Source organism: Clupea harengus, chromosome 4 (genome assembly GCF_900700415.2).
Source record: "Clupea harengus chromosome 4, Ch_v2.0.2, whole genome shotgun sequence".
Lineage (NCBI taxonomy): Eukaryota > Metazoa > Chordata > Actinopteri > Clupeiformes > Clupeidae > Clupea > Clupea harengus.
In genome coordinates, this window is record NC_045155.1 from 29,613,346 (window position 1) to 29,685,107 (window position 71,762).

The following is a 71,762-nucleotide window of genomic DNA, read 5'->3' on the forward strand; positions in this document are numbered from 1 at the left end:
GAAGATCAGCTGGATAGTATTGTGGTCTATTAAGGCCAACCGCATTAAATTAATTGTTGGAGCCACTTATGATGTCCTCTCAACTCCACAGAATCTCAGTCTCAGTTGATGAAGACGGAAGCTGCAAGTTGTGTATTGGTGTTGGCTCATTCAAACATATTCTGTCAGGTTGTAAAACTAGATTGACCCAGGGTCGCCACACGGAGACTCTGTTATGGTAATAAATCATTGGCATGTTTGTTTGAGAATAAATTAGTTGAGGTTAACTCTTTGATGACAGGGCCAGTAGAATTTCTGGGGCAGAAAAGTTGACACCAGGCACGTCCAAACAGTAGGGGAGAGCGGGGTAATGTGAGACATTTTTTACATTTGCTCTCCTCTAGGCGAGCTTAATTGATACATCAGTAAAATGTACACATTTCCCATTAATTCAGGATGTCTCCTAGCAATTTAAATTATCAGAATGTCTTCAGGACAAAGGGCAGTGAAAATATGATTGTTTTAAAAAAAAAGTGGTCTTGTGTCTCACTTTACCCCAGCTTAGGGGTAAAGTGAGACAGACCAGAGAAATCAAGGGGGTAAAGTGAACCACTTACTTTTTCCACTTTAAAACTACCATAACAACAGATGTTGTAACAGTCAGAATCCTGACAGCTAGATTGACAACCACACATTCCAAAACTAATATCGGACTAGTAACAGAATCAAGGGGATTGGTCAATTAAGCAAATTTTTTTAAACACTTGAAAGTAACTCCGAACAAAATCATATACAACATAATATAATTCCAAATGTTTTTGTTAACATTCAAATGACAGATAGAACCAGTTAGATTAGAACACAGTCATGGGACCATAATCAGAACCAGCTAGAACAGCCTGGGACTCAGAAAACAGGACTAGACCCACCTGGATTAGAACATCAGCCTCATACTCATTTTGTATTTGGTTGCAAAGTTAACTAGGACAAAGTCACCCACGGACAGATCTGTGTTTCCAGGATCCTTTCTCTCATCCTCAGAGCTCTCTTTGTCAAACTCATCATCAAGTGGGAAGGGACAACACTCTCCTCAGAGCCGCTATCTAAGATTTTCTTTTTCGGTTTTCCCTTTTCTTTGTTATTTTGCTTTTTCCCTGCCAGTTTCTTTTGTCTCTCTTCATAAGCCTTTTCTATTGTCTGCTTCTCAGGAGTATCAGTTAGGATGGCTGTCTTCACACGCTTTCTTTTGGTTTGTGCTCTGGGGGGACATTTGGGAAGTGGTAGGATTTCACGAGGAGACACATATCCAGGTCGGCTGGGAACACATGGTACATCTGAGTCAGCTGGCAAGCACATCCATGTGGACCACGCGCAGTGGATGGACCTGCATCAGCGAGTGGATCATCTGCAGGTGGTTCATTTGCAGGTATTGGACCTTCTGGATCATCTGCAGGGGGTAGATCATCTGCAGGGCGTGGACCATCCGGATCATCTGAAGTGGATGGACCAGTGGATGCAGGCTGCAGCTCAGGATTTGGCCGGTCTGACACCATGAATTCCTCAGGGAAAATATCTCGGTTATATGGGAAAATCCCAGTGGACCTGAATCCAGAAGTGATATTCCGTGGTGTCACTGCTGACAAGAAGGTCTCATTCACAAGTCCTGTAATCTGGTAGATGGGGACTGTTTTGCCAGGGTTAGATCTCTCTCCACAGTGTCTCACTTTACCCCACAGCATTTGTCTCACTTTACCCCACAGCCACTTTTTTTTAGAAAAAACAACATCTCTTAGCAATTCAGGCTAATCTTCACTAGCATCAATCACATGGTTTTATATGTTGGAAGTTCATCAACATGTATGATATAAGTTTTTCTACCTGAATCAATTTGCTTTGACACAACAGTTGATTAAGTTCACATCAAGAAAATTTACTTTTACATGCAAAAAACACATTTTTGTGAAAAAACATACTTTCCACAGCACCAGCACCAACCTCTCCTTCATGGCAAGTGGGGGTGGGAGGGGCTTGAAAACATAATGGTCACATGACCACAAATGTGTTCCGTTGCCTAGATACAGGGGGTGTCTCACATTACCCGGTGTCCCACATTACCCCGCTCTCCCCTACTGGCAAATGGGGAAAAGTGACATTGGAGATTGCTGGCCGAAGGCAACTTGAAGTTCCACAGTGAATAGTTGAGCCTGCTATTAGACCATATGTCTTTTTACAGGAGAAAAAACTAACATCGCAGATTTAGCCTGCAGAGACCGATGTTTCTTCCCACAGAGACAGATGTTTAGCCCGCAGAGACAGGTGTTTAGCCCGCAGAGACCGATGTTTTCAGCAGGAGAAAACACCCTGAGTCTGATGGCATGTTAACATTTCAGCTCCCAAATCGTCATCGGCTTGCGTCTGAGGAAGGCTTAACTGCTGAAATATTAATGAGCATCATAATAACAGCGAGAGACAGCCTCTCATTTACTGCCTTTTCACCCCCTCAGTGTATAGGCCCAACGAACCAGTGTGTAGACCCAACTAACCAGTGTATAGACCCAACTAACTAGTGTATAGACCCAACTAACTAGTATATAGGCATAACTAACTAGTATATAGGCATAACTAACTAGTGTATAGGCCCAACTAACTAGTGTATAGGCCCAACTAACTAGTGTATAGACCCAACTAACTAGTGTATAGGCCCAACTAACTAGTATAGACCAAACTAACTAGTATATAGGCATAACTAACTAGTATATAGGCCAGACATGCAATGGTTTCAAGTACACATTATGTACAGTATACTTATGTATAAGTGCCAGCAATTTCAAGAGGACATAAAAAGATAAGTTCCACACAAGGAACTGCATAGTTCTACAGTTCTTTGAAACGTACTTATTGAAACCTCATTGAAACCATACAACACAGAGGAATGCCTTTATCTCTCATTCATTTGTTGGTAAACCCTCTAAATCAATGCACAGATCCACATAATAATTCCTCAAAATGGTGGTAAGAGGTTTTTGTCTGTAACTAAAGTGAGCTAACTAGTTAAAAGCCAACAAACATGAATTGTCATCACCATCAACAGCACAGCTGGCAGTGATAAAAGGCAGCTAGTTTGCCAACTGATGATTTTGGTGGTATATTTGGCCACATCTTGCGATAAAAGCGGAATATCCTGGGTTGCTAGTGGGAATAGCAGGTGTGTTTATCAGTCTGCCATGTCACCATGTGTCACCATATGCCATCAAATTTAATCTGATGTTTAATCTGATATTTAAAATAATAAACTAAAAAAAAGGCTCTACAAAAAAATACAGTAAAACCTGTGTTCAATTAAACAATTCTGTACTTTAGGTGGCCTCTTACAACAGTTCTATGCAGCTTGTCTGACAGTGGAGTGATTTTAATTTGTGCCTCTTAAGTGGCATTTAACAACAGAGCTCAAGTCCTACACAGAGAGAGAGAGAGAGAGAGAGAGAGAGAGAGACTTATGTAACTGTGTTTGAAGGAGGGGTAGTGAAACGTGCAAGGTACTTAACCTCAAATCTGTGACATTAAATGATCTGCCTAGTAACCTGATGATATTCTAATGGGCCCTGTGCAGGATGAAGCAGCAAACTTCAGTGTAAAAGCCGATTATAAAGTCAAGGAGACATTCGATGGCATTATGTAACAAGGCAGAGCTAATCGCTAAAGTTCTTGGCTACATGGGCCTTTCGCACAAATCAGAGTTTGGTTCAACGGAACGCAGCAAGCTTCTCTTGCCCTGAAGCCAAACCGTCACCGTTGAGTACCCCCCCCCCCCCCCCACCCCTCCCCCCCTTGACATGGCTCTCTCCCCCGTAAATGGCCTCATGCTGTGAAGCAATCTGCAGGCCAGGCGGGGGGGGCAGTAGGGTGGGTGGGCAGCTGGTTGATTCTCACCCCCTCGGCATCCCGTTTTTTTTATTCTCTTATTTTTACAGCAGCTCTCCTTACCACTGCTCTCCTCCCCTCCCCTCTGCGCTCCTCTCCTCCCCTCTCCTCTGCTCGTGCCAAAGCATGTTACAGCAGCTCAGCAGTAAACATTCCAAGGCTGGGCAATGGCAACACAGTGCAAATACAACCAGGCTGGACTACGTTTCCCTGAAGCATCATTGACTCTCAAAATAGTCTCTCCATCATTGACCTATGGTAGTTGTTCCACGACACTTTCAGAGAACGCACCCCTGGCCAAGCCAACGCCAAGCCCCCCCCACCCTCTTCTCTTATCTCCTCTTGCCTCCTCTCCTCCCCTCACCACTGCTCTCCTTTACTCTTGTCTGCTCTCCTCTCCTCCCCTCTGCTCTCCTCTCCTGCTCTCCTCTATTCTTGTCAGCTCTCCTCTCCTCCCCTCTGCTCTCCTCTCCTGCTCTCCTCTATTCTTGTCAGCTCTCCTCTCCTCCCCTCTGCTCTCCTCTCCTGCTCTCCTCTATTCTTGTCAGCTCTCCTCTCCTCCCCTCTGCTCTCCTCTCCTGCTCTCCTCTATTCTTGTCAGCTCTCCTCTCCTCCCCTCTGCTCTCCTCTCCTGCTCTCCTTTACTCTTGTCTCAGCTCTCCTCATCTCTTTTCCTCCCCTCTCTTCATTTCTCCTCTTGTCTTCTGCTCTCTCCTCTTCAGTCCACACACCTCTTCTGTCATTTACTTTCCTCTGCCCTGCCCTGCGCTCCTCTTCCCTGCTCTCTCTCTCCCCTCTCCGATCATCTTATCTTACTGCCTCTCTTCTTTCCCTCCTCTACCTTCCTCTCCTCCCCTCTTTGCTTTCCCTCCTCTCTCTTCCTCTCTCCTCATCTCCTCTCCTCCCCTCTCTTCTTTCCTTCCTCTCTCTTCCCCTCTTCCTTCCCAGCACCTGCCCACACTCCTCTCTGTACCTCCACATGCCAGAGGACCTCACCCAGAGGCGTGACGACAAGTGTTTGGGCCACGCCAGCTTCAATTCACTCGAGCAAAAGTGCAACCTCTCCTTGGGAGGTGTCGCCACGGAGACTAACGCTCGGTGGCAGTTGCGGGTGAGAAACGGTCGCTGAAGGCTCCTGGTGTGCTGACCGTGCGGAGGGAGCTGGGAACGGCAGGAAAGTGCAGGCTGGCCACGTTTCATTAGCTGCCTCTCATTCTCCGTCAACTCTGAACAACGCTTTCTGTCAACGCAAATCAAGTTTAGCAAGCTCAGGGTGCACCAGCAGTGGAGTCCAATGCTAAGACACAGGTAGAGTGGACAGCAGTGTATCCATGAGGGTACTCTTAAAAAACGGAGAGGTGTTACTCAGTGTACTGCTGCAGTGTAAAGAAAACCGGTGAAAAGAGATAGAAAGAAAGAAGTAAGTTGTAGAATTGAATGTCTTTGTGAATGTGTAGAAAATGAGATAGTCACTGAGGGCGAGAGGGAAAATCCCCACATGGCTTTACAGATTGGGCTCTGCGCCACAGATACTATCCACAAGCCAGCTATCCCCCCGAATGCAAGCGTTATAAAAAGTTGGACAGAACAACACTGATTAGATCTGCGCTGATCAGGCTATGAAAATGTGTGTTTGGCCATACGGTCAGGTCGGGATTTGCGCAGCTTAAGGTTATCATGATGCACTCGCTCAGTCCACACAGAGTAATCAAAACTCTGTGTGCTGCCACATCTGTTTTCCCACACCATACATGGTTGTGCCCACACCGTTATCTCGCACTTACTAATAATCTATTTAAAAAAAAACGGATCCTTCCTCTTCCAGCAGAAATTCTTTTGATGCTCAAAGTGGGTGACAGATCAAAAGAATGATGGTATTTGTAGATTCTCTTCACGAACAAGCCTAGTTTTACCCCCGGAGGGCTTCTTGAAAGAAGGGGCTCTTTCTCTTTCTCCAGGTTGCATCAAAACAGACAACTTCTCCTGCATCTGTGGGAATTACACAGCCTTGATGGGGGGTGGTGGTGGTGGTGGGGGTGGGGGGGTGGGTGAAACGATGTGCTACAAAATATTCATGATGAATAATAAATGGAATCTGTGGAGGATGAATTCCTACAAGGTTTCCTATCCAGCCTAGTTTGGTTTGAAGTACAAAATCCCAGAAATGCAAATCATATGCATAATACTGTGTATTGAGAGTAATCACGATGAGCAGTCCTCGTAGTAGACAGACTGGATGGAAACATACTGCACGTCGTTATAGCTGTCCTAAACCGGTTCACCTGCAGACTGCTATGCTAACGTAGATGAGTGCATGAAACAACAGAGACAGAGGACGTAAGAAAGTGAACAAACAGTCGATCGGTCATAGAAAACCCGTGAGATTTTACATATTCTATCAAGCACAGCAAGCAATCTTTAGTTCCTCTGGGCTGTAGGTGTTTGTGAATCCTTGGGTGCACACAGTTAATTGAATTAGGTAATTTGGTGTTGATGGTATAGTAGTTAGCGCCTTCGCCGCCTTCAAAGCGGTCAACCCTTGTTTGATTCCAGCCACTGCAGGATGATTATGTATGTAAGTCGCTTTGGATAAAAGCGTCTGCTAAATACTGGACCATTACCTTTAATGCAGAATGATGTGTTCAGGCTATTTGGAGGCCTGGGGGGTTCGAGGAACACCAGTGGCAAAGGAGGCAATGATGTGAGTTAATGTGGAATTGTCTAACAGTGACCAGCAAAAAAAAACAGGGAATCCACCGAGCATGTGCAGTAGAGTATGACATCAATTCTCCATACAAAAAGATGTAGAGATGTGGCGACAAAGCAGAAATAAGCCAAGGATTGTGGTTCAGTGATTTGCACAATCTATAAGGCATCTAATCACATCACATCAGAGAAAAAAAAAAACGTAGTTACACTATGTAAAACAAAATGGCGTCATAATCTATAATAAGATGCTTCTGCACAGCTTCTGGCTTCTGTTTGTTATGTAACAGCATGAGGGCTGCGTCGTGCCCGTGCCTCTGATTCTGCCTGGCCAGCAGGGGGCATCACCTCGTACGCTGTGTGCTTTGCCCTGAGAGCTGGCCGGTGCTCAGAGACACAATGCTGAGTGGCACGTGAGCCAGAGTCAGGTCATCGTAGAGGACAGCCGTGGTAGGGGAGCGACCCTATCTCATAATCACGCTTTAGGCTTCATCTCTCTCCCCCTCTTTATCTTTCTCTTGCTCTCTCTCTCACACACACACACACACTCACTACACACAGATAGCATCATGAACAGCAAGAGCAGAGAATAAGCCCAGTGATGATCAGAAACCATAGACTGACACAATTATAACCTTTATAAACTACGATGATGACAAGCCAAGTCAAGGTCAGAGGGTCAGATCTCCTGTAAGGATGCCTGCTGATATATTATGATCTTTCAGTAGATCATGTACAATGAGTTGGTTAAAAGCTTCCGCTCAGTCATTTAAAAGAACTGCTCAGCCAATTCAGGTGTGATTTAAGGCTTTTCGATCTCGGTATGTGCTCAGGCGCTTTAATGATGTATGCCTGTGTGCTGATGATGCTGACACAGTGCTGGCTCTTATCCGACCAGCATGCTGTAGACCCACACCAGAACAGGATCTACAGTCATCAGCTGTCTGAGGTGTGTGTGTGTGTGTGTGTGTGTGTGTGTGTGTGTGTGTGTCCATCCATCATGTAGTCTCCATCTATAATGCATTCTTCTCTTTCTCCATCTCTCTTTAATTCTCTTTCTCATACACACACTCATACACATGTATTTCTCTCTTCCGCTCTGTCTCTCCTTCTCGCTTTTCTGTTGATTTACTCTGCGATCTCTCTCACTGTAATGTACAGTTTTGTCTTGCCCCCATTCTCTCGCTCTCTCTCTCTCACTCTCTCTCTCTCTCTCGTCTCTATTTCTCTTTATCTCTCTATCTCTCATGTGTTCCTTTCTCTCTCTCTCTCTCTCTCTCTCTCTGTCTTTCTCATTATCTCTTGTGAGTTCCTTCTCTTCTCTCTTTCTCACTATCTGTCATGAGTTCCTCTCTCTTCTCCCTTTCCTCTGGGCATGTTGTGGATTAGTTGTAGGGTCTCTCTGCTGTGAGTGTTTGCAAAACCTCTGGCGTTGCGTTGCGTTGCGTTGCGTTGCGTTGCATTGTGTGTTCCTGAAGGATACCGGCCCTGGGCAGCTGACTGACCAGCTGAGCCGAGGCCCTCATGATCTCACACACTCGGGGGAGAGGTCAGACACTCCTCCCCGAAGGGACGTGGAGGTGGGTGGAGGAGGTGGAGGGGACTGGGTATTAGGTGGGGGGTGGGAGGGGATGGGGACGGGGACGGGGACGGGGACGGGGACGGGGACGGGGACGGGGAGTCCCATGCTGAAGACTTACTGGAGCACCACAACACTGCACAGCTGCACCAGGGATACATAAGGACACACACAGAGAGGAAGAGTGAGAGAGAGGAAGGGAGGGAGGGAGAGAGAGAGACACACAGAGAGGAATAGAGAGAGAAAGAGGGAGGGAGAGAGATACAGAGAGGGAGGAGAGAGAGGGAGAGAGAGAGGGAGAGAGAAACAGAGAGGGAGTGAGGGAGAGAGAGACAGAGAGAGAGGGAGAGAGAGACAGAGTGAGGGAGAGAGAGACAGAGAGGGAGGGAGAGAGATACAGAGAGGGAGGAGAGAGAGGGAGAGAGAAACAGAGAGGGAGGGAGGGAGAGAGAGACAGAGAGAGAGGGAGAGAGAGACAGAGAGGGAGGGAGAGAGAGACAGAGAGGGAGGGAGAGAGAAACAGAGAGGGAGGGAGAGAGAAAAGAGAGGGTGGGAGAGAGAGACAGAGAGAGAGGGAGAGAGAGACAGAGAATTATTATTTTTTATTTTTTTTATTTTAATAATCCTTTTTATTACAAAAATATCTGTTTTACATTATATCTTTAAAATCTCAACCACCAAAAAAGAAAGAAAAATGGAAAGGAAAAGAAAAACTGTACAGAACCTTTATCATAGCAAGGAACCCAGGATTAAACCCAAAAGCCTCCAGAACCTTCCATAGGTATATGTGTTCAACTCTATCAAATGCCTTCTCTTGATCCAAAAAGAGAAGACCTAATTTTTTCTCCAATGTAGTACAAACATCCAAGGTGTCACATATTAAAAAGATGTTATCAAAAATTGATCTTCCTGGCACACAGTACGTCTGGTCCACATGAGTAATTTCTGCCATAACTTTTCCCAGCCTTGTAGCTAGAGTTTTGGAGAAGATTCTACTGTCTATACATAGGAGGGACAGAGGGCGCCACTGTTTCAGGTCAGTCAGGTCTCCCTTCTTGGGCACCAGGGTCAGGACTGCTCTCCGGCAACTTAGGGGGAGTTTATCCCCTGCCACACTGGCATTCAGCATGTCCAATAAATCCTGCCCTATGACTGACCAGAAAGACTTATAGAACTCGGCTGGTAGGCCATCTATTCCAGCTGAACGGCCATTTTCTATTCCCATGACAGCAGCATGTAACTCCTCCAGTGTCAACGCTCTATCAAGCCTTTCAGCCGAATCTTCACTTAGCTTTGGCAAATCCTTTAAAAAGACATCACTCAATACTTGTTTTTCATGATATTCTTTTCTGAACAATTTTGAATAAAACTCTGTGGCCCGCTTCCTAATGTCAGAAGTCTTTGTTAATAAAAATCCTGATTCTGAGCGTAGGGCATGAATGAGCCGCCTTCGGCCATTCTTCTGCTCTAGACCAAAGAAAAACTTTGAGGGAGCATCCATCTCCGAGACATTGCGGAAACGTGAGCGGATCAGAGCGCCCTGTGCCTTTTTTTCCAGTAGATCATTCAATTTAATTTTACTTGATTTAATTTTTTCAATAGAATTAATTTTCTTAGTTTGATCAACTGTGGTATCCACCAGGTTCTGGAGATACATAATTTCTGTCTCCAAACATTCTTGCGATACGGTTAAGTTTCTCGTGACATTGAGTGTATACTGTTGACAAAGCTGCTTCGTTTTTACTTTTGCCATGTCCCACCACTGCTGCAATGTGGGAAAAGAATTTTTTTCTTTCTTAAAGGTTTTCCAGAAATAGGAAAAAACTTCTTTGAAATGCTTATCCTCCAGTAATGCTGTATTAAAATGCCAATAAGCACTCTTTGGCTTAACAGAATTTAAAGAAAAAGAACAAACAACTAAACTGTGATCTGAAAAACCAACTGGAGTGATAGAGCAGTTTCTAAAAAGACTAAACTGGTGTTTAAAACCATAAAACCTATCTAGTCGGGCCAAAGACAATAAATTATTGTATGCATGAACCCATGTATACTGCTTATCAATAGTGTGGAAATTCCTCCAAATGTCCACTAGGACATTTTAATTTTTTAACTCAATGAGCCGTCTACGTGAGGGCATGTGCGGCTCTACATGGTTCCTGTCCATGGCTTTTTCAGTACAGTTAAAATCTCCTCCCAGAAGTAAAAACTCCTGTGAATCAAGACCACGTAAGGTATTGTCTAGACTATTTAAAAAAAGCATTCTCTCAATTGCCATAGTAGGCGCATAGACACAAATAAAAACAAAAAAATGATTTTCAAATTGGGCTTTGACTTTTAAAAGTCTACCTTTGACAATTTCCTCAACCTGAAAGGATAAGGGGGTGAAAGTGCGGGAAAATAAAATAGCAACCCCACCACTATTTGAGGTGTTGTGGCTTAATAGAGTCAGTCCATCAAACTCTCTTACCCAGTCAACTTCATTCAAAGCATCAGAATGAGTTTCTTGAACAAAAATGATGTCAAACCTTTTTTGTTTTATTGTTTCAAACAAAACAGCTCTCTTACTCTGTTCTCTAGCCCCATTTATATTTAAAGAGGCAACACGAATTTCGCCCATAATGAAAAAAACAATAATTAAGCTTTATCATTATCACTGCTATTCAATACAACGTTTAGCTTAGTCAATATTTTTTTCAGACGGTAGACCTCCTGTTCAGTGAAGCAGCCATCACTGATAAATGTCCTCGTCTTTGACGTGAACTGTTCTACATCAGGGAAATAATCATCAATTCTGACATTTCTAACGTGCTTGGTTTCTTTCAGAAAAGTTTTAATATCATTAATGCTGTAGGTACGGTTAGCATATCCACTTAGACGTAGACTGCAAGTTACGCTGCAGTCTGAGAAATCACTCTCACTTTCAGCATCAGACACGTTCAGGTCAATTAGACTATCTTTCTTTTTAGCATTTCCTTTTAGACGAGAGCCTTTTCTCTTCTCTGGGGGAAGTTTAAAAATACCGTCACCCATTTGCATTAGATTTTCATCCATTGCGGCTGTGACCTGACTATTGTCAGTTAATGTTACATTGCATGTTTGTGATGCATCAGTGTTTTCAGGTTCGGCATTTCAGACTGCGCCTCCGCTGTATTACCACTGGGCCTACCAATGTTTTCACTCTGTCCAGAATCATCGGATTTCCCCTGTTTTTCGGGACAAGCGCGTATAAGGTGTCCATGTGAACCACAACCGAAGCATTTCATAGCGTTTGTACTGGCGTAAACAACATAGTTAAAGTTGTCAGCCTTAATATTCAGGGTCAGATCCAAATCATCCTTGTTGTCTTTTAAAACCATGTACACGAATCGCCTAAAATACATGACATGTTTTAAAAGCGGAGATTTACTTGCAATCGGTATCTTTTTAATCTGCGACACTAGTTTGCCATGATGTGATAACGTTTGTAACAACACCTCGTCTTTGATGAAAGGTGGCACATTTGACAAAGTAACCCTTTTCGACGGGGTAGAAAGAGGAAGGACAGATGTGAACTCTCCATTGATCACTACTCCACGTTCAACCACCTCATTGGCCATGGCAATGGTTCTCAAGAACAGAACAACAGCGTTGTTCATTCGGGCCGCTGATAAAACATTATCATGCCCTACAATTTCTCCAACAACCAAACCACAATCTTCCACGCTGGCAGTCGATGCAATCTTAATCGCATTACGCCGCGTTAGTTGTTCAAAACTCCCCATACCTGGGGCAGACATACTAACAGCACACCGCTGATAGCAGACGCCCAGGAATCACCACACCCAAAACAAACAAAAATACCCTACGTGCTATTTTCACTAACCTATACAAAATAAACCTTAATGTTCTAGAGAAACAAATACATTAAATATTAGGATAGAAAAAGATAGAAAAGTTAGAAAGAACAGTCGTTCCTGGCACAGCGGCCAGTGCTCCTCACTCACTCACATTTCCGTGTTTCCCACTCGCTCCCAGCATGCACTCAGAGAAAGCAAGAGAGAGAGAGAAAGAGAGGGAGGGAGAGAGATTGGGGAGCACGGGAGAGAATGAAGGAAATTAGAGATATTGTTTTGGATGGAGGGGGGGGGGGCAGAGAGTATGAGAAACATAGAGATAGAGTAAAACAGAGAGAGAACGAGAAAGAAACGGATGGATGATTGAATGAATGAAAAGAGGTAAATAACAAAAGAAAGAAAGAAAAAGAGAGAGAGAGAGAGAGAGAGAGAGAATGACTGACTTGACTTTCATGTTCCCTTTGATGGAGCGAGTGTCTTAGGACACACTCAGATCTTACTGTAAAGGCTCTCACAAACAAAACATTTCCAGTAATTGGGTTATAAACCCGCAGCATGAGTGTGGAGAGAGGGGGAGGAAGAGAGATTTTTGTGTTAGAGGGGAAGAAAGAAATACAGATAGAGAGAAATAGAGAGACTGAGAGAGAAAAGGATGGACAAGACAGGGAAAGAAATGAGAGAGGGTAAAGAAAGACAGAGCAGTAGAGAACAGAAGAGAACGAGTGAGCAAGGGAGAGGGGATGGAGTGAGAGAGACGAACAGGGAGAGATGGAGGGAAGCAGAGAGAAAGAGAGAGAGAAAGAGAGCACACGAGTGAATGGAGTTCATAGCCAGAGGATGTTTTGATTCAAAACCACCAGCCTGATGAAGCTCCTTTCAGCCCTACAGTCAGATCATTGTCAGCAGCAAACAGCAGGAACTGGACTGTGCCCTGATTGCATGAATAATGTTGCGTGCAGCCATACTCACTACGTCATAAACCTTGTATTAGGTTACATTATAGTCACACGTGTGTAAATTACATTAACAAATTAACAAATTAATTTCATGAGATTCACATCTGGATAAATGACCCTATTGTCAGAGTTCAGAGACCTCTTATGATTTAAAATATAGAATAGAAGTGAATATGACAATCGTATCCCTTTCGCTACACTACCTCATTACTACATTGCTACTTCGACTATACTTCATCATTCATATCACAAGTATCACTGTGAGTGCTCTTAATATTCATGGCATATCTTTAGCGGAAGCTCAGTGAAATTCCCCCGGACCATAGCTATGGATCTGCTGCATCACAGCGGAAATGCACACGTCTCTTAATGGTGAGTTCACGGCTGTCATGCATTTTAATGTCACAACTTGCATTAAAACAATCAAGCAAAGAGATCCCCTGGGTCAGGGCACTGAGTGGTGGTTTGGGCAGAGAAATAGCAAAGCAATGAAGTTAAACAGGTCTGAGGACAAGAGGAGGGGGAAGTAGCTTAACTGGAAGTGTGGGGAGAGGAGGGGAAGAGAGGGAAGAGAGGAGGGGAAGAGAGGGAATCAGAGACAGGGAGAGGGGGATAGAGAAAACAAATGTGAGAAAGGGAGAGAGGGGGAGAGACTTAAAAAGAGGTAACAAGAGAATGAGAGAGAGATAATGAGAGAAAGAGAGAGGGACAGATAATTAGTGAGAGATAATGAGAAAAAGAGAGAAGGACAGATAATTAGAGAGAGAGAGAGAGAAGGAGAGACGGAAAGGGAGAGAAGGAGGCATATGGCATGGGCTGTTTGTTGTGAACAGTAAAAATAGGTTTATGACATGGCTGGTGTACTGTGTTCTGTAACAATCCGTCTACGACCTGGGCAGGAGGGGTGTAAAACCGATGAAGGAGAGGAAGGAGAGGAAGGAGAGGCGGACAGAAAGCAGAGACACAGAAAGATACACAGGGTGAGGGTGAAAACAGGTAAGGGGAGGGAGAAGGAGACAGAGAGAGAGAGAGACAGAGAGAGAAGGAGACAGAGAGAGAGAGAGAGAAGGAGACAGAGGGGAAATCGAGAGAGGGAGAGAGAGAGAGAGAGATGTGGGAGCAACAAAGAGGGGGGGGGGGCAATAAAGAGAGAGAGAGACAGAGAAAGAGCGAGAGGGAAAGAGAGAGGGAGAAAGGGATAGAGAGAGAGAGAGAGAGAGAGAGGGAGAAAGAGCAAGAGCAAGGGATGAAGAGAGCAGGAGAGAGAGAAAGAGAGAAAGAGATAGGGAGGGTGAGGGAGAGGGGGAGAGAGAGAGAGAGAGAAAGAGATAGGGAGGGAGAGGGAGAGGGGGAGAGAGAGAGAGAGAGAAAGAGATAGGGAGGGTGAGGGAGAGGGGGAGAGAGAGAGAGAGAGAGGGACTCAGAGTCAGAGTGACAAACGGACTCAGTGCTGTGCTGTTCTCTCTGCTCACTGGCTGGACTGTCATTCCTGCACTCAGCTCCAGTCTTCCACGCTGCGCGGATTTACGCCGAAAACACGTCAGGCTGCGCGAGTGTGAGTGTGTGTGTGTGTGTGTGTGTGTGTGTGAGTGACTGCCGCTGAGTGAGGAAGCAGGAGAGAGGGGGAGAGAGACACACAGAGAGAGAGAGCGAGCATGTCCCTTGTGAATGGTGTGCCTTTCAACGTGTCTGTAGGTGTGTGTGTGTGAACACACACCACTGAGTGTGAGTCCTCTCTCTTATTGTGTCTGTCTGTCAGTGTGTGAGTAGGTGGGTGGGTGTTTGTGCATGTGTCTGCAAACGTAAGTGTGTGTGTGTGTGTGTGTGTGTGTGTGTATGCACACATGCATGCGTGTGGATGTGTAAGTGTGTGAAGGAGAGAGAAAGAGACAGTAACAGACAGAGCGAAAGACAGAGCAGCACCTCAGCATGCCGTCTGGATTGCCGCACACTTGACTCCCCCGGTCTCCATGCCCCAGTGGTGGTGGCTCCCCCCCCCCGCTCTGCCTGAAGACAACGCACCCCAGCTGGGGTGAGCCCACAGGGAGCCCCCCCTGGACCCCACCTGGCCTCCATGAGTTTATCTGAGGACACCCTGCCTCTCCCTGAAAGGTAGGTAAAGCTACGGGTGCATGACTGTGAACTAGTGAAGGTGCCGCCGTCGACCTGGGATGCGCGGCGCGGCGCAAACAAGCGTGGGGGAGGTTGTGTTGTTGGGGAGGTTGTGTTGTTGGGGAGGTTGTGTGGGTCAGTGCCTTTTAGGTTTGAGGGGATCAGGGGTCCATACATTAGGAGGCTGGATGCTGACGCGTAGGGGATGACCTTCCAAAAAGGCTTGTTTCTATTTTTTGCTGATGTTTTTTCTGGCTCACCTGGAGGTGTCAGCAACTAAGGAAGACATCCCTTCTGCTTTTAGTTACCCTGTCAGTGTGTGTGTGTGGGGGGGGGGGTGTGGGTGTGGGTGTGTGTGTGTGTGCGTAAACATTGTTTTTGGGAGTGTTCCCTTATCTCTCCTGTTTGTTTCATATATAGAAAGCATGTAGAATCAGAAGTGTGTGTGTGTGTGTGTGTGTGTGTGTGTGTGTGTGTGTGTGTGTGTGTGTGTGTGTGTGTGTGTGTGTGTGTGTGTGTGTGTGTACAACGGTTCTGGCGTTGAAAAGCAACACTTCCTCTACACACTTGTGTCTTGTGTCCCCAAAACACAAAGTCTCGCTTTTCGCGACATTTCTCAAGATGCTCTTTGTATCTTTTGACTTTTCACGGTGTGTTTGTTTCTGAAGCTTGGATGTTTTTTTTTTTTTTATCCTTTGAAGAGGGTCCCTAAAAGCACATTCTCATCAAGAAAATGGGCCATCTGGCTTGGGGCCTGGTTGTCAGAGCGTGGACCGAGTGACACAAAGGGGGCTTATTGGCTGCCTTCAGCTTCATTTAACTCAACTGTCTAATTGCTGTATGTGTAAATGTTGTTTTGAGGGTAATTACGCCAGCGACCACTCGATGGCTCATTATTCTGGCAGAGGATTTGAAGTCATTCAGATGAAACACAAACAGAGGATCACTTGAAATGCATTTCCTCAGTTTGAAAAAAGTAAATGTATCAGTTAAAAAAAAAACCTGTACTTTATTAATTAGGCAATACAAAATGTTCTATAGATCTTCTATAGCTATATGGATAATAATGTATGTATTGTATGTATTGTATTTATGTCTGTAAGGAAGAATCATGTGTAACTCTGGGAGTCTGCTGAGAGACAGAGATTATTTCATTCCCAAACAGTCAGATGATAGAGAACACGAGACAGAGGACAGAAGGACAGAGGCAGCATTCCGCATTCCGCATATCCCAAATCCTAAATCCCCAGCCATAGTTACGATGCTAAGCTAAATACAAATTTTCATTTAAAGCTTTACTTTCTTGCATTTGGTTATTTAACTTAGCGGGCAGGAGTCTTGCAGTGCGGTCAAAGTAAACATTTAATCCTTAAGAACTGAATCCTTGACCTTGGCTTGACTTTGAAGAAAATAGGAAATGTGTTGGAAATGGTATACAGAATTCTGGCCATGCAGTCAAGCTCATAAAGTAGGCACAGCATTCTTCACTAAATAGATGTATTTGGAATTGTGAAGTGGGCATTTGATGACAAAGCCCCTTTGCAGTTATTTCCTATGTTGAATTGTTGTATGTAAGCGATAAAGCACAGAAGGGGGCGTTATACCTCAATGTTACACCCCAAAGTGTATAATTTTCTGCTACCCAAAATGCTGTGAAGTCCATTATCCCGCTTAAACCACGATTGCCATACTTGCATTATGTTAATTTGCAGATATTATTTCCATGTTTTGGTCGAACTTCTTCTTTCCTCCACACACTGAGTCACAGGACAAACTGCCGTTACTAGTTCTAAATGGATGGTTGCTATGGCAAAGCCCAGTCATTAGTTCCATACCTCTCATTGCCAAGCTAGCACATCCCAGCATTCTGTTGAGCATTACCTTTGTAAAATCACTGTACAAAAGTGATTTTAGACATCTATAACTTGTTGCTACTCTCTGTACCTCCAATTTGTAACCGTCACAACCCGACAGTTCATTTAAACTTCATAACGAATCTGGCGAGTTGATATGCAAGTGTAATACAGTAAAAAAAAACAGGGACTGCTTCATAGGTGTTGAATACAAAATCGCATGAAGCCGTGGTTTGAAAAAGAAATATCACACTGAAGGTTGTGCTGTTATAATGCATATCTGCGTGGCTGTTGTTATCCTACTTTAAGCCTGAAGCCTTATTGTGACAAACATATCACATCTGCTCTAATAGACAGCGAAACAGGATTACCCACTTGTTTGATGTTGCGTAGTGAGACAGATGTCGATACTCCGTCTTTAAGCCTTTCTGTGGAGCTATCGCTCCTTATTCAGTATTTTGCTTGTACTGAGCAATGACCTTAACAGTCACTGCCAATTCTATGATAATTTCACTACCTGACTTTTCCCAGTGAACTTTGTAGAGTCATTCCTTGCAGTATATTTAATCAATAATCTAATCTAGTTGCAAATGAAACATCATACTGTATATGAGTGTGTGTGTGTGTGTGTGTGTGTGTGTGTGTGTGTGTGTGTGTGTGTGAGAGAGAGAGAGAAAGAGAGAATTTGAAAGAGACGGAGAGTGAGAGAGAAATGAAAAGGGCAAGGGCTTTTAGATGATTGTCTTGTGCTTGTTTTGCCCACTCTTATCTAAACGCCCATCATATACATTAGTGTGAGTCACCCAGGCTGGAAGCCCTTACAGATGAATGATTTCATAAGTGGGACCAGAAAAAAAAACACCCAGACACAAAAATAAACGTTAAAATGCCAATATGTGATGCATCGAGCCTACTGGCCTGTGTGTGCTTAACCATGGCGGTATCTGCACAATGTCAGTGGTCACCAGAGAGAGAGAGAGAGAGAGAGAGAGAGAGAGAGGTAAAGAGCAAGAGAGAGAGAGAGAAAAAGAGAGAGAGGGAGAGAGAAAGAGAGAGAGAGAGAGAGAAAGAGAGAGAGAACACGGAGGAATATGCCGCTTTGATTTACGGCGTCATACAGCTTAGTGGTGGTTATGTAAGCACTGAGCCCAGACCTCGTTTCCCGCCGCGCTGGGCGGTAATATCGGCAGTGCTGCTGGGCAACGACCCATGTGGCTCTCACCAGCCCAACTGCCTCTGGACCCCCGGCACAGGAAAAAACAGACGTGGACGAGAGAGTTTAATAAACAAAAGACTAACCGTAAAATAGATGTGAAATGACTATGAAAGCTGCTGAGTAGACTAAGATAGATTTCAAAGCCTCCATGTCCATCAGATGTAGATCTGTGTCTTTCAAAATGTCTTCGCTCATCGCTTCAAGGTGTCCTCCTTGCGATAACTTTGTGATGTTTCTTTCTCCAGTGTCTCTCCATCTCTCTTGTGGCTCTCTCCCAAGTGTCTGAGAAGCCCTCAATTATACCACTAAGGGGATGTAAATCACGTATCTAACAGTTGCACACAGCAGCTACAAATTCGGAAGCAAACCATATCGGGTAGCAGCAATCTGCTTGAGGCTGGCCGGATAGTGATAGAACAAGACTCATAAGCACCTAGTATGGCCCATTGACTCTTAGAACCATATATGTAGAGGTCACAACTGATGCAAACAGCATGTGCAAAACACAGATAACAGCATTCCTTAGACTGAGACATTCTCTTGCAAAGAGTGGCAGTCACATTATAGGAGGTAGCGATATTTTCACTGAAACCCTTCTCATTAAATATGGAGCTTGACCTGAAATTTCTCCAAAATGTCACAGGAGAGGAGAGGAGATGAGACATGAGAGATGTGAGGGGAGAACAGAGAGATGAGGAGAGGAGGGGAGGGGAGAGGAGAAAAGAGATGACAGCACAAGACATAAAAAAGAGAAAGCACAAGAGAACACAAGAGAGGAAAGGTCAGAACAGCAGTTCCCAAACTTTTCATGGCAGGCTCCCCCTTTGACAATGAGAGGGGAAAAAATCATGTTCCGGTTCTCTCAACCCCCTCAACACACACACACACACACACATCCCAACACCCCCCCCCCCCCCAAACACACACACACACACACACCCCACACACACACACACTTTGGGAAGCACTGGGTTTGAAGAGGACTGCTTTAAAAAAAGGGGAAGAGAGGGAAAAGTAAGAGGAGAGATGAGAGGTTGGAGGAGAGAAAAGAACAGGAGTATGTATAAGATAAGATGGCTGAGAGAGGAGAGGAGGGGATAGGAGAGAGAGGAGCAAAGTAGAGGACAGGAGGACCTTGGAGAGAAGAGGCTACAAGGAGGCTGGGGGAGGAGAAGAGAGGTGGGGCAGGAATAAGTTATATGGGGAGAACGAGATGAGAGTTTACTGTAGAGAAGAGGACAGGAGAGGGCAGGAAGAGGCTGAGAGAGGAGATGAGATGTGGGGAGAGGTCTCAGGTGAGAGGAGGTTGTGGGAAAGGTTTGAGTCAGGGATGCAGCGGTACAGTGGGCCCACGGTTCCCACGGCGGGCCCACGGTTCGGTATGTATCATGGTTTTTGGGCCATGATAATGGTTCACTTTCGGTATCTTTAGATTTTATTTACCTTTTCATGTAATTTAAATCACTCTTTTAAAACAATAAACAATGAATTTTCCCTCTAGACAAATAAAACTTTATGTTCAGAAAAATGGCAGCATGACTGACTAGGCCTGGTTTCTGTACAGTGAGGTATCTTTCACTTGCTCTGAGGTCCAGGTATCAGTGGAGAGAGCTACAGGGTGTCTGAGTCGATTCGTTTTCAATTTCTCTCCGTGATTTTTCATAGAGCTTTACAGCTGAAATGTGGCCAGGAGGGGACATTATAACACCTTTCATTTTTCCATCAGGAATCCTGCTTTAAAAAAACACGAAAAGGGCTGCAAATCTTTGGCCAGAAATACTCCCACTGCTTTCGATTTCAATGAAAGGTATAGCATGGGCCACAGAATAACCCATTCAATTTTGGGGCAGCTCTGACTCACGGGGCAGCTCTGCAAATTTCGTTTCACTTTTACTAACGATTGCCCCTCTAGTTTCTTTGTTCTGTTTTTGTGGTTTATGTGATTATCTGGTTCACATATACTATAAACTATTGCAATACCACCCCACTCCATCAGGAGGTACAGTTAACCCCTGAGGTCAAGAGACATTGACAGTAGTAGAGATAACCTGAGTGATGTTTGTTCTATCTGCAACCTCTGTGCATTCTTGCATTGAATACTAAACTAAACGAGTGAATCCTCTCTTACTGAGAACTAAGTTATCACAGTTTTTCTATCTAACACAAATTATTGCTGGAAGGCAACAGCGAGATATTGTTGTGTTTCCGCTAACGAGTGTACTCCCCTTGCTCCACCGGGGATAGTGCCGAGTGATGGCGACGTAATGGCGACTAAATCCCTTAGTTCACATGTGCGTATTGAACCACGGTGGGCGTACAGAACGGTTCAAATCTTTTCAAGTGCAGAGCACTGATGATTGCTGAATCCTATTTGACAGAGATCATTATTTACTTCATATTTATGCTTGAAATACATATTTGTTATTGAGGGACTCATGGACCTTAAAGCAGTGATGCAAACATAGAAAAGACTGTCATTGTTGTTTTTCACATGAATATATATATACGTAGCTATAACACTTCAGAAGAACTACTCATGTGGTGTACCGTTGCATCTCATCTCACAGAGACGTAAAAGCCGATGATATCTGGACAGGTCAGAGCATGGACGGATTATGAAACCATGGGCCCCTGGGCCTGGACATGTAAAAGGCCCCCTCCCCTTTGTGCGTACCCGCGGCTGCAAAAATGATGCGCTCGCAAGACATTACTTAAATGTAATGACATTTTTTTTCAACACCACATTAACTAAATTCACCTGTACCTCAACAGGATCTACAAGGCACATACACATTTTCTAACACAGCGCAGGTACACTCAACAGCAAAATAACAAAATACACCTTTTTCAACCACAAATAAGAGATATATAACAGCGACCTCACGCACGGGGTCTGGCTTAGGGGCCGTTCGGTAATCCATCCCTGGGTCAGAGGGAGGCTGGGAGAGGTGAGGTTTTAAGAGCGAGTGGTGATGGGAGAGGAGAAAAGGAGTTTGAGGAGAAGAGCAGTATGGAGAGGAGGCGTAAAAGGAGAGGTTAGGAGAGCAGAGAACAGAACTGTGAATACGAATGGAGAGAACGGGGAGGAGAACAGCAGAGCGAGGGGGGCATGGAGAGGAGAGGAAGATAGGAGAAGAAGAGAAGATGAAAGCAAAGTGAAAGAGTAGAAAAAATAGCAGCAGGAAAAGACACGAAGGGACCAGAGACATGTGAAGCACAGGAGGGGAGACATGAAAGTTGGAGAAGAAGGGGAGAGGATGAGGATGAGGAAGAGGATTTACTGCAGTCTGGTCTCTTTTCACTCCCCTTTGTCATCCTCTCCCTTCCTGTGACTGCTTGTGTCTCTGCCTCTTCATCTTCTTCAGCATCACTGTGGAATCAGGCAAGCTGAGCCGTAGGAGTCCGCTTGGCAAGGACAATTAAATGTAGGAGGGACAAAAAGAAAGTGCGAACAAAGTGGAGCGAAAAAAGTTGTGAAATAAAAGCAAGGGAGCACTGGGCACTCAGAAGGTGTTGTGCTTTCTCATTGCCATAGAAGCCCCCATTAACACATGTGCCTTCTTCTCTCCCTCCCCTCTCTTTCTTTCTCTCTCTCTCTCTCTCTCTCTCTCTCTCTCTCCCTCCCCTTTCTTTTTTTCTCTCTCTCTCCCTCTGTCTCTCTCCCTCCCCTTTCTCTCTCTCTCTCCTCCCCTCCCTGTCTCTCTCCCTCCCCTCTCTTTCTCTCTCTCTCCCCTCTCTTTCTCTCACTCTGCCTTTCCTCCTTCTCTCTCTATCTCTCTCCCTCCCTCTCTCTTACCACCCTGACCCTGTCTTCTCGTCTGAATTCCAGAGTGAGATGAAAGGTGTGAGAGTTCTTTGGGCACTCTTCTCCAGCAGATAGTACAGGTGGTCTTTTACCACACAGGCATTTTGTGCCAGCTCTACCTGGCTGACGGCCATCATCCGCATGTCGGCTCAACACGGTGCTAATCTGAAGGTTCTGTCAATGCTTCTTTCCTTCTGTTCCTTTTTTCCCTATTGGCCTAAACCTCTTAACTCAGTCTTTTTGGACCACGTTAAATTGCTTCTCACTTTGAAGTGTACAGGGATCTCTCAAAAAAAAAAGTCCCTCTGCTTGCCGATGCTGATATTTGTTGATTGGTGTGACTTAATACGGTTTGACAGCATGGTGGCAGATATCATGCGCTGGATGTTTGATGTGAGGGGGTTCTCCTTATGATGGAATAGTTACATAAGGCTGCGTGGAATGGGGACTTTGTGTAAATGTGTGTGTGTTTGTGTGTCTGCGTGTGAGTGAATTTCTTTGAGTCTGTGTGTGTGTGTGTGTGTTTTTCTTTGCTTTCCTCTGCGGGCAGTTGGAGTAAGTGTGGCAGGAGTGGGACTCACTGAGGCGGAGGGACAGACTGAGCTGAGCTGGACATGCTTGTGGTGGCATCCTCCTGGGCAAAGGGGTTGGGGGTGGGGGTGGGGGTGGGGTGGTTCGGGTTCGGGCTCATCTTACAGCTCAAAGCAAGGCTCCAGTGGTGTGTGTGTGTGTGTGTGTGTGTGTGTGTGTGTGTGTGTGTGTGTGTGTGTGTGTGTGTGTGTGTGTGTGTAGAGGGGGTGGTGATCAGGGGGTTACATTTTACAGGTCAAAGCATGGCTCAGTGGTGTTTATGTGTGTGTGTGTGTGTGTGTGTGTGTGTGTGTGTGTGTGTGTGTGTGTGTGTGTGTGTGTGTGTGTGTGGTGGTTAGGGGTTCCATCTTACAGTGCAAAACAAGGCTCCAATGGTAGGAGCTGGAGGTGTTAGGTCTCCAAGGAAGACTAACGGCACATTTCCGAGGACATCGGGGGTAGGGGCCAGGCTAGTCCGAGGTTTCTGGTGTGTGTTACAGTAAGTGTGTCATCCTCCTGAAGAGAGCGAGGAATTCGTGAGATTGGGACTAGTGTGAGCGGTTGAGGGTACACTGAAAAAACAATCGGTTTCAGGTAGCGTGAGGCTAGTGGTCAAAAGTTGGATCTACAAAAGTGAAGCAAGATTCCAGGTATGTGTGGTTTGAGGTGTGGCATCCTGCTTGGCATAGCTGGGGAACAGATTTTGTGTGTGTGTGTGTGTGGTGTGTGTGTGTGCTTGTGTGTGTGTATATGTGCGTGTGTGTGTGTCACAATTGGAAAGTCACGAACAGGCTTTCTCCCAGGAGCTTTCTCACAGCCTCCAGCAAAAACAGCATGGTCCTGCTTTTGAGTCTCCTCCTCTCGTTGTTAGAAGTGCCATCCAGTGCCCACCGTGTTGTCCATTCCTTCCAGCTCTGTCTCAGTGTCTTCAGTCGCATTCAATCAGTTTCAATTCAGTGAAAATTCAATCTACATTGTGTAATGGTAGATTGGAAATGTACCCACAACTGCGTTCCTGTACAGGGTTCTAATACCATAATCAAATTTGATGACGATACCACGGTGGTAGACGTGATCACAGGGGACGGCCTACATGGATGAGGGCCAGCACCTGGATGCGTGGTGTGCCGACAACCACCTGGACCTTAACACCCAGAAGACCCCTCAGGCGTGCTAGAAGCCAAACACATGCCCCCATCTACATCAGTGGAGCTGATCGTCCAAATCTCTCTCTGATCAGAAATGTGCGACAGCACCTTCACTTCCTGCGGCGTCTTAAGAAAGCTCACCTGATACTAGCAGACTTTTACCGCCATAAAATCATGAGCATACTCACCGACTGTGTCTCTAGTGTTATACGGCAATAGCTCCGCCTCAGACTGTAAAGCACTCCAGTGAGTGGTGAAAACTGCCGAATAGATAATAATAATAATTATTATTTTTATTTGTAACGCACTCTTCATTCAGAAGAATCTCAGAGTGCCAACATAGTAGAAACTAACTATAATAATAAAATAAAATAAGACTAGTTAACATAAGCATAATAGAAAACTTAGTGACACATCCCCGCCACCCAGCTGCCCACCGCTGAGAGCCTTTACTGCCTGGGCGAAGAGCACTGTGAAGGAAGCATCCCACCCTAACCATCCCACGGTGTTGTTTTACTCTCCTCTAATCCGGCAGGTGTTAAAGGAGCCTCTGCTCCAGCACCAGCAGGCTCAGGAAGAGCTTCTTCCCTAAGGCTGTGACTGCTGAACTCCACACCACCGTGCCAAGCCCTATTGCAGTCATTACTGCACTGTCTCAGCAGAGGTGTAAAAAGTACTGAAATGTTGTACTCAAGTAAAAGTACAATTACTTTGATGAAATTTTACTTAAGTACAAGTAAAATTACCCATCTAAAAATCTACTCAAGTAAAAGTAAAAAGTAGTTCATTTAAAATGTACTTTAAGTAAAAGTTACTTAGTTACTTTCAACAACTTGATGGGGGCCGCTCCTATATAGTGCAAAAAAGGACAAGGGGTCATAAATCCAATACAAAAACTAGTTATTTTTTATTAAAGGAGAATCTTTAGAAATATAAGTGCAATGACATTAAACATGTCAAACATTAAACATGTCAACACAACATTTAAGAACTTTTGGGAGGACATGTCAAGACATGACAGCTAAAATAAAAAGTTAAAATACCGCTGCCCCACTTAAACTTTGGTTACTTTACTTGTGTCCACCTTTAGAGCATTAGTCTACAAACTTCTTGTTGAGTTTGAGCAGCAGCTGATTTTCAAGATGAGTAGAGTTCATCCGGGCTAGCTTTGCATTGAACAGCAATCCAGCACAGCTGAAGAGTCGCTCGCAGGTGGCCGAGGCAGGTAGGCCAGTATTGAGTTTCAGGGACAGTTTTTTGATATTCTGAAAGGCGTTCAGCAGATCCATATTGACTGAGACACAGGCTAGGTACCCTTCTAACTCCCCTGTGCCTTCTGACCTTCTGGACTTCATTGAGGAAAATAAATCATCTTCATCTGATGAATGTTGTCCAACTTGCTCCAGCCTCCAACATCCGGTCAAGGTGTTGTCTGACATAGACTAGACCTGTAGAATGACAAACAACATTTCTGACAATTAAGTATTGAGCTGCCATCAAGATTCAAGACTGCATCATAACACAGAAATAGCTATAAATAGCTACTTGAGATGACAGACCTACAGTATACAGAATTATAGCATTATTTTCTATTTCTACATGCATCACAATTCATAATCCTCAATTCTTGCTAACCGGGACCCCTTAGCATGAACATGAAAGACGTGCACGTTGCAAAGCCACCACTTATCGTTATCAATATCTGACTAAACATCGTGATAAATTGCAGATAACGACATACACATTGACTTGTCCAACTGTCTGAAAACGATGGTGTGCGCATTCACATTGTTCTGTTTCAAGGCATGGGAGGCAGCCAAATGATTAGCCTAATATCAGTTTATGTGGTGTATTTCATTGCTGATGACTGATCTGCAGTTTTTAACACAATATGAGAGACTGAACATAATAATTCTATGACCTGAAACGAATGGAAGACAGGAATGGTATTATTAGTCTATTGGATGACCGCTGTCGACGTTAGCATACTCAGGTCAGTTGCAAGTGCTAGCCAAAATTAGGCTACTACCTACTAGTGCCATGAAACGCATATTTTGCTTAATGGAGCAAAGCTAACTAAATGACAAAAACGCTGTCTGAACTACTAATGGAAAGGGACAAATACTGTACTTACCAACACATGCTTGCGCAGATTTGAAGATGAATTTGTATAAGCAGAAAGTTCTGACTGACGGATTAGGCACAGTTTACACAGCATATAGCTGTTGCCTCTTTTACGTTGGAAGGCAAACTGCTTGCTGAGATGTAGCCACGGGTTTTCTTCATCTTCTTTAATTTCAACTGGCGGAAAGTTCGGTGCTTCAGCTTGTTGGTGGTCCGCAGCTTGTTGGTAGTCCGCACTATCATCTTCCTCCATATCTATCTCTCGTGACTCGGCACCTTACTGGCGCCTTGCATCGACTCCATCATCCACTCTATGCAGCATCCACCACTGCAGTGAGCATTGTGGTGCGCGATTCCTGCCTTGAACTATGTTTTTTTTTTACTCATTAACGGATGTAATTTCCAATGTAGCGAAGTACAATACTTCAGTCAAAATCTATTTAAGTAAAAGTAAAATTACCGATTTAAAAAACTACTTAAAAATTACAAAGTACACAAAAAAACTACTCAATTACAGTAACGTGAGTAAAAGCAATTTGTTACTTTACACCTCTGTGTCTCAGTACTGTTATATTTGCACTGTCTCAGTACTGTTATATTAGCCCTGTCTTAGTACTGTTATATTAGCCCTGTCTCAGTACTGTTATATTTGCCCTGTCTCAGTACTGTTATATTAGCCCTGTCTCAGTACTGTTATATTTGCCCTGTCTCAGTACTGTTATATTTGCCCTGTCTCAGTACTGTTATATTTGCCCTGTCTCAGTACTGTTATATTTGCCCTGCTCATTCTTGCACAGGCTGAACCTCTCACGGTGGTCTGATTACTATTATTTCTACTGCACATACAACCAACTGTGCATTTATTGTCTGTGCTGTACATACAACCCTTATATATGCACTCCCCCTTCCAACTCTGTCCACTTCACCTCTATATATAACATATTTAATATATTATACATATATAACAATCTCTCTTTGTATGGTGCCCAGCACTGTCAATAACACTGTTTATGCTGTACGTTATAGCATCACTTATGCTGTAGTATTTACTTATACCTGCTCATATCTGTCAATAATACTATTCTTTTGTACTTCTGGTTAGATGCTAGCTGCATTGTAACTGTACTGTGCACAGTGTGAATAAAAGGTGAATCTAATCTAATCCAATCTAAACATGGTAGATGATAGGAAAGTTACATCACACATGCTTTTTCCTACTTCTAGCTTGTGACGCTTGCATGTTTTGATATTAATCGTACTATTACCCCTTTGAGTCACGGCAGAGGGCTGCACTTTTGTAGGCTGGCGACTCAAAGTTGTGTTGTTGTTTTTTTCCCTGATTGTCAGCAGTTACTATAGTTACTTGTGTCACGGCATGTTTTGTTGATGTCAGGAGCTCAGGGTGACAGGGCTCAAGTACAGGCAGTGTGTCAAACAGAGACAGAGGCACTGTGACAGATAAAGAGTGAGTGTGTGTGTGTGCTGTGTGAAAGAAGGAGTGTGCATTACTCCAGTTTTAAAGCTTTTTGGTGAAGGTGTGTGTGTGTTTGTCTGTATGTTGTGTTTCTGTGCAAAAGTGTTTTTGTCTGTGTGTGTGCTCCTGTTTGTCTCCCTCTCTGTCGCTCTCTATATCTGAGCGTGTGTGTTTATCTGTGCGTGTGGGTATGTTTGTGTGTGGGAGTACACTGGTAGTGGCGGGCGGGGGGGGATTGGAGGGTTGCAGAATCTCATTTTTCAAATGAGTCCTCTGCTTGTGACTGAAATCTGATCTGATGTGTGATAATGAATCCCACCTCAGCATCTCCGCCTGTCCGCATGTGTGTGTGTGTGTTTGTGTGTGTGGGTGTGTGTGTGTGTGTGTGTGTGTGTGTGTGTGTGTGTGTGTGTGTGTGTGTGTGTGTGTGTGTGTGTGTGTGTGTGTGTGTGTGTGTGTGAGCACAGCATACCCAAACAGCACCGCAGCACACTCCATCACTGACCCGCTCCTTAGAGGATGGAGGAGCCCCTATATATATTTATTTATTTGTTTATTTGTTTATTTGTTTGTTTGTTTGCAAACATCTCCCAGGCATAGCCCATGCTTCATTGCTGGTATAGCCTTGCTTCCTACTTGGGCCAGTTGCACCTCAGACTTACTGTTTTATTTTTTTTAATGTTTGTAAGTCATCTTCAGAAAGCTGCTATGCGATTCAGCTCGCTTCATTCTCTATCTACAGGAGTCCATTCCGTTTGGTATTGAGAAGGTATTGAAGGGAAGCAGAGAAAGTATGAGAGAGAGCAAGAGATAGACACCGTGTCAGGGCTTGTTTATGTTTGTGTGTGTGTGTGTGTGTGTGTGTGTGTGTGTGTGTCTGTGTGTGTGTGTGTGAGTGTCTGTGTGTGTCTGTGTCTGTCTGTGTGTGTGTGTGTGTGTGTGTGTGTGTGTGTGTGTGTGTATGTGTGTGTGTGTGTGTGTGTGTGTGTGTGTGTGTATGAGAATGTGTGTTTGAGAAAACCATTCACCGAGAAAAATGTGCACTCGTTTTCCCCCAGTTGGCAGCGCTGATTCGCCCGCCGTGCCTCGGCACAGAGCGGCTCCGCTTGCTGAGAAATGAAATCATGTCTCCAGGTTACAGCTCTGAGCCCTGCGTGAAGGGATGAGAGGACTACGCAGCAGCAATTAGATATGTGCACCTCAGGGCTAGCCAAGGCGGCTGCAATCCTTTAGCCTAAACTTCATATTAAAGAGCGAGATACAGAGAGACACCAGCGGAGGACCAAAAAAAAATTATAATAAAATTAACATTTAAATGTTTTGGTAAACTCACCTGTGTGTAAGTGTATTCTATATATGTAGTTGATGTAGTTGAGGATACTGGCTTGAGAGGAGATACACACACATTTGCACACACATGCCCTTAAGTAAACACACTCACACATACTCGCAAACTCACACATTTACACACTCATGCCTATCTCTATGATGAAAGGCACACATTTCAGAATTGCTCTTAAGATGAGCACACACTCACACACACACACTCACACACACACACACACACACACATACACAGATAACCGCAAGACTACAAAGGGCCCCCGTGTGTAAAACTACCTTCAAGTTCCACCTGTCCGCATATGGATTTTTGACACGTTGTTCCTTTTAAAAGGCTTTCCGCAGCACTGCAGATGGACACGTTTCAAAGGGGCCCTACTTATTTGATGTGCCACTTCAGGCACCACAGCTATTGACCATGAAGTTCAAACAGCTAACGATGGGATTCGTTTTGGGTGTGTAGTTTCAATAAGGAGAAGAGGGAAGATGAAAGCAAACAGCGATGGTGAAGAAAAGAAGCGTTTGAAATAATCGACTTTCAAATAGTCGATTGTTGCTTTTACACAGAAGAGAGACTACAGTGTCATTACTTAAGGGCCCTCAGTGGGGACTAGTCTTCTTGTGTCAGAGGTCATTGGTTAGAGTAAAGATCTAAAGACAATTGAAGTTTGTCGTTGAAGTGTTTCCTCATAAAATCAACCCATAGGTTGACAAAAACACCACTCACTTTCATTGTTTAACTGACTGAGATAGCTTTGGTATTTTCAGCTTCTTGGTATGCTGGATTTGAATGTTCGAACACTGACTGACTCACACCCAGATGTACACTAAATTCACTCAGGCTTATAATGTATCTTAATATACTTCCACTGGGACCACTTTATAATCCACACACACACACACACACACACACACACACACACACACACACACACACACACACACACACACACTCACACACTCACACATACACAAACACACACACACACACACACATACCTTTACACTAATAATTGGAAATTGATGTTATAGAGAGCAGTGAGCAGAAGTAAATCTTTCAGCTCACAGGGAAAAAAACAATTACAGTCATGGAATATAAAAAATATCGCATCATTTCCACAAGCCAATCGGTCCACCAGGTTGATGTCAAAAGTTCACAAGGACAAATCAAAGGTGATATTTAATCTGCAATCACCAGACGTGACTCTGCATGATGTAGGGATTTAGCGTGACACGTCCGAAACGGAGGGGAAAATCTCCATCGGCATTAATCAATTAGGACAAAACCACCAAAACCGCCAAAAGGCAGAATCACTATCAGATTCGGCGGTGAAGAACAGGCTTGTCGGGCTCGCTTCGAGGGCGGTTTCTGGCTGCCCTGCGGTGATATTAAACCGATCTGACAAACTCTTGATCAAAGTCAAAATGTGTCATGTAAACACAATAATAAAAACAGCGAAAAAATAGATAAGCCTTTGACATAATTTTCCTCTTAGAGGGGACCCAACCCTTGTCAAAACTACCCTTTTGCTGTAAGACAGTAAATCTCAAGAGAAAACGACGATTTCCAAAACAGTAAATTATTTAACTCGAGAGTCTGACGCCAAGAAAATGCATGCATGCAGTCCAATTCATTTTTAATGGACGAATCGAAGATCTCAAATATCGCATGCAGTTATGCACATCATAATCCACTTACTCCCTGTGTAAATATTAATGTTGTGTGCGTTTGTGTGCATTTCAAATGAGCCAGATTGCCCCTGCAGGCCTTTTGTACAGACGCAGTATGAGAGCTAACAACGGGTTTGTGGTTGTGCAGTGGAGGTGTGGTGGAAGGGCCCCTGGGCCCTCTACGAGGTTGGGGCCGTGCAAAATGGAAAATGAATAACAAAAAATCCTTTTCATGTTTTTTTTTCTCTCTCCTCTAACAAAACTGAACTGTCAGGAAGCCTTGATTTGGACTGTGACTGTTCAAAGCCACAAAAAGCTCGGTCAGTGGTCGACGATCAAAATACAAGGTCAGCTGAAGGTTTGCGATGTGTGTGTGTCTGTGTACTGTATGTGTGTGTGAGTGAGAGAGAGACAGAGAGAAAGAGGTAGAGAGAAAGAAAGAGAGAGAGTGTGTCTGTGCCTGTGTGCCTGCCTGATTCCGTGAAATGAACAAGATGACAATCTAAGGAATACCCAAATGTGATTTGATTGTGCCTGACCCAATTCATACTGACTCCCGTTTTCCACCAGTTTGATCAGTTCCCTTTTTCATGTCTTTGTTCTTATTTAGACTAAATGATGAATATACTCTTCTTGACTCTTCTGAACAAATCTTGACTAATGTATAATTAGTATCAAAGTTGCTTTAGTAAACTATCATGCCAGAACTCCTTGATTGCATTAACAATTTAGACACTGGAGCCTCATCATCAAGTGACTGCAAGTGCTAAAGTAAATTCATCACAGTATGTGAGTCATCATTCAAGATGGCTGAAGATGCGGGTGTGGTATGCAGCAGATGTATTGTTGTATTGTTTACAATTGATTGTACAAGTGATTCCAAAATGGACCTCAAGTCAGAAAGGCTGCAGAGGAGACTTTAGCAAGTATGAGATAGATCCGAAGGCCACTCCTAAGAAGTTGTGCATAAAAGAATGAATCAAACCCACAAGGTAAACTTCAAGCTTAACCTCACAAGAAATCACGACCTCCAACAATGTAACAATGTAAGGTCAATGCATACACAGAAACCCTGGGCTACATATCATTTGCACTTTTTGAAGGTTTAACAAGTGGAGAATAACTTCTCTGAAAAGAAGAAAGAAATGTCTGCAGAATCGTATTGAGTCACTTATAAAGACTCTTTGTTTCTCAAAATCTTGACGTAAAAGAATCTGAGCGTGAAGGGCGAAACAGACTCATATTCTTACAGGCAAATGGATTAGTCATAACCTTAGTCTTAACATACAATAGACAAACACTGCTCTGGCTGGTAACCTTTTACAGTAATATACATATACGTACCTTTGACAAAACTACCCACACACAGTGTTTTAGTGCACTTTCATGCAATGACGGAGCTCAGGTGAAACCAAACATACACCTTCAAGTTGTAGGCAGTCACTTCAAACACTCCTGCTCACTTTGAGTGAACTTTGTGCGGCCTGTGCCAGATGAGTTTTGAGTGGGAAAAGATTAAAGTGACTTTCCAAGGGAGTGTATGTGTGGATATAAAAGTGTGTGTCTGTTTGGTAGGGTTCAGAGGAAGCCTCTTTGCTGTGTGTGTGTGTGTATGTGTGTGTGTGTGTGTGTCTGTGTGTCTGTGTCTGTGTGTGTGTGTGTGCTGACACAGAGAGGTCCAAGACAGATGCCAGTGTTATTACACATTTGCATATAAAAAGGCTTCCATGACAGAGCACAAGCCAATGTGAAAGGCTTTTCTCTGCAACAAATGATCCATAACTGATTATGTATTGGTAAGACACTGCACGCTGTTCAATAATCCACTGGGTCAGGAGAGTGACAGAGTGACTCACACATATTTAAAAAACATCGTCAAAAAAACTGTAATCATTGTGTTGTTGCAGTAGGGAGCTCACAGCCTCTTCTCTGTGATGTCTGCCGTTCGACTTTCAGACAGAAGGATTGAGTAATTGCCGTTGGTTGGCGGCCAACGTTTGGGTCTAAAAGCACCCCTTGAAAAGCAGCGTGCCCTCTGAGTGCCCCGCCCATCATCCGTCAGCCTCCTAATAATGTGCTCTTTCTCTGGAGACAGGGACAGTCGCGAGCGTGATGCTTACAAACACATCACCCTGGGCAAAAATACAGCAGGACTTCGGTTAAATAAAAGCTTGGATGCGTTTGACTGCATGAGTTTGTGGGTGTGTATATGTACAATATGCCTGCGTGTGTGAGTGAGTGTGTGTGCGTGCGTGCGTGCAAGCAGGGCTGTGTTTGTGTGTATGTTCGTGTGTGTTTTGGACAGAGAATAGAGGGAAGGACGTTGGATATCAGGGGACTGGTCTTTATAATATTCTACTGATAATTTATGCAGTGTGCGTCACCACAAGGTGAACATTTATTGAATTACTGGTTATGTGTAGAATCCTAAGCAGTTCTGACTCTGTGATCGTAGTCATTTTTCAAGGGAAAAAACCTCATAGCAATTACTACTGCCAACGTTACCGCCAGCTAAATGTCACAGAAATTTGCCGTACAGTATGCATGCTGTTATCATTTTAAATACCAAACTGTAGCGTGGAAAGAACTGGAATATATTTTCAACTTAAAAACACCTTCACTAAATATATGCAATGTAACTGTGACCGGTTTGCCTGTGGGAGAGTAGCTGGTTATGCATTCTTCCGAAAGCACTGCAATCATTTATTTCATATTAATGAAACTAATCTCAATTTAGCTCAAAAGCTGTCCCATGCTGTTGCAACAAGACATCTAAATGTATTTAAGGCAGTATTGATTTATCTTTTTCGGCTGCTGTTGGCTCTGGGGGTAGGTGGGCTATCTACCGGGCCTTTCTGTGTGGAGTTTACATGTTCTCCCTGTGTTCACAAGGACCCCAACAGAAAAACATGCAACAGAACACTCTCCTGTCAATCCCTGACCAAGATGGACGGTTCACTTCACTTGGTCCCCGGGCGCTTAAAAGCTCCTGGGGTCCTGGAGGAAGGACTGGGAAAATGCAAAAGTCAAATTCACGGCGACCTCCGCCTGCATGTGTGTCCAGTGTCGCCACCTAATATATGCACGTGTGCGTCATTGTACAAAAATAAACTGACTGAAGTCAGCCTTGTTTATTTGTATTGTGATTTGAATTTACTTTTTTTGTTGAAATTGTTGACATAACTAGGTTTAGTAAGTCCAACATAAATTCACCAGCTTTATAAAAATGAAAACCATTTAGGTACTGCGTATTCAAGTCAGTTAAGTTGGAACTACAAGGAGTTGTTCAGTTGGTGTTAGTTAATCCAGTTGAGTTAGAATTACATAAGTGAGTTAGGTCAGTGTAATGGTCTGTTTAGTTAGATGAACACTGCCTGATCAATAAAGGCTAACTTGACCAAATAATATTGAAATTACTTAATACAGTCTTATTGGTTTCACATAAGTTAGTTATTTCCCTCTGTAATAATAGTATTAAACTAGTTTGAACACAACTCAGTTATGTGGAAATCATTGACATAACAATATTAAGTACTTTGAACAACTTATTTTTTTGAGTGTACATGAGTCTCTTCTCTCGCTGGACGCACAGGTGAGAGTGGTGTGACAGCGGGCGAAAGGGCTGTCAGCACCTCCGGACTGCCAACACAGGCAGCACGCACATTCCACAAAGGTGTGAAAAAGAGAGAACATTCCCTTGTTTTTCATTTCGTTTTTTCTTTTCTTTTTCTTCTCAGAGTGCAAGACTTTTTCGAGTGAATCTTGAGTTCCGCTACCTTCAAGCAGTGTAACGATGAGACCTGATGCATAATGCTGCGGTACTATAAATTAATCTCGAAACTCAGCTCACCTTAGCACTGCTCCTTATGAGAGAACTTCTCCAGCAGCATCCGTTAATATCCGCATTATAGCCATTATTACTGATGATTTCAGCTCTGTTCGCACTGCCATTGTATAACCTCAATTATACACCATTTCATAAGTTACTTTGGATGAAAGTCTCTACTATGCATATGATCAAGCTTAAAGGACACGGCCAGCAGATGAATGCAGTGGTAGTTCGAGCCCTTGATGTCCAGAGCTAACACCTGTAGGCCACACCCAACGGTATTAGGGGACTTTGGTTACAAATGAGATCCCCTGTGATTAAACATTAAATTTAACCTGCCAGTGGATGGATATATGCACCTTGCGCAATCCTTGAGACACTCGGCACAAACAACACCACGTGTGACATGTGCTAAAGCAGTGCGTGGTCTGTCTGGGTTGCAGGAGAGGGCTTTTAACACATGAAGGCATGCATCGCACTGCATACTTTCAGCGCTAGGCACGTACGCAGGCAGGCAGGAAGGACGCAGCTTGGAGACCATCGTAAAGTTACACGGCTGGTTAAGCGCAGAAATAAAATAAATTGAATCAAAATGTTTTTTCTTTAAAGACCAATTTGAAGGATTTGAAGGTCAACCGTGATTAAGGCAAATGTATGCGTGCTAGGAAGGAGGCAAACAAATCGACACCAGAGGCGTTCAAGCGGGAGACGGGGAGGCAGAGAGGGAGGGGGACAGATACGAAGAAGAGAGAGGTATAGAAAGGGAGAGACAGCGTAAGAGGGAGACAGTTGATCGATAGACAGATGAGAGACAGAGAAAAAGAGAGAGAGATGGCAGTAATTAGTGATAGAGAGGGAGAGAGGCTGAAAGAGACCAGGAGAAACACAAACAAGGGGGAAGGTTGATTGATTGATTGATTGATAGATTGATTGAGAGATAGAGAGGCTGTAGAAAAGATCATGCAAAAGAGAGAGACAAGAAGAGAGAAAAGGAAAGTTGAATAATTTCAGCGAGTAGAGGGCTGACACAAACGCAGAGGGAGACAGAATGAGGGGCTGTAGAAATGAACAGGACATAAATAAATAAAGATAAATAGAGGACAAACAAGATGAGAGGTGGTTGAAATGAAAATAGAGAAAGGGAGTTTAAAAGAAACAGTCAAAAACTTGACAGATTAATCATTTTAATAATGATAAATAATTTTAATAATGATAAAATAATTTTTAACAGATATTGAGACCCAAGCTGACATTTACCCTCTGGAGCTAGCATCATTTCTCATTGATCTGCAAGCCACACCATCTCCGCTGTATCCCATTTGGGTATGTTAGGACCAAAAGTACAGTGAGGCCTTTGTTAAAATGTTCTAGACCCCCGTGGTGTTGAGCAAAGATGGTGAAATGGCTTGGTGTGATGCATACGAGTTGACCCCCTGTGGTGTTGAGCAAAGATGGTGAAATGACTTGGTGTGATGCATACGAGTTGACCCCTGACCCCTGGCCTAACCTTATGTGGCATAGTGACTCATATGACACACTAAAGCCATTTGTTTGTGTGTATAACTGGAGCGATTGGCGGCTTTTCAAGACTCTATTCAGCAAACACCAATCCCAAGCTCATCGCTGGTTATTTCATAGCAGAGGTTGAGAAGTGGATGGGGACAGCTGCCAGAGTTTGCCAGACGTTGGTGGATCGTTTTGTGAACCCATCATACTTTACCCGATACTGGATGCATTGATAAATGACCGTTTCTCTGGAGACTTCTTGGACAAGCAGCTTGTATTATTTAGTTGTCTAAACATTGAGGTATATTATCTGTCATTTTTCCTCAACAGGAAGAGCTGCGGCATGTTGCACAGACATGCAGGAGCACCAAGTGGATGTCCTCAAAGTTCTCATGTACACCGTCCCTCGTCTATTTGGAGGATAAGACCACCCGAAAGAGTCGAAGTCAAAAGTCTCAGGAAGCAGTGGAGGCTTGTAAACAAGAATGCCCAGTGAGAGGACCTTGTCCTTTAGCTAAATGGCAGGTCTGGTACCACTGATATGAGAGGCAGAGGGCCACTTAGCTGCCTCCTTCTTTCAAATGCATCTCCAATATTTACCCCCATTTTACTACGGCCCTGGTCATGCAGCTTTTTAAAAGGATGCAGAGGCTTTTTTGGTTGAGTAGAATCTAACATTATCTCTGTTAGTCCAGTTAATTTGCTGTCCTGTCCTGTCCTGTTGCGTTTAGTGTGTGCCATGTTCCCTGTTCTCCAGTCGGTGTTTTGTCAAGACCCTACACTTCCTGGTTCTCTGATGAGTGTCTGAGCCTCTCGCCAGTGCCGCTTGCACACCTGTTGCCACTCGCCTCGTCAGCCCCAGTATATACCTGTCAAGAGGTTCACTCGTCGCTGGATTATGGAACGCAATTAATGCATTAATCATCCAACTTCTACCCAAGTGGTCATGGCCCTTGCGTTCTCTCTAGTTGTGACTTCGCCTTATGTTTCGCTGGACACAACTCGGCCTGTTTCTCTGGATTTCTATATTTGGATTGTTTGGCCTTTTAGCCTCGGCCTGCCTGGTCTGTGAGGTTTTGCGTGGCCCTTTGTACTCTGTGTCCGTTGGAGGACCACTGACCCGTCTTGGTGCTCTGAACATTGCCTGCTCCTGGGTGCTGCCGCTTGGCCTGGGGCCTGTTTACCGCTGCTTATATTTGTGCAACGTACCGTGTTTGCAACAGCAATATTTTCATAACAAATACTAGTTGCTTTTTGTGGGAGATGTTTTAAGATGAATTGTCAGCATAATTTCTTCACATTCATACAATGGACCAAAGGAAATCAGGTTCATAATACTTGCTTTTAGGTCATTTTTGTAAAGTACAAATATTACTGTGTCAAACATGTGATTCAGTGAGTTCTGTATTTTCTACATCCCTGGGTACGTTTCTGACTACTTGGTTTTGCCTGGTGGCTTGTACTAAAACAGATTTATTGAATCTCAACCTTATTATCTACTCTCATTTATTGTGTCTGCTGTCTTTTTGGTCCAGTATTTACACTCGCTGGCCCCTCCAACCGTGACAAAGCCTTGGTTAGTTTTTAACATTAGTTTATTTATCAGTCACAGCCATAATTATTTTTTCATGATTTCATGATCTGTACAGAGAAGAACGTAGCTTCACCTTGCTCTCCGTTCGCCATCTTTCTCGAAATGTTGATGTTGTTGTTGTTGGTAGTGGTGAGGAGGTCAAGCGGAAATGGCTGTATCACCACTAGTTGTAATGAAAACAGCGCCACGTATCGTACTGGGATATGACATGCTTTCGGCCAATGATTCGCTTTATTCACTGCCATATATATTAGGATAATAGCAGTTGCCCCCAAAAATAGCATTGTCCGAATAAAGCTTATAACATGAAATGTTTCATGTTTTAACAATATAGGTGAAACGTTATAACAAGATAAATAGCGTACTGTTATAGCAAGAAAAGTGTCTTGTATGTTTGTATGTCATAATATATATATATCAATGTTTTGTTGTAAGGTGAAAATGTCTTGTCAATGTGAAAGGTTTATTGTTACAACAAGATGTTTTTTTTACGTTATAACATGATACCGATCTGTTTTTCTCTTTCTGGTGTGGCAGCAACCTTGCCATACAGTTAGCTTGCTTCGCCAGATTGGCTCCAAGAGAGTACTGAACCAAAATAGAGAGAGAAGAAAGAGAGAGAGGGAGCGATGCTGAGGATGTAGAGATGAACAGAAGAGTCTAAGAGAGAGAGAGAGAATGGTTGATAGAGACACAAGGATAGGAGGCTGTAGAAAAGGAGAGAGATAGAGGGATGGAAAGACCTAAATAGACACAGAGTGAAGAGAGGCTATAGAAATCAACTACATAAAGAGAAAAAAAATGAAGAGAAACAGAGAAAACTGCTCTTTCCTAAGGGGGGGGAGAGAGAGAGAAGCTGTGGAAATGAATTGAAGACAGAGAGGAGAGGAGAGAGAAAGAGAGAGAGAGAGAGAGAGAGAAGCTGTGGAAATGAATTGAAGACAGAGAGGAGAGGAGAGAGAAAGAGAGAGAGAGAGAGAGAGAGAAGCTGTGGAAATGAATTGAAGACAGAGAGGAGAGGAGAGAGAAAGAGAGAGAGAGAGAGAGAGAAGCTGTGGAAATGAATTGAAGACAGAGAGGAGAGGAGAGGAGAGATGAATTGAGAGAAGACTGGTAGAAACATACAGGGAGAGATAGACCCTTGAAACCCTTTAAACAGGAAAAAGAGAAGAGAAGATTAGTGAATTACGAGAGAAAAGTGATAGAAGCAGAGGGAGAGAAAGGGTCTGTAGAAATGAAGAGATAGACATATGAAGAGAGAGAGTGAGATGAATAAAGAGAAAAAGAGAGGATGTGGCTGATGAAGACACAGAGCGAAAGAGACAGAATGAAGAAATGCAGACAGAGCATCAAGGAGCAGAGAGAGAGAGAGAGATCAGAGAGCGACAGAGAGAGAGAGATCAGAGAGGAACACAGACAGAGCATCGAGAAGCAGAGAGAGAGAGAGATCAGAGAGGAACACAGACAGAGCATCGAGGAGCAGAGAGAGAGAGAGATCAGAGAAGAACACAGACAGACGATCGAGGAGCAGAGAGAGAGAGAGATCAGAGAGAAACACAGACAGAGCATCGAGAAGCAGAGAGAGAGAGAGATCAGAGCTAGGAGCAGACAGAGTGAGGAGTGGAGACAAAGTGTGGAGTGGAGGGAGAATGAGGAGCAGAGCGAGGAGAGGAGGGAGAGCAGAGACAGAGAAAGAGTGAGGAGTGGAGGGAGAGCAGAGACAGAAGGAGGAGAGGAGGGAGAGCAGAGACAGAAGGAGGAGAGGAGGGAGAGCAGAGACAGAAGGAGGAGAGGAGGGAGAGCAGAGACAGAGGGAGGAGAGGAGGGAGAGCAGAGAAAGAGTGAGGAGTGGAGGGAGAGCAGAGACAGAAGGAGGAGAGGAGGGAGAGCAGAGACAGAAGGAGGAGAGGAGGGAGAGCAGAGACAGAAGGAGGAGAGGAGGGAGAGCAGAGACAGAAGGAGGAGAGGAGGGAGAGCAGAGACAGAGAAAGAGTGAGGAGTGGAGGGAGAGCAGAGACAGAAGGAGGAGAGGAGGGAGAGCAGAGACAGAGTTAGGAGAGGAGGGAGAGCAGAGACAGAAGGAGGAGAGGAGGGAGAGCAGAGACAGAAGGAGGAGAGGAGGGAGAGCAGAGACAGAAGGAGGAGAGGAGGGAGAGCAGAGACAGAGGGAGGAGAGGAGGGAGAGCAGAGACAGAGAAAGAGTGAGGAGTGGAGGGAGAGCAGAGACAGAAGGAGGAGAGGAGGGAGAGCAGAGACAGAAGGAGGAGAGGAGGGAGAGCAGAGACAGAAGGAGGAGAGGAGGGAGAGCAGAGACAGAAGGAGGAGAGGAGGGAGAGCAGAGACAGAGAAAGAGTGAGGAGTGGAGGGAGAGCAGAGACAGAAGGAGGAGAGGAGGGAGAGCAGAGACAGAGTTAGGAGAGGAGGGAGAGCAGAGACAGAAGGAGAGGGAGGAGTGGAGGGAGAGCAGAGACAGAGTGAGGAGTGGAGGGAGAGCAGAGACAGAGAAAGAGTGAGGAGTGGAGGGAGAGCAGAGACAGAAGGAGGAGAGGAGGGAGAGCAGAGACAGAAGGAGGAGAGGAGGGAGAGCAGAGACAGAAGGAGGAGAGGAGGGAGAGCAGAGACAGAGAAAGAGTGAGGAGTGGAGGGAGAGCAGAGACAGAAGGAGGAGAGGAGGGAGAGCAGAGACAGAGTTAGGAGAGGAGGGAGAGCAGAGACAGAAGGAGAGGGAGGAGTGGAGGGAGAGCAGAGAGAGAGGGAGGAGAGGAGGGAGAGCAGAGACAGAAGGAGGAGAGGAGGGAGAGCAGAGACAGAAGGAGGAGTGGAGGGAGAGCAGAGACAGAAGGAGAGGGAGGAGTAGAGGGGGAGCGAGTGGTGAGTCATTGAGATGACCCCTGTCATCAGTCTAAATGCTCTGCATCCTCTTCAGCCACGCGTGCTCTCTACCGCAGGGCAGACATGTGCTCACACACACACATTCTCTCTCTCACACACACACACACACACACACACACACACACACACACACAGACACACACACACACAGACATAGACACAGACACAGACACACACACACACACACACACACACACACACACAGACACACACACACACAGACACACACACACTCATGTACACACATGCTCGCATACTCACAAAAATGTGCACACAAACTGTCATACAAACACACACACACACACACACACACACACACACACACACACATGTATACAAACAAACACAGAGCCACACATGAGCATACACTGACACATACTCACAAAGACAAACATACAATCTCTCTCTCACACACACACACACACACACACACACACACACACACACACACACAACACACACACACACACACACACACACACACACTCCTAGGTAGCCTGTGCCCACACTGGTGTGTTTTCCTCCTCCCAGTGCTTCTTTGTGCTGCCCCCTTCCCCCGCCCGCGTGAGAGGATTAATGAGAGTACTTCACACACACACACACACACACACACACACACACACACACACACACACACACAGTCTGACCTGGACCCAGACCCACGGGCACAGATCAGGCCAAGGGCCCGCCAGCCGGCGCTGGAGCCAGAGACTCTCGGAGCGTCCAATCAGCGGGGTTTGGAGCGGTGTGGTCACATTTCAGACTGGGTCTGTTTTCATTAGCATGGCGGTTGTATCTGATGAAAAAATGTGCATTTCTGCAATCCCCCCACTTCATGCATGTGTGTCACACACATGTTATGGGTCCTAATTTTGCAGTCAAAACGGACCGACCTGACAGCATTCTCTTTCTGCATTCCGTAACGGTCAAGAAAAGAGGTCTTTTCGTGGAAAAAGCGCTGGTGCACAGCATGTGATATTCTATCTCCTTCTGTCTCTTTAGACTACAATATGTGAATAGAAATAACAATAAATGTCATTATTGCGTATTTACATCATGGAGGACATTTGTTTACTGCTTACTGAGGATTTAATTCGGACAAAGTCGGACAAATAAGACTACCTATTCCCAGACGCTTGAGTCTTTAAGGGGGTTTAACCTGGGGACCTGCTACCTTGCTAAAACAGGCATGTGTGTAGGCATGATGCACCACTCTTCCAATAAAGGGTGGTGAGTGGTGAAATGTTTTTTTGGCAGATAGATAAATTCGACTTGGGCAGTGATGTTTTTTGATTGATCCCAGTTGCCCAATTATAAATAACCCGAATTTCTGCCCCGCCGCTAAACTATGGCCCTATGGGAAGAATAAAGGGTTGAGGTATTGGCTGGCACACACACTCACAAATCCACATACATACACACTCACATTGCTGCTTGCACACACACACACACACACACACACACACACACACGTTCATTAAGGTGTTTGTGTGGTTTAGTGCAGTGTGCAGTCTAGTTTGTACTTCATGTCATTAGAGGGCATTTTGGAGTGTTGTTTTAGTGTGTCTGTGGGATACTCTCACCGTCCGTGTCGTGTGGAGAATAGACCCCCCCTCCTGTGTTTGCCCCGGTCATTATCAGTATTTCTTGCCTGAGTGTTGAGTGCTGCATAATAAAGGGCTCAAGGCCAAAGAAAACCAGCGTCTTGCTCCTGCTCGACGTTACAGTACGTCTGTTTGTAACTCAGTTGCTCTGAAGTATTGGATGAATCAGCATGTGTCGTTTCTGTTTCTATATTTCTATCTAGGTATGTGTGTGAGGGAGGCACATCAAAACAGGTTTAGAAACTTACTGAGGTGTGTTAACTAGATATGGGGTGGGGGGTGGGGTTCACATAAAACCTCTGTTCCAGAAACCTGTCAGAATAAGTGCAGGTTAGTTGCTATGGGAACTGGAACTCTGAGGCTAACCTAATTCTATGGCAGTTTCACATGAGGTAAAATTCCGTTCACCTCTGCAGGCACTGGCCAGTCTGAAAGCTTTTACTTTAAAGGCCCCACATTTCTCAAACATGGCATTGTCTCACTGATAAACCAGGTATCGTTAAAGCTCAAATTCACCTGTTTGTGGTTATTGTGAAAGAGTGATTGAATCCTGATAAGATCTCCTCTTTCCTGATGCATTAGTTTGTATCAACATCAGCAGTGGGAGTGGCAGAGTTGTGTGCAGAGAGGGAGGGTGGTGGTGGTGGTGGTGGTGGTGGTGGTGGGGGGGGTTAACAGAGTTTTAACAGATAGTTTATTTATAATCTGAGCATATATAGATCTATAGAGTCTATAGGGGACCATCCAAATAAAGTGTGACAATTTACGTGTTGATTTATTTAAACCATACGCATGCCTTATACCAGCAGCCTTATACTAGTAGCCTAACCCTTACAAAACGGCCCCATTGGCAGCAGTCTTCCCTTGTGCAGCTTGAGGACTGACGACCGGTATTCTGCTGCCTGATTTTTTGGGGGGTTTCAAACTCTGTCTGCCTATTTCTTCATAAGATCATTTATTTATGTTTTTTTTTTTTTTGCTTCATCAGCAGTTAAAACTCACTTTTTGGGGACAGGCAGTCCAAGGACAGAAACACAAAGGCGACTCTGTCTGTTCCTGTTCAGTGCCCCAAGCCCCCACCCCCCGTGTTGGGCTTGTTAGTAGCCCATAGAGTCAGCCCCCCCCCCCCCCCACACACACACACACACATGCCTGACTGCATCCATATTCCACGGTGGCTGACTTCACATTTTGGGTCCCTTTTCTACTAGGGAGTTTTAGTCCGGCACATGGGCGTCATGCGGCCTCCATAGTGGCCCCATCCTCTCTGACTCCCACAGTAGCCAGCTGACAGTGCTGTGCTTCATCTCCAGTCTGCAGTGGCCAGTCCGTCTGCTGCTCTCTAAGACTGGATTCAGCAAAACTGTCTAGCATGGATGGTATAGATGTGGCTATTTTTAGCATAATGCAGAAAATGCAGATCAATCCTCACATGAACAGTGTGTGTGTGTGTGTGTGTGCGCGTGCGCGCGCGCGCTCGTGTGTGTGTGTGTGTGTGTGTGTGTGTGTGTGTGTGTGTGCATGTGTTTGCATCTGCTAACTCTGCTAACTATTGCTATTGTCATGATCAGTCTGTAATACTGTGATTATGCGCAGTTGAACAATCCTAGCGTTAAGCCATTGGCACTGACCGTGGTTCGACCCCAGCCTGTCACCGAAAGCATTCTGAGCTTTACAGGAAGTCAGGTCACCCTCATCCAGCTGCTATTCCTCTGAGTGGACCAATCGTATGCCATGGATTTATAGGAAAACCCTATCGTCTTTAATTACATCATAAGTTATTCCTAAAATGGCATAACTAATCATAATATATGTATATATGGCAGAGACAGAGCCTCGGGAGTCAAGATTGTGTTTAGGTGTTGTTACATTTTAGTGATCCAGATATAATGAAACTGTCCTCTCTGCTGATCTGTTGCTCAGGTAGATCATTTGTTTTGCTTTGAGGTACTTGAGTCATCATCTGAAGACTAAAGTAAACCGCTCTATGGGTTGGTGTGGAGAGTAAAGCCATCAGCATCACTGGAGAACTTTTGAACAGTCCTGTGTCGCTGATTATAGCTGTCCGCTCCTATATCAAACCTCCTCCAGATATGACTCCTCTCTCACAACACAGAAATTACAGCCTTCATGGTTCAGTCAATATGACATTAAAAATACAGTTTGGAATTGAGTGCATTGGAACTACAACACACATACTAAAACTGCTGTTTACCTTAATGAGCAATTCTCAGAAGTGGGATCTAACAGACCAAGGCAGGAGTCAATGCAGTTCAACTGGCCTAATGAGTGTGTCAGTTCATAATTAACAAACAATTAACAAACCATCGATTGCCATTGAGGAGTTGACAGGAAGTTTATAGTTAGGCTTTGTTGATTGTCGTGTTTAAAGTTGGTTAATTGTTAAATAACCTGGAGAAACTTTGATGACCTTAACTTCATGGATCATTACCTTTAAGCGTTCCCGTCATTGCCCTATTTACTTCGACAGCCCGAGATTATTCAGCACATTTTCACCCCATGAAGTCACAGGTTAAAATTTGATGTGAGATCATCTCACAGTGGTAGGTGACAGGGGTAGGAATATCACTCGTTGCTTTTGCCAAAAAGCACATATTTTGGCTTGAGCTGGATGTCACACAATGTGAGGTAGTGCTAAAACTGCATTAAAATAACTGCAGGCCTCCCCTTCTTCCTACGCATGGAGTAGACATGTGTTCAACTCGGTCCCTGAATTATTAGTTTTTTTGTTTTATATTATCCTATTAAGGTGGCCTTACCAGTTTCGATAAAACATACTTTCTGTCTGTCTTCTTGTCCTTATCTTCTCTTCTTGTTTCAACACGCTTCTTATCATAGTTTGGTGATCAAAGTCAAACAGCCCCCCGTCCTCCCAACAAAAACACCCTCCTCAAACACCCCGTCACCCACCCACCCAATGCTGCTGAAAAGAGAGAGAGAGAGACAGCGGCCGTGACACCGCAGCAGAAAGAACAACAACAGGAGAGAGAATGGAACAGCTGAGGTGGTATCAGGCCTCAGGGGATCCTCCTGGGGCTCAGCTGCCAGGCCCTGATGCAGACAACACCAAGGTCAGAGGGTTTCATTGCAAAGCGAGGACACATATGGATGATCCAGAATTGTTGCCTGCACTGTACTGTACTGTAAGTTGCCAAAACATTATGAATAAGCCTAATTGAATAAGTGAGAGTATTCTGTCTGGAACAGGAACAGGGTACTGGGTCACGTGGGTCATGGGTTTGATGCCCAGGGAGCTCACACACACACATACTGACGATTCTGAATTCATATCTGCACTGTACTGTAAGTAGCTTCAGAGAAAGGCTTCTGCTAAATGAATAAGTGTTGATGTTGTGTCTCGCGGTCTGTCTGTTTGGAGCGGGGGGCTCAGTTCTGTTCCCTGGGGCGCCCGTGTTTTTCCTTGTTATCAGCGATGTCAGCAGGCGCACACCAGGGCTCCTCTTGATTAACCCAGCACACCTCATTTAGCTAATCAAGGACATTATAGGGTAATTAAACAGGCACTTTGTTTTAGGTGTGCCAAGAGCCAGATGACATGGACAGGATCGCATTGCAGGCATCCCCCATGGGTAGGAATAGGGAACCCTGTACTCGCACAGTGAGAGAGACAAGGTGGGAACAAGCTTTAAACATGTGATTCGGGATTCTGCCAAATAGGTTTTTGATATTTGACCTCAACAGCACAAATTGTACCGAAGCAACGTGTTGATTGGCTGAAATGATTTATGGCTCGGTCCAAGCCACCATGTTTGTTTCCCATTTACAGAACCAGGACTGTGTTCTGGAGGTTTTTTTTTAGCGCACTCACAGAACGAACAGCTAGAGGACCATGAGGTCCAATTTGCTGAATTTCACAAAAAGCATATTGGATTAGAATTACAGACTCCACCTTTAAGCATAAACATAAATAGGGGAGCCTCACAAAACAAGGCCTTTACTTGGAAATGACTTAATTGAGAGAGGAGAATCGGGCATGTCACTGATGGGCGGGAATGCAAACCAGAGGGCACATCATTGAATAGACCACTTTACCTTCATTATCAAATTATAACACACTGATCCACCTAAGCCTCAAAGGTCAGTGCTGTTATGAATCAATGAATCACAAGAAAATAATTCACCAGATCACGACAAAACAAATCTTGCAGCTTGAACTGCGACAGAAAAACAAACAAACAAGTACATCTTAACCCCTTAAGCATTCCAGAGCATAGGTAGGGCCGTGTGATCAGAGTCATGTGATCACCGATTTAAAGGGATCTGTTTCTGATATGTAACTGGATAAAAGGAAAAAGTAAGCTTTAAAGTATCATTATTATTAGGGTCATGTGATCAGGGTCATGTGACCAGGGTCATGTAGCACTTTGAGCTGCATTCTTTTGCATGAAAGGTGCTATATAAATAAAGTTCTTATTATTATTATGTGATCACCGATTTAAAGGGATCTGTTTCTGATATGTAACTGGATGAAAGGATCAAGTAAGCTTTAAGTAACACAGTGAGGCCAAGGAAAGGGAAACAGCCAACGTTCATTTACTTCCATGTCACACAATGGACATAGGCTCCTAATCTGAAATAAGGGCTCTCGATATTGGAGTGAAAATGCTGTTGAAATTCAGTGCATGCAAATTTGATTCAGCACTGGTATCATGCATCAGTGCGCTGCACCTGCAGAGAGGCCCATTTGCATACCTACCTAGCCGGCTCTCTCTTTGGCACCCTTTGACGCCCTGGCATAATGTGGTATTACCTAACAACCTTTGCCACCCAGCTCTATCTGAAACCCCCACGGGTCAATGGAGAATAATGAGCTGGAGCTCATTATGGGATGGACTCCTGCATATTGCCATTAACAACGCAGGGTAGAGAGCTGCATAGAGAGAAACTGGCGCAGTCTTTTTAGCTTGATTTTACACGTGTGACAAATGGCAAGGAGTCTCAAGGTCATGCTGGTTTTCAAAGACCGTTTCATTGTATTGATCTGTAAATGGAGGTTTTTCAGAAGATTTGATTTTAGACCCACCCCCAAATCTGCCAGTTTTACAGGGCTTGACAAATATAAACCAGTGCAATAAAGAATGGCCCGGCAGACACAAACAATATTGGATATAGGAATATTGGGAATATGATTAATATGACCTCGGCATTAAACATTATTGTAAGTCTCTGATTTCTGATGTTTTCATTGTAGTCCCTACGTATTGCACCTTTAAGTGTGTGCTGGCATCAAGGTACTTGGCTGCTGTGGATATCTCTTATAGACGACAGCTGACCCAGGTTCAGCCTCGATCTGCCTTGAAGTGGGCCTGTTTCATGCTCTCTGTATGCTCTGACTGCCATACCATTGAGTCTGGCATTGCTGTCAGGGTGTAGGTTTTTTTTTTTTACCCTGTAGATCTGGGTTTGAGGGTGGGTGGGGCAACTGCCTCTCCCTTTCCGACAGAACCACCTGTTCTGTTTGCCTTTGTCTCCAGGTCTAGGGAGGCTTGAAATCCAATCCCACTTCATCTCGACATATTTCTCTCCAAAATGTCAATGCAGAGCCCTTTGTGTTCATTGATTCATCCCATCCTGTCTCTCCATGACCAAACCCCCAGCAGCATTGTTCCCCTGACCCAGCTCCTCATCAATAACAAGCAACCGGCATGCTCTCTGTCCACTACCACAGGGCAGACAACCTGCAGTCATGGCTTGAAGGAGGAAAAAAATGAAACTCCTGAAAGAGTTTAACTCGCCCTTCAAGGGCATTTTCATTTTTTAACTACTTTCATTTAAAAAATGCGTAGCCTTGAGACGGGGGCTCACAGGTGAGAAGGGAAGGGAGAGGATGGTGGAGAGATTGACCAGTCCGAGTTCAATTTCACTTTTGATTTCAATTCCCAATCCTTGCCTCTGAAGCGGGATTTAATTTACACTGGCACTCTTTGATTACTGGGGTGCCTTTGGATTGGCCTCTGTCAAAAAAATTAACCCTTGCACTCTGCATTGTTTTATATCTTTTTTTGTGAAAGAATGAGAATGAAATCCAAGATAAATCAGTCTGAATTGTGTTTGTTTACTGAAGAGTCAAACACGGATCCTCTCCATACCTACGTCTCCTTTGAACATAGCAGAAAATATCTAAATTAATAAAATGTATTAAATAGAAAAAAGGAATATAAATAAATATGCAAGAACAAGTGTATCCCCAGGCCTGCAAAGCATCTTTTAAATGTTATGTAGGTCACTGCAAAAAGACCTGTTTTCTGAATTGGGTGGTGGTATTGAAACTCGTTCACAGCGTTAAAATACCACTGCCCTCTGGTGCATGAAGCCAAATGACCTTGTGTTCATGAGCAATTACTTAAACACAGATATAGTTGTATTCAGTGAAGATAGCCCAATAAAAAAGAGAAAATTGTCGGATAACAAAATACAGCACAAAAGTGCCCAGTCACTCTGGTTCATCTCAGACTCCAGGCAAGAAAGGAGAAAAGAGAGCAAGATTACATGAAAGTGTTGAATTTTGAAAGATAACAGTCATAAACTCAGCGAGGTTAATGTTAGAAAAACACCAAAATCGTTTGAACTAAATAGCAAGTGGATTGCCATGTCACAAGGGAGCCGCTTCAAAAATATGATCATGACTGCCAACCCAATCAAAACGGCTGGTGGTGCAATAATGCACTGCAAATTATTCCACTTTAACAGTCTAATACAATCAAAGTAGCTGCCAAAAGAACAGAAAGCCAAAATCAGAATACATTAAGTTACTGGCCATGAAGTAATTCTGTGTATGAAATAGGACAGCTGATCACTCAGAGGGCCCGGACACATTTTGAGTGTGTGGTCAGGTCAGGAGGAGGGAGACAGACATACAGGTGATTTGACAAAGAGGTCTTCTATGGTTGACCTGGCATGCTGACTCACGTTTCGCCTGCTTGAGGGGGAGCTTACGTAATACCAAGAGATGGGGACAGTGGTAAGAGAAGAAAGATGTTTGACAGGACAAACTGATGTGGCTGTGTTTGCAGACAAAGAGCATCCATGCCCAGAAACAAAATACCCCCCCCCCCCCCCACCCATACTGTTACATATCGAAGCCATTATGCTTTGCTCTTTTGCATATTTCTAGGTTACACATAATGAGTAAAGTCATGTGTCTCTGGGCAAAGGGAGCTATCAAAATATGTCAGCACTCTTACTAAACTGGATTCATCTACCTCTGCATGTGACTCAGCAGTTTGCTTATTACATGAACCTGTAACACAATAACTCCAAATGTGTTTGGGTGCTGAAGGACTCTAGGAGAAACACAACTGGAAGAGCAGGATGATTAGCCCTGAAGAGGTCAAGAGGTCATAAGTATTTACAAAGAGGGCATTCTACATTATACATGATTAGATCATAGTTCTCCCAATGAAAGGCCTTTTTAGGCTGCTAATATTGATTAGTTGGAAACATGTCAATCAGAGGACATGTCCTGTTTGTTTGTATCGCATTCTAAAGGATTGTGTGGGGGTCATGATGCATACAGCCAGGGAATGGACTGCTGGGGAGTAGTTGGGGAGAGCTTGTCCATCCTGTTTTCCTGGGCCTACCAATCAGTGTGCAGTAGCCTACCATCAAACTCCTCCCGGAAAACCAATGCATTCATTTTCTCCCGTGTACAGAAAAAATCTGGGCGTCGAGACATGAGCCTGTTTCACTGCCTTCCTCCGGCCTAACCACGTTGCTTGTGGGGACAAACAAGACACACTTCCATTTGAAGTGTCACCACAACAACATAGCTGCTGTCAAGGGAGTCAGACACCATGCTGCATTTGGGACTGTTTTATAAGAAGTTATGTCAGTTAAAAAAGTGAGGGGGAAAAGAAAAAAAGAAAAGGATAGTGTCTTGCCTTCTCTGAGGTAAAGGGTGTTATGTGTCACCATCCTACTGGGAGCTGTAAGTTTGATTTAATAACTCTGAGCTCCTGTGACCTTATAGTGTGTGTGTGTGTGTGTGTGTGTGTGTGTGTGTGTGTGTGTGTGTGTGTGTGTGTGCAAGTGTGCAAGCAGCTGACAAAGAAGACAGGCTTTCATTTGCTATGATTCGGCTCTGCTTTATCAGAGTTACGCAGCTAAAGTTGGGAAAAAATGGAGCAGGAAGCCACGCAGGCCTTCTCTGAGGTACGGGATGTTATGTGTTATTTTCTTACTGTGATATCTTTGCCAGACCACAATGCATGGGATGCTTACATAACAGGTGGAGGACATTTCACAATAGAAGGAGCATGTTCTGTAAACTTTCACAAACCTTGTTAGGGGAACTTAATTGAAACTATTGGGATTAATGCTGAACCTTTGGATCCATACTGTTCTTGCAATTAAGTTTTGCCAATATGGATGTACTTTAGAAACGGGATGGCTGAGTTACAATAGCAGTAGGTTACTATTTGAATCTTTTAAGATTTAGGAAAGGCAAGCCAACTACAAAAGCAGCATCCTGTAGCTGTGACATGTTAACTTACCATTATGGTCTAGGTATTTGAAGGCTAAAACGTGAACTAGTAGTTGTAAAATAGTCTCTCTCTTTTGGAGGTTGGCATTTAACAAGGAGTCTGTGTTCCACAGACTATAAGGTAATCCAAAGTCCTGAGCTTTGCCTAAAGACTGAAGTAGTTCAGGTAAAGTGCACCAGCACAATATGTAGCTACCCAATGGACCCTTCCACTGGCAGCTAGTCAAACAATAACAGATACAATAGACCTGAAGCTCAATCTGACATTTTTGACAAAGGTTTCAATAATATAAATATGGTATTGACATGCTACTGCATATAAGAGAGTTATTCTAGAAATATACAAACATTTATAACTGAAAAGGTTGAGGATGTTTACTGAGGGTCAAGACTCGGCAGATCAATCTATTCAAATCTTCAAATAAAGCTTTATAAATCTTTATAAATCTACGTTCTCACTCTGCTGTGAGAGCTGTGCTGTCCGTCAACAAACCATCTGGATTTGCTCATTAAAGCATTCCAACAGCTCCAGGCAACAGCTGGTTGAAGATCTGACTGGGGCAGTAAAACAACAACGCCATGTTCACTATGGTGGACAGTCCTGATTCAAACAGACCAACTTCCTCCCTGTGTGTGAGTCAAACATCTGAGTTTGCTAATTTGCAAATTGGAGAGGTGATGGCAATGAATCAAACTGTGATTGATGGTGCATAAGGCTAAACCAAGGCAGTGAGCTTTGACCTTCTGAACTTGGAATGTTCTACCCTATGTCTGCACACTGATTGTATGCTCCCTTGTTATTTGTGGGTGCATAAATGAATGACAGCCAGCATAAAATAGGTATGTGGACGACCACTGTCCTGTCAATGGTGATGGATACAATTAGCCAGCTCTTTGCACAGGCAGAGGAAAAACTTGATATATAGAGAAATCAACTTGATATATGGAGAAACCAACATGGAAAGATGCATGCTTTTCTCTCTATGTGTAATCAAATAAATACGGGCTAAAATTGGATTTGTTGTTCTTCGTTTATTCTAATTCTATTCTGAAATCATCAGGCAGCCAGTGGAGCGGAGATGTTGTCCAGTCTGTTGCTAAGATCCTTCTCAAAGGCTGACCCTCAGTATTCTCTTATTCTACAGCAAAATAACAGTCATCCCAGGAGAGGAAAGCAACCATATTGGGAAGAAAAATACATTTAAGCTAAACAGGATACACTGTACTTTAGTGAAGGACAGCAACAAACGGTAAAAGTTAAACTTCACATATCGAACTATCCCACCGATGACGTACCTACCCTCCCTTTCACTTCTCGACTTCCTCTGTCAACATCAACAGTGCCGGTGTACCACAGGGATGGAAACATCATGTTCTATTAGCTCTGAGGAAAGAACAGTGGTGCCTCTTGCATCTAGGTCTGTACGTGATTCATTCTGTGAGTCAATTTGTATTGGAATGACATTTGTATGCGTGTCCGGTTAAAAGCAGGCTTTTAATATTTGATTACGAAAAACCTCTCCCAGCAGACATTTTTATTTCTCAGTCTCTTGGTATAGCTTTCAGTTCGTGTTCAAAAAACTTATTTTTCAAGATGCAGAAGACTACAGCATGAGCCTCGTGGCAAAAACAAAAGTCATCTTAAGACTTAACGCATGTTTTTCAAATATAATGACCTCTTTCTGTCTCTTCCCATTGAATCCTCTCTTTTAAAGTTATCCTTTAAGAAAAAAAAAACACATGACGGCCTGAGTCAGGCATTGCATTGTTTATCGGTGAGCTCTTTCGACAGGGGGCTGACTCTTTAGACCTGTCGAGTGGCTTTGAGTGATGGCTCCCCCTGACTAATGCTAACGCGAAGGCTAATTTGGCTTCTCTCTTGTATGCAGGGCAGGGGAACCGCAGTGAGGATGATGGCAAATGTGTTTTTTCTGAGACCAGCGTAAAAAGTGCTTAGTCATAGAGCTGCCAGGAGTGAGACAGAGCCACATCCCTCGCTTAATATATTTAAGAACAAACATTCAAACACACACACACACACACACACACACACACACACACAAGCACTAACACATAGGCCTATGCACACATCTTTTTTTTTGCGTGGAGCTTAATGCACATATTCACCTCAGTGAAATAGATTAATGAAAAGAAAAACAACCTTCACAGTCCTTGCTTTTGTCCCTAACAGTAAACCCCAATTCTCTCCTCTTTTTTTCCCATTTTTCTCTCTGTGTCTCTTTCACGCTGTTCCTCCTTCCTCCCTCCTTTTTCTCTATTTCTGTGCACTCTAATCCGTTCCGTGGCTGTGTCATTTACCGCAGTTCCATGGCATAATCCGCAGGGACATTTGTGTTTTGGCATTAGGGTTTTATTTGGCTCAGGGTGCTGTGTGTTGGATCCCTGGGATGCCCTCGTCTCCTACTCCTTCCCTCTTTCTCTCTGATGTCATCCAGAACAATGCGTTCCCAGATAACGGAGAGCTCTGGCGCGGGCCTGGCCGTGACGCGGACCCCGAACAGGGCCGGATCTGTGCCTAGTCAACAGCTCTGAGTCAATAGCTTCTCCTCTCATCTTCAAAGTAGATAGATAGATAGATGGATACTTCATTAATCCCGAGGGAAATTTAGGAATAAGTGCACTTCTTATAAAGGCGTTTAATGCTTCTGAGTGTTGTTTGTCTGGAGAAAAAAATTGATTTGATGTTCAGAAGGTGCATGAGGTTTTTACTAAAGTGGTTTTACCTCTGGAAAGCAGGGAGACAAATATATTTGGATTACAGTCATTTTGGTGGTCCACGACCCAAATGTCATCTGGCCACCTTTTATTTATTTCATTTATAATTTTTGCCTCCAGCAGAGTGAAACTGACCAGGTCAATTTTCATCAGTTGATGATTTTTTGCCTATCTCTCTCTCTATATATCTCTGTCTCTATATCTCTCTCTCTCTTTCTGTCTGTGTCTTTCTTACAGATGGGAAATGTTTCCGAAGCAGACCTCTTTGTTTCCAGCCTCTCGAAGGAGCACGACTATTTCATGGCCGCCGTGTACACCATTTTTTGTAAGTTTACCAGCCGCTGTTAACATTTCATCTAAGACGCAATCAGTCTGCAAGTGCCCCTGTGTCAGCCTTGTCCTTCTGTCAAGTGCATAACACACAGGGCATTAACGTTTTATTAAATGAATTTGTATTGCTTCAACCATAACACTTCACATCAATGTCGAGGGTAACTGGGCGATGGGAATGGAAATCTTGTTTTGAAGAATGTGCTAACAGAGGGAGCCTAGAGGAGTCAGTCGCTACGGCGACATGGCTGACATAACTGAGCGATGATGACTGTTGACCTTATGACCTCACGCAGGTGTACTGTCCCTGTTCGGCAACTGTGTCTTGCTCCTCGTAGCCTATCGGAAAAGGTCATCGCTGAAGCCGGCTGAGTTCTTCATCGTCAATCTGTCAGTCAGCGACCTTGGGATGACCTTGAGCCTCTTTCCTCTCGCCATCCCCTCTAGCATTTCTCACAGGTCTGTGTGTGTGTGTGTGTGTGTGTGTGTGTGTGTGTGTGTGTGTGTGTGTGTGTGTGTGTGTGTGTGTGTGTTTGTGTGTGAGTGTTTGTGTGTGAGTGTGTGTGAGTGTTTGTGTGTGTGTGTGTGTGTGTGTGTGTGTGTTTGTGTGTGTGTGTTTGTGTGTGTGAGTGTGTGTGTGTGTGTTTGTGTGTTTGTGTGTGTGTGTTTGTGTGTGTGTGTTTGTTTTTTCAGTTTTTTTCTTCCGTACTTATATCACCCTTAAAAGTAGGCCATTTGCCCACAGCATTAAAACCATTATAACATTAACTCCAAAGCAATGTTTACAAATATCACCCTCTCCCCACCATACACACACCAGCAGAAACATTATGAATGTATAAACAGACAGGTATACTGAGCGTTGTATTGCCAGAAAATTGTATGCAAAATAATAGCTTTTCTGGTATATCATGGTATGTTGAATATTTCCCAGAATTACCAGACAGAACTCTAGAATAGATCTGTCCATAATGGCACCAGCTGTTGTCTAGGTTAGGTTAAAATATATTTCTGTTATTACAAATATATTGCAATAAAACATAAAGATATGATATTATGTTATATTAAAATACTTTTATTAATACTATATATTAAAATACTACTACTAGAACTATGTCTGATAATTACAAATATATAATCGTACAAATGCCATGTGTGTCAGTATTGATGATGATGTAATCTTCTGCCTGCTACTCTACTCTAGCCTGCTCTTCTCCCCTCTCCTGCCCAGGTGGCTGTTTGGGCAGGTGGTCTGCCAGGGCTACGCCGTGTGTGGGGTTCTTTTCGGCCTCTGCAGCCTGACCAACCTCACGGCCCTCTCATCCGTCTGCTGCCTCAAGGTCTGCTTCCCACACTACGGTATGTCCTGACCGCTAACCACGTACCAGCTCTTAGAAGCAGTTAAGAGTCCTTAAGGTGCTTAATTAAGACGAGTAAAGTTATGTAAGAAAGGTGGTATGAGAAAAGTAGTTACGAGTAGTTAATGTATATTATTACAATGTCCATATCATGGCATGACATCGTCAGTGTTACACCTTAGAACAAACCCACACACAAACCTAAACCCCCATACAAATTGCTGTTCCTTGGAGATCACTTCTTCTCCTTTTAACAGATCTTCACTGGCCTGTGTGCAACCATATGACCCTGTCTGCTCTAATATGAAACTCTCTCCATAATCTCCTTGTCCTGGCTGTTGTTCTGTCCTACCTGGTTGCCCTCCCGTGCTGCTGTGTATTGCTACTGTGCCTGGACTCTTTGTCTCGGGTTAGTGATGAGACCCGGGCTATTAGTGACATTGTTCTGTTTACACGTTTGGAAATATGTCAGCTTTCATTACGTTGAGGGCTACGAAAAGAAAAAAAAAGAACCTTCGGGCTCCTGAAAAATACATAAGGAATCAGTGAGGACCGGGAGACACTGCATGGAGCAGAGAGGAAGAACATGCCGGCGGGGGGCGGGGGGGAAGGAAGGGAGGCAGGATTGGAAGGAAGAGTAAATAATTACAGTGCTGCTCTCCGCGTTGTGCCCGTAGCTGGGGGAAAGTGCTGTTGGCTCACAGCGGGATCCCTGGCTGAGCGGAGAGCCTGGATAATCTGACGGTGCACTTCTTCCTCAAAATGGGGAACGGACAGTGCAAGAAAACAAATAAGGGCATACATTTGAGAGTGCTGGACAGAAAAATGAAATGAATGCACAACACAACACTGGAAGAGAGATAGAATATCGGAGCCGGGAGTATTTACTTTTCATCACATACCCTGCAAATGGGAAAGCATTCCATCGAATATTATGAGTGTAAAAAAAATGTCTCTGTTTTGCTATTGATAGGTGAGGTTTATTGGAACATTCCTTAGTCTGTGTGTGTTATTCGGAACATCTAACTTAATTTACTCAACCCTCTCTATCATAATGGGAAAGTTTCACACAGTGTTGACTTTGGCTGCACTGGCAGAAGACAATCACAGGAGTGATTGCGCTACAATAATCACGTCTCACTTACAAAAGTGCTTATTTGGGGTGCCAAGTGTAACAGACCTTATTTCGTATACAGAAAGTATTTATTAATTACGAAACCAAATAACACCTAATACCTTTTGTCCACAAAAAACACAAGTGCGTTAGTACAAAATTAATTATGTCAGTCGTCTATGTTACTGAACATATGATGTGGACAAAAGGACTTTGGTCCATACATTTCGTGACTCTAATGGCAGGTGCAACGGGGCACGGTGGCTCAGTTGCTTGCACTGCCGCCTCACAGCAAGAAGGTCATGGGTTCGATTCCCACATGGGGCGCTGTTGGCTCTGGGGGGCAGGTCCTCCCCAGAGTGCACAGTGCTCAAGTGGGCTATCTCCCGGGCCTTTCTGTGTGGAGTTTGCATGTTCTCCCCGTGTCCACAAGGGGTTTCCTCCACTAAGAACCCCAACAGAAAAAACATGCAAAACAACAGAACACATGTCCATCCCTGACCAAAGATGGACAGTTCACTTCACTTGGTCCCCGGGCGCTACAAGCTGCCCACTGCTCCTGGGGGGTCCTTGAGGAAGGACAGTCCAGGATGGGAAAAAGCAGAAAATAAATTAACCGCGACCTCAGGCTTACCTGCGTGTGTGTGTGTGTTCTGTGTCGCCTCCATATATGCACGTGTGTGTTCCAGTGTGTTGTGTGTGCCATTAAAAACCTGACAAAGGTCTTAATTATTATTATAGGTTAGAGAATGCATTCTGTCTACGAAAGCAAAGCCTGTTTGATCTTTCTATGCTTCAGGGTTTATTCAAAAGTCTGAAAAAAGTTCAAGCAGACTTTATTTACGTGGACAGAAAACATTCTGTAATATGCTGACTCACAGAATGTATCGGACCAAAGTCCTTTCCTGCATATCATATTTTCAGTGAGGCAGCCTATCGACGTAATTCCTTTTGTACTTCAGTTCACTTGATTGTCCACAAAAGTTCAAGCAGCCTTTGCTTTCATGGATGGAATTCCTTCTGTATCTTGCTGACTCACGTAGACTTTTCCTGCATATTATACTTTCCGTAATATAGCAGAACTGTTTTGTGGAAAGAATGAACATTCGATGGCTTCAGATGTTGTGGACAGAATTACTTTTGTCTATAAAAACATTGTCTACAAATTAAGAAGTGCCTTTGGTCTGGAAAATGAAAAGGACATTTCATTTCAGTGCACGACATGATCATCAGTTTTATTCTCTGTGCATGAAAGAATTTACTCTCTTAAGTATTTTGTGGACACGATGCTAGTGCATTTATGTTTTCTGTGAACAAAAGGCATTACTTGGTTGCATGGTTTCGTAATAAATGAACGTCTGTCGAAGAACAGAATGCGTTCTGTGTACAAAGTAAGGTCTGTTACACTTGGTGCCCCATATTTGCCTGGCATCATCTTCACCTTATCTTCTTCTTTGTCTTCTTCTTTTCTTTCTCTTTCAGGAAACAAATTCTCCTCCACCCATGCTCTGCTCCTTGTGGCTGGGGTGTGGGGTTACGCTTCCATCTTCGCCATCGGGCCTCTGGCCCGCTGGGGCCAGTACAGCGCCGAGCCATACGGCACAGCCTGCTGCATCGACTGGTACGCGCCCGCCCATGACGCCCTGGCCATGTCCTACATCATCTGCCTCTTCCTCTTCTGCTACGTGGTGCCCTGTACCATCATCTTCCTCTCCTACACCTTCATCCTGCTGACGGTGCGAGGCTCACGCCAGGCCGTGCAGCAACATGTCTCGCCCCAGACCAAGACCACCAACGCACAGTCTCTAATCGTCAAGGTGAGGGGTGAGAGGTTAGAACAGGGTCTCCGAGGCCCTACACTGAACATATTACAATACACATACAGTACTTTCTTATGTACATACTGCACACATAAACTGACCGTTACATTTACTACATACTCAGAAAATGCCACATTGGTATGCTTCAGTATGTAAAGTACTTAATAAACAATACCCACCCAAAAATATATTTTGGCTCCTAATATATTTTGTAGCCTAAATCCTAACCTGTGTATGTGTTTTTATGCTTCTCCCACAGCTGTCTGTGGCGGTGTGCATTGGTTTTCTGACCGCCTGGAGTCCTTACGCAGTTGTGGCCATGTGGGCGACCTTCGTGAACAGTGACGTGATCCCGCCCTTCGCCTTCGCCATGGCGGCCGTCTTTGCCAAGTCCTCCACCATCTACAACCCTGTGGTCTACCTGCTCTTCAAGCCCAACTTCCGCAAGTCGCTGAGCCGCGACACGGCGCAGATCAGGCACAAGCTCTGCTCCAGCACGGGCAAAAGCAGCCCCCACGTGGGCCTTAAGGACCCCGACAAGCCTGCCTTGCAGCGCAACAACAAGGACATGAGCAACTCCACGCGGCTGTCCAACGGTCTGCCCGAGAGCCACGTTGCGTGTCTGCACTGCGCAGGGACGGGTAACAGTGCCGGTGGGGGCGCGGGCGTGAATACACGCTGTCATCTGACCGCGCCTCAGCGGACAGCGCGTGTGCTAACAGACTTCGGCCACAGTGAGGTCATGGTCTGTCAGCTCCCTGACAAAACGCATGACCACTTCCTCTAGGGGTGCCTGCTACGCTCTTCTTGGCCAGTGGGAAACTGTGAAGTGCTACAGAGGAAGAGAGACAAAAGTTGGATGGACTAATAATGCCAGAAAATAAATAAATAAATTAAAAAGCCTTCAAATGTGACAAAGCTGGGTGTCCAAGGCAAGAGTTGCACAATCTACCTGGAGCTCCACTGTCCCGGACACCTAAGTTGCACCTGAGTTTCGATGCACCTTGTTCAGCTAATCAGGCTCTTCAGGGACATGTGAGTATTAGAGTCAGGTATGCTGAAGTCAAGCTGCAGCTCAACTCTGGGGGCTGCTAAATCCTCATGAGGAGGCCTGATCTGAGGCAATGTCTGCAGAGCCAAAGTCAAAGAGAGAGAGATTACTACGCAGAGAGGATCTTTAACATGGGACTCTGCGCAACAGAGGAGGGGACTGAGAGAGGGAGAGAGGGAAAGAGACAGAAGAGAGAGGGAGAGAGAGAGAGGGAGATGAGACAGAGGGGAAGGAAGGCAGGAGGTAAAGAAACTCTGCGTAATGGAAAGTGGAGAGAGAGAGACAGAAGAGAGAGAGAGAAGAGAGAGAGAAGAGAGAGAGGGAGAGAGAGAAACAGAAATGTGATGTTGAGAAGGAAAGAGAGGGAGGAGACAACACCAAAAAGGCAAAATAAGAGCCCGAACAGGAGAACAGAGGGACAGAGAGAAAGAGAGAGAGAGAGAAAAGAGCCAATTATCATGAAAAACAGGCAGAGTCAGCTGTCCATGAGGGGGGGGGACGACACAACTGCTCTGTCCGATTTAAAAAAAAAGAACAGAAAAGAAAGGAAAAAATGTCTAAAAATAACGCCACTGTCACCTCTGTCTATGTGCTCCAGCCAGAGAAGGAGTTAGTAAACCTCACTGTCCTCCCTGTCCTCGTCAGTGTCTGTACCCCTGTCCCTGTCCTTTGTCCCAAAGACAATGACCCCAATGACCTTGAGACTGCCCAGCAATAGCACTCAACAAAAGCAGAGCTTGAACACAATCAAAATGGGATGCAATTAGTGATACCAGATCACTTTCCCTAGTCACGTCTCGCAACGACCCGGACTTGGACAAAATAATTAGTCTATCGGATTAAATGGGATGCTGTTAATCAGAAGAATGGCTGCTATTTGTACGACTCAATATAACAAATTTGACCAAAGTACTGTATATGCAAATCACTGATACCTTTACATATCTTCAGGATGGGAAAGCACAGAGTTGAAATTTAAACCTGTCCACATAACTATACATGATTCACAGCATGTGATGACTAATCGTGGTATTTACGAATTATTGTGCAATGTCTCCCCCTGTTCGTTAGTTAGGTTTTTGACAGTGGCATCTGAAGCCCATTAGTCGTGGAGGTTCTAGAACCTTTGCAGAGTAATTCCAACCCTATATAATATGCAACACCAGCTCGCCACATTATTTTGGAAGGGACTAAACGCAGGTTGCCATGACACCAGAAGAACAGAGCAGAGGGAGTGAGCATGGGCTGTGGTGGCCAAAAGCCAAATGTTTACCTGCCACATTTAACTCATCAAAACATCCTAGAAGAGAGCACTTCATCACCAGGAAAAAAATATTTATATTTCACTTAACTAAGCGTGTGGACCTATGCCTACTCTCATGGTAGCTGTCGCTGAAACTGACTCTGCCCTGATTGGCCAGATCAGGGTCAGATGTGTTCCAGCTCACACCTCGAAAAGAAAACCACCAAGCTGACAATCATCTGGAACTCCAGGGAAGTGGGTGAAGTTCTCTACAGACTATTTTTATTTACTGACAAGACAGGACAGGACACATCAGTATAACAGACTAAGACTGGACATCTCCACCCACCACTATCTGTTTCTGTAGCTACCGTTGTTCCTTTGCCCGTCTGCTTGTGCTACTGTGAGGCATGGCCAAAAGACACAGACGATCTCTGCTCGGCTAATTCAGCCCCTTTCTTATCCCGTACTACTGTCAGGTCAATCTGCTAGTGATCTGACCACATTGTGATGAACTGTATGTCTGTATGTACACCAAGAACATATGAAGTGTAAATAATGTTCAGAGTTTTATCGGACTTTTATCATATTGTAATTATTGTTGTTGGTGAACTTATTGCGCTTTGAGAAAAATGCACTGTGAGGAAATGTTTACACATTCTACAGTAGTTTGTCCTAATTTGTAAATAAATGTTGAAAGTAAAAGATGTGATATAACAACATTTGTATTGTCAAAATTTGTGTTACGGTGTTCCTTTCGGAGACAGAATTCTCCAAAATGGCTTTCAGTACAAATGCACAGAGACTGTGCTCCCCCATGGCCCCCTAGTTTCAGTATTTCTACTCGACTTTACACTGGGTGATTCAGTACTCTTCACTGGGTGATTCAGTACTCTTCACTGGGTGATTCAGGACTCTTCACTGGGTGATTCAGTAGCTGATTGAGGTGAGGAGCATTTTGATTGTTCCATTTCCATCTCCCAAGAAAATACAGCCAAACTATTTTATCCCCTATTTTATCCCCTGTGGATCGTTACATTAATTAAATTCCTTAGTACAACATTAGACCCAGTAAAAAAGTAGCGGAACAGAGTGTCATTCGCTCAACATGGAACAAACAAGACAAAAGCTGAGGGGAAAAAAGCATCTTCAAACTGATCTATTTGTTGTTGCTGCTTTTCTTTCTTTCTCCAAACAGGAGATACTTTTTTCCTCCCCCAAATTGTAGCCTCTGAATAGAGAGGAGAGGGAAAAGAAAAAAAGTATGTGAAATTGTTGTCAGGTTTGTGTTCAGTGTATTTCTGAGCGATTAGAGATGCCCTTGGCCAAACAGCCCTCGCGGGAGGAGAACAAACAGCAGGGCGTCGACTGGAGCACATCTTTCCTCTCTGTCATCTTCCTCTGTCTCTCTCTGTCTTGCTCTCGCTCTTATTTAATACGAGAAATCCTGGCGGCCTAGACTTATCAGACATTCTCTCTGAACTGAGGCCAAGTGCCACATCCCTGTGGCAAAGACATAAAACAAATTTCACTCAGTGTTTTTTTTTAGTTCTTTGAAGCACGGGCAAGTGCAAAATATGTCATTCCCCCCTCATGTCGGCTGTGTATGATTTACTTATTTATTTAATTATTCAATTTGTTGCCCAATTTGTGTTTTTGCTTCTGGGTAATTTTAGTCAACAAACCACAGAAAATACAGGAAAAGAGAAAAACAACCACCAATTATAAACAATAATAATACATTAAATTACTATTATAACTTAGCAGAAGGTCATACATTCCATTACCTAAATGTCCCCGACCTGATACCCTCTCTCGCTCAGTTCGAGTCACATGGCATCTTGTTGGAGGCTAGTTGCTAGGCAATTGAATGCAAATTATCCAGAGACCAGGGGGTCTGGAAGGGTACTGAAAAAAGCTCCAAATCTATCAGACCAGCTCTTTCTTTCCCTGAAAAGAGACGTCCTCATCTTTCCAGGAATCTTCTTATCCTCCTCAGATCTACACTGTTTTGGGGATTCTTCGGAGTCCCACTCATCTGACAGCACTAACTTATACATGGTCCTGACTTTAGACGTTAATATTGGACAGATACGCTAGCCAGCACAACAGAGCTACACAGGCATCAAACAACACACCTCACAGACGAAATGACGACAACCGAAATGACGACACCAACATTAGACACAAAAGGGGAGACTGCACCATTTCAGAACATTAGGCACAGAATTAAACATTATCATTCAGCAAAGCATTATGGGGCAAGCTATTACACACGCGGAAGCGCTGCTAGCCTCTTGCACACTACACAGTGTTTTCTACCCCATTATGCTAACTTGCAGTATTGACTTGTTACTATGTTGTTGTGATGAAAAGTTACTCAACAGACACTGCAGTTGTTTACACCACACCACAACAAGGACACACTTAGGTGTTTTTGGTGCATAACTTACATATATTTTATAGCAACACTATGCAACAACTTACCACTTTTTGAGGTATGTTTTTATGAGCAACTACTTTTGGTATCATCGTCAAATTAATTCGGATGATATTTGGTCATGTGAAAGAGAGATAAACACACCTGTCATTCCCACTAGCCGTCCAGGCTATGCACTATGCAGTTTTATGCGGTTCAGGTTGAAACACCCCACGGAAATTTAAGAAAAACCTTCAACGAACGCAATCGCCGAGAATATCACCAAAAGACGCCAGTTAGCATGTTAGCAACCTTTAATTAGTGCCATCTGGGCTGTTGGAAGGTAGATAGCTTGCAAAGGTAGATAGCTTGCAAGGTAGATAGGTAGGTAGATAGCTTGCAAAACTCCACAATGCAGCTTTAAATACACTTTCAAGAGTAAAACAATACAGTGAAGAGGAGAGGGAAAAAAATATCTAAACACAGAATGTTAAATTCCTCCCTCTCTGAAATTGCTGTGCCCAGCTGTTCTTGTGGCCACTGCCAATGCATCAAATTACATATTCTTCAAAAAATGTCTAGATTACTAGATATCAGCTGGTGCAGACACACATCGGATCTGACCCAGTGCCTTGTCATTGTGCCCGCTCATGCATCGGATCACCCTTCACCTCAGTTTATGGCCACAGTTGTGCCCATGCGGGCACGTTCCTCAACAACAAGCGCACAGAAGCAACCAAGGGTCATGCGATCGTGGGTCATCACAGCATGCAAAAGTGCTGCATCTGTCTGTTGCGTAACCCCCTTCAGATGACAGCGCACAGAGCGATCGGCTGATTGAACCCAATCGGCCTGTCAATTACAACGAAGTCAAGCTGTTTTGCTTTTCCGCTGGTTGGTTGGTTGTTGCTCCTGTTAGGGCCTTTCAGTAAAAGCACATATTTTGAGACAGGCAAGCCAGGCAAAAACATCTGAAAGTGTCAGATTATGGGGTAGGGAGGGATGGAGCTGCATCTGTGTATCTCTTCCCCCCTGCCTTCTCTATGCCCGCCCCTAGAACCATACGGTAAAACGTTTTGAAAGTTTGTAAAACTGACTGGAAACAGTCCCCTGTTTCTTCTCACCCAGAAATCTGTGTGTTTATGTAAGGTTTTACAATGCACATTTCCATGAAGAGAAAACTGTGTTAACTTTTTGTGAAAGTTCTTCTGATTAAAGAAGACTTACATACTGTAAGAGTACCTTTTGAAGAGGACCTTCTAGAGCCGTCAGAGTTCTTCTCATCCTTTCACTGGAAAAGGTCACAGTGTTGAATGCCATCTTTTGAATGCACATCTCAGAAAATGTGCTTCTTTACAGTAAGTATGCATTGAGTGGCTGTGATGTGCATGATTTAACCTTGTGTGTCGAACGGAGTGAAGCTCTTCAAATGTGTAGTCAGTCAGAGTGTGTGGACAGTACTCCATCATAAACTAACTAAGAGGAACAGTCAGAGTGTGTGGACTCTATCTATCTATCTGTCTGTCTGTCTGTAAATGATCTATAAATCTATTAGTTTGTTTATCCATTTATTTCACCCCCTTTTGCCTTTTTGATATCTTTACTAAGTGAGTAGGTCCTTAACGATCAGACTGTGCCTGTTGCTGTCTGTAACTATGGTAACTGTGGCTATGACTGGGGTAGTAAGCGCCCTAGCAGTCTGGGGGCTAGATTCAGGCACTTTTGTAATATTTTGTATTTGATGTAAGCCACTTTTAAACAGAGGCTCCAAAGTCACATTCTGCATCTGTATCGCAACAACAATGTGTAAGTAGTATGCATTTAATTTTCTCTGAAATCCCTATCAAATAATCATACTGCGAAAAGAATATTTTGTGCAAAAACCTATTATGCACCTTTAGTTTTGGGCACTTCTGCTTCTATAAGGTCTTGGGTGTGCTGTAAGCATAAAAGCTCTTAATCATTTCACTCATATGAATAAATAAATGGCCATCTAACATGTATTACCCTGGCACTGTGGCATCAAAAGGTTGGCTGTGACCACCCCTCCAAACAGAAAGCCTTTTCACAAGGGAAATGTGTTCTGGAGAGCAAGGAACTACTATTGTACTGAAATCTCCACACTATTTGCAGTATACACTATATATCTAAATATACAAACGTACTATTCGACACAAACTACACTCCACAGCCATCCAAACAAATTTTGACACAAATGATTCTTAGACCGTCCAAAGGTGTACTGTATGACTAAGCATAGAGTAAATAGCATAAGAGCTCACACTGCCACACACAGCCAACTAAGAAGAACATACTCATGACTGGTCATGTGACACTACTTATTACTCACAGAATATGTATTGCATTGTTTATGAATATGTATTACTGTGCTATTCTATAAGAACACCACTAGCAACTATGATACGCTAAAAACATTAACCTATGCTTAAAATGGTAGCCTACACAACAGGCAAATCTGAAATCTGAAAAAAAAAATATATATACATGGATCTGATTGTGTATGTGCACATGTCTTTGTGACTGTGACTATGTCTGTATTTGTGTCTGTGTCTGTATTGGTCTGTGTCTGTAGCTGTGACTGTGGCTATAACTGTCTGTAGCTGTGATCATGCCAATAAATGTGTCTGTGGCTGTGGCTGTGTCTGTGACCATGTCTGTGTTTGTCACTGTGTCTGTGTCTGTGTTTGTGTTTGTGTCTGTGTCTGTGTCTGTGTCTGTGTCTGTGTCTGTGTCTGTGTTTGTGTTTGTGTCTGTGTTTGTGTCTGTGTCTGTGTTTGTGTCAGTGTTTGTGTCTGTGTTTGTGTTTGTGTTTGTGTCTGTGTCTGTGTCTGTGTTTGTGTCTGTGTTTGTGTTTGTGTCAGTGTTTGTGTCTGTGTTTGTGTCTGTGTTTGTCTGTGTTTGTGTCTGTGTCCAGTCTGGCTCCTGAATGACATCGGGCCTCACACACACAGCTACCTCTCTATTCCACTCACGTCCCAGCTGTTTCACATTGATTTATTGCAGGGGCTGGACAGAGTGTGTGTGGGAGCTGGTGTGTGTGTGTGTATGTGTGTGTGTGTGTGTGTGTGTGTGTGTGTGTGTGTGTGTGTGTGTGTGTGTGTGTGTGTGTGTGTGTGCATGTGTGTGTGTGTCTGAGAGAGAGAGGGAGAGAGAGAGAGAGATATTGTGGTGGAGGTAGTGAATATGTGATTGTGTGTGTAGAAGTGTGTATATGCAAGTGGGGGTGTTTCTGTCTGTGTTAGTGTGTGTGAGTGTGTGTGTGTGAGTGTGGTGTGTGTGTGTGTGAGTGACAGCTTCCATTAGAAGGTTGTTGGGTGATGGCTGAGACCGTGAGCTTAGAGATCTCTGTCTCACAGAAACTCAGTCAGCTGTGGACACCAAAGCCCCACAGCACATCAACACACACACACACACACACAAACACGCACACACACACACATTATACCGCACAACTCACATCTCCTTATCATTTACACAAACACAAACACACACACAAAAACACATACACACACACACACACACACCTCCTTATCATTTACACACACCTACACACACACACATCCCATTACACACACACACATCTCATCACACACATACACACATACACACACCGCCTCATCATTTACACACACAGACATACACACATACACTGTCTTTCTCTCTGACACACACATACACTCTCACACACACACACACCACACTCAGACCTCCTTATCATTTGCATACACACTCACACCGATGGAGTAATATTATGAATCACGCGCAAGGTCTTTGTATGCTTTTCATGTTGTGAGGAAGGGTGTGCTCAGTCTTGTTCCCCACCAGGTTCCTTTCAATGAAGAGTAAGGCTTAAGGGGTTACACAGTAACCAGTAACCTCTTACTGAATTTGGAGGTCGTATGATGTCTCTCTTATACACCAGTGCAGCTGCTCAGTTGTCTCGTTTTTTTCTTCATCCTCCGGGCCGGCAAAAGTAGGCTTCTCTTTATATGTGATATGCGGCCCACTCCAAAGCCCTCTCACAAGCTCACTCCCAAAGCAGAGCACAGACCACCCATCCTCTCCGGACACATGGCCTGCCGTCTTGTTGCCAAGTATTTCTTGTGAGTTTGGTGAACAAAAGCTACTTTCCTGTCAGCATGCTTGGCACAGCACATGATACCACTGTCTCAGTCAAGACTGAGGGGAATTTGGTCCCATATAATTCAATTCAATTGAACTTTAATTTATATAGCGCCAAAACAATACAATTGTCTCACGGGGCTTTACAGAGCCCAGGGCCTGAACCCCCTTAGAGCAAGCACAATGGCAACCTTAAGCAGGATCACAGCACATAAGGGGAGGCCCATCTGCTTGAAGTCAGTCGGGTAGAGAGGTGCTGGTGACAGTAGGGGAGGGAGGAGAAGGGGAGGGGAAACAATCAGGAATATGGCAGATTAAATCATATACATATCAAGATGAGCATGCTAGCATACATGTGGTAAATGTACACAATACATACAAACATAACATGGTTTATACATGATACATAGAACAGCTTAGTGGGTACACAGTGTGCTCATAATGTTACTATTACAAGAGTAAGTAGAGTAATGGAACAGAAAACGATGTCGATGGTGGCAATCATTAACATTGCAGGTAAATGCTTTGGGTAGGATTATTGGGTAGGATAAGTGTATGGCAGTGTGGTGGGGGTGGGTAGGTGTAGGCCGATGGTTTCTACAAGTACATCAGGTGGAGAGACTATAGCAGCATCCCACAGTGACTAACCCTAACCCTAACCAGGAGGGGAAGAAAGAGACAAAGTGAGTGGGTAGAGTTCGGCTGCCGATACCTGATATATACTTAATGGATATGATGATGAGAAACAATGTTTCCACAGCCATCAGCATTTGCAAAGCAAAGGTCACGCTATGAGAGAGAAAACGTTTGGTTAGTAAACATCAATTTGCATCAATATTAGCATAATATGAAGAGGGAGAGGGAGAGGGAGAGGCTGCCCGGCAAGGTGTATGGGAATTGTATTTATGTTTAGTTATGTTGGTTGGCTTGGTACATGGGGAATTGTTAGTTATACATGCATAGTAAGGATGGTAGGATACAATAGCAGTGCACAACTGGCTGGCAACAGCTGCAACAGGCTGTACCCTTCACAGTACAACATGCGCTGTCTGTAGCCCAGTTTTATTGATATTGGGAATTTGTATGTGTTAAGTTGTGATGACTCATGTTTAGTTGTGTTGGCTGGCTTGGTGCATGGGGATTTTTAGTTATACAAGCATAGTATGGGTGGAAGGATATAGAGCCTACACATGCGATCAGTCTTGATACTTTCTGAGCATGCATTATATAACTGTAACAGCTGTTTATCCTGACACAAACATACATGTATCTGTACAACCAGGGGCGGAGATCCCATTTCATTGTAGGGGGGGACAATACATGGTCAAATTCAGAGTGTAATTCCGGGGGGGGGACATGAAAAAATTGCTTTCACGAGAGCTAGCATAAACTGCTAAATACCGAATTCTCTTATCACATTTACAAACAGAAATTCGAAGTCATTTTAGAATTATCTAAACAGCATTAAATGTACTAACACGAAATATCTATTCACAGACAAATAAGTTCAAGAGAACTTGATGCTCAAAATAAGTTATAAAACAGCTCGACAGGGAATCGAACTAGCAACTTTTTGATAATAATACGACTTCTCTACCTCCTGCGCCACTGTCACTCCATATTACAATACCAGCATAGTTCATGGACCGCAAAAAATGACATTCATTTAACTTCAGATAATTTAACAAATCTGGAGAGGCACTGAGATGTAGACCTACGTTTATTAACTAGCATGAACCTAACCTGCCCCTGACAGGACAGTGTCCTAGACTGTCTAGCTAGCTATCTTAACTGTGTTAATTACCGGCATGCGTGTGTTATCGGCAAACCTTCACGTTGTCATGCCAATCCATTAATAAACGTATGTATACTTCTGCATATCGATTGGAACTTCGTAAATGGAGTTTAGAAAAAAACTTCTTCTTTACATGTTCTTACTGCGTTCGAGAATGAGGTAAATCTCTTTACATATCGTGTATCATAGCGGCAGCGGCAGGGGACAGAGTAGGAAACAGTCTGACAATCTTACCGTGTAGGCTACTGGGCTGATTAACTGAAACACGTCCCCCCCCGTCCCCCCCGGGATCTCCGCCTATGTGTACAACTATATGTATATATTCCACTCTGTGTGCCCCCCGTCTGTCTCTAATGAATTGATTTTTTGTGCTTTGGTTTTTATTTTTATCTGTGAGTCATACATTGGTACTTCCCCATGGATCATGCAGTTTACAATGAACACAGTGTGAGCTTGTGACTTCTGAAATGTCACTGGTCACTTGATCCCAGTCTAAACCAAACAAATACTCTGCAGAGCCACACAATGAGAACAAAAGTCCAAATGAGAGTTTAAATAGCGAATAATTATACCATAAAAAAATACATTTATCGATTTTGGTGAACATCACACTTAACATCAGTCACAAAATCAATGTATCACTATATCTGCTTACAGGCAGTATTTATGTTATTAGTTTACGCTGAGCAAAGCAGAGAGTTCTGGAATGAGTCACAGGGAGGGACAGAGGAAAAAGGAGATGAGCAGGTACTCTAATTGCCCTATGGCTCCCTCTACTGGCTAAATGTGGTACAATACAAATGCTATGAAGAAGTTTAGAGATGAGTAAACGTTCTCTCAAAATATAATAGCATGTAATAGCATGTAGGATTTTGAAATTATATAGAAAAACAATGTGAATGTTAAAGCAACACTATGCAACAATTTGACAATTTTGAGATATGGTTTTATAGGCAAACAGTTTTGGTACCATCCTGAAATTCATTTTGATAGCATATGGTCATGTGAAAGACAGATAAACACCTGTGTCTTTCCCACTAGCCATCCAGGATATGTATTATGTAGTTCTGTGTTCCGAACTGGTTCACCCTGCAAAAATTGAAGAAAAGCTTGCACAGCATGACATTGCCAGCTACACTGCCAAAAGACATAGCCTGTTGGCAAGCTTCTATTAGTGGTGTTTGCAAGGTTTTTGCATGCCTTTTAGGTAGTTAGCTTACTAGTTTTGGAACAGAACTCCTTATTGCTGCTTTAACTACCATGACATCTTAGTGAACCTGCTGTCATTTAGGCTACTTAGGATAAATACTGACTGTACAAGTTAGAAATTCCTTCCAGCTAAGCCTGCTTTGTTTGTTCCAGGGCACAGCCAATGTATGGGGAAATGTGGTAAAAAAAAAAAATCATTCGAATTCATGTACATTTATTTGGAATTACAAATTTCATTACTATTTCATTCATATTTGTACCTTTGAAGATTCTTGAATATACAGTACGTGTGAAATAATGAATAACTGAGTTATTTTTAGCATCGATAACCTCTGATGGTTTCACAGATAACAGTAGATAACCAGACAAGATTGAGGGGTTCATAAGGATAATGCCAAGAACAAATATCACATGATTTCCATGGGACATAGTTGCAGACACAAGACTGAGCAAGCCTTGAGGACGGCTGTACATCATCTGACACAAAATATACTGAGCTTTATTGTAAGGACAGAGAAGATGTAAACCTCCCTTGGGTCATGAACTCTTGAAACAAGGTCATTGTTGGAGGGCTTTCAAATCCCGACTTAAAGCGTAGTGATTTATAGCAGCAGGGGTGATAACAACAGCATATTAGAACACACAAAATATAAAAAGACATACAGAATAGACTTTATTTGTCATTGTGCATTGGATACACAACGAAATTTGTTTGTGCAACCACTAAAAAAAGTGCAGTTGTGCTGGGTGGAGGGTATGAGGGTTGTGTGATTGTTTAGTTCTGTGATGGCCCTGGGGATGAAACTGTTCTGCAGTCTGGAGGTGCGGGCTGTAGTGGCCCGGTAGCGCCTGCCAGAGGGTAGCAGGGTGAAGAGATGGTTTGCGGGGTGAGTCTCATCCTTCAAAATGCCACATGCTCGGCGGAGGCAGCGTGTCCTAAAGATGTCGTCCAGGGGAGGCAGTGGAAGTCCAATTATTCTCTCCGCAGACCTTATGACCTGACTGAGGGATTTCCTGTCCTTGTCTGTGCAGTTGACATACCATGCAGTGATACAGTATGTGAGGACACTTTCAATGCAACAGTGGTAAAAAAGACTTAAGCAGCTCGGAAGACAGGTTGTTTCTCTTCAGTATTCTCAAGAAGTAGAGCCGCTGCTGTGCTTTCTTGACTGTGGCGGTTGTGTTACTCATCCATTTCAGGTCCTCTGAGAGCATAACCCCCAGGAACTTAAAGCAGGAGGTCCTCTCCACTTCCTCACCATTGATGATGAGGGGTTGAGGGTTTGCCTTTTGCCGTCTGAAGTCAACTATGATTTCTTTTGTCTTTTTGACATTCAGGGTCAGGTTGTTTTGCTTACACCATACAGTGCTGCTTGAAAGTATGTGAACCCTTTGAGCAGTTTAGAGTTGTTTTACCTTGATTTTTCTATTTTATCATCACCAGTTTTACATGTATGAAATGTCAGGTTTATGTTTATCAATTGCATGTACTTGTTTAGAGGGAATTGTGTGAGTAGCCAAAAAACGACATGAAACATGGAATTAGTGTATGTGCAAAAGTAAGTGAACCCCCAGCTGCATTGGTAAAGTCAAGTAGGTAACAGATTTGGGGGAAACACATTAGTCAATTAAGCAAACCAATCAAATGAGACAGCCTTAGGAAAAGGTTTGGGCAACACAGATTTAAAGAGAGAGGAAACCAACCAAACTACTGTAGTGCCAAGGTGTACCCACACAGATCAACAATGCAGAGAGGAAAGGAGATATCCGAGGACATCAGGAAGAAGGTACTGACAGCCCATCAGTCTGGGGAAAGCTATAAGACCATCTCCAAAAGATTCCAGCTCCATCCATCTACTGTAAGACAAATCATTTACAAATGGAGGGCATTCAACATGACTGCAACTCTGCCTAGAAGTAGACGCCCATCAAAACTATCACCAAGAAGCACCAGAAGAATAATAAATCAGGTAAAAGCCAACCAACACATCACCTCTAAAGAGTTGTGGACCTCTCTGGCAGCAATGTGGGAAAATGTACATGCGTCTACAATCAGGTTGGTTTCCTCTCTCTTTTACATTTACATTTACATTTAGTCATTTAGCAGACGCTTTTATCCAAAGCGACTTACAAGGATGTATACACATTTTTAATCTGTAACATACTTTCAAGCAGCACTGTATGTTCATCTTAATTTCCCCTTAGATCAGGCAGCACCCCTCAATGTACAGTATATGAAAGTCATTTAATTTGGAAACAGAATCCCATTATTTCTCCTCTCTTGTGGAGACCACGTCTTCACTTTTA

At 43.9% G+C, this 71,762-nt stretch overlaps 1 protein-coding gene across 1 annotated transcript; it reads left to right on the plus strand.

Annotated features, from left to right (window-relative positions):
* The first annotated feature begins 14,793 nt into the window (after positions 1-14,793).
* Positions 14,794-60,606, plus strand: opn7d (opsin 7, group member d). Its single transcript, XM_012820083.3, has 6 exons — positions 14,794-15,086; positions 53,211-53,298; positions 53,600-53,762; positions 54,535-54,662; positions 57,258-57,592; positions 57,855-60,606. The coding sequence occupies exons 2-6, from the start codon at positions 53,211-53,213 to the stop codon at positions 58,380-58,382; spliced, it is 1,242 nt and encodes a 413-aa protein (XP_012675537.2). The 5' UTR covers positions 14,794-15,086; the 3' UTR covers positions 58,383-60,606.
* The last annotated feature ends 11,156 nt before the right edge of the window (positions 60,607-71,762 follow it).

Excerpts from the sequence above, each read along its gene's own strand:
- opn7d (XM_012820083.3), top strand. The coding sequence starts at position 53,211 with ATGGGAAATGTTTCCGAAGCAGACCTCTTTGTTTCCAGCCTCTCGAAG. Across the intron at positions 53,299-53,599 it reads CGCCGTGTACACCATTTTTT|GTGTACTGTCCCTGTTCGGC; the intron begins GTAAGTTTACCA and ends GACCTCACGCAG. Across the intron at positions 53,763-54,534 it reads CCCTCTAGCATTTCTCACAG|GTGGCTGTTTGGGCAGGTGG; the intron begins GTCTGTGTGTGT and ends TCTCCTGCCCAG.